Raw genomic sequence first — 60,948 nt, forward strand, 5'->3', positions numbered from 1 at the left:
GGTCTCGCTCTGGCTCCACCTGGTCTCAGACTCAGGCGCTCAGGCAGTCCACCTGCCTCAGCCTCCCAGAGTGCTAGGATTACAGGCGTGAGACACTGTGCCTGGCCCCATATGCTGCTCTTACTGCATATAGAAGTGAGATGGTCGTCTTGAGGAAGAGATCTATCAGAATTTTATGAATTAAAAGAAGAAGTATCAACCTTTTAAAAAATGCAACATTCTGGCTTGGCACCTGTGGCTCAAGCAGCTAAGGTGTCAGCCACATACACCTGAGCTAGTGGGTTCGAATCCAGACCAGGCCCAGCAAACAACAGTGACGGCTGCAACCAAAAAATAGCTGGGCATTGTGGCAGGTGCCTGTAGTCCCAGCTACTTGGGAGGTAGAGGCAGGACAATTGCTTGAGCCCAGAAGTTGGAGGTTGCTGTGATGCCACAGCACTCTACCCAGGGCGACAGCTTGAGGCTCTGTCTCAAAAAAAGAAAAAGAATTTTAATCATTATGTTTTTATTATAAATTATAATAAATTGTTTTATTTTTTGGCCATGATGGTGCATTTTGTTTGTGTTATAAATAAATAAATAAAGATATATTCTTTTTTTACTCTTTTTTTTGGATCAACATTATTTATTTATTTATTTTTTTTGAGACAGAATCTCACTATGTAGCCCTTGGTGAAGTGCCATGGCATCACAGCTCATAGCAACCTCAAACTCTTGGGCTTAAGCAATTCTCTTGCCTCAGTCTCCCAAGTAACTGGGACTACAGGTGTCTGCCACAATGCCCAGCTACTTTTTTTTGTTGTTGTAGTTGTCATTGTCTGGCAGGCCTGGGTGGTGCATGTGGCCGGCGCCCCAGCCACTGAACTACAGGTGCCAAGCCTAATCAACATAATTTAAGTGTGCCACAGGAAATTTAATTATACATTCAAGTGTGCTGTGAGATTAAAAAAAAGTTTGAAGTGGCCAGGCACAGTGGTTCATGCCTGTAATCCTAGCACTCTGGGAGGCCAAGGTGGGTGGATAGCTTGAGCTCAAAAGTTTGAGACCAGCCTGAGCAAGAGCTAGACCCTGTCTCTAAAAATTAGCCAGGCACTGTGCTGGGCGCTGGGCACCTGTAATCCCAGCTACTCAGGAGGCTAAAGCAAGAGGATCACTTGAGTCCAAGACTCTGTGGTTGCTATGAGCTATGATGCCAAGGCACTTTACCAAGGGAGATTAAATGAGACTGTGTTTCAAAAAAAAAAAAAAAAAAGGTTGATGAATACTGATCTAAAGAAGGGATTTAATACCTAGCCAAATCATCATTTAAAATGTAGAGACAAGGGGGAAATGTTTTAGAAAATTGAAGGAACTTTCTGAGGAAACTATCTGAGGGTGACTTTCAGCCAACTAAGAGAAAACGGAGAAACGCAATAAGAGAACCGATGGTGTCAGCTACTCGGAATCAAGGTGGGAGGATCCCTTGAACCAAGGAGTTTCAGGTTGTTGTGATCTAGGCTGAGGCCACAGCACTCAACCCAGGGTGACATCTGCCTCCAAAAAAAAAGAAAGAGAGAGAGAACTGATGGCGGGCACTGAATCCATTTAACTTCGCAGTTAACGTGAAATCTACTCTAAGAAGAATGGCTACAAATGTAAATGTGATAGATATATATATATTTTTTTTTTGGACAGAGTCTTACTCTGTTTCCCCAGGCTAGAGAGCAGTGGCATCAGCCTAACTCACAGCAACCTTAGACTCCTGGGCTCAAGCTATCCTCCTGCCTACTGTCCCAAGTAGCTAGGACTACAGGCACCCACCACAACGTCCAGCTAATTTTTCTATTTTTAGTAGAGACCGGATCTTACTCTTGCTCAGGCTGGTCTCAAACTCCTGACCTCAAGTGATCATCTGATCTTGGCCTCCCAAAGTGCTGGGATTACAGGGATGAGCCACAACGCCTGGCCATAAATCTGGTATTAACAAAATTAGCAAAAATTGAGAGGGAGCAGAGAAAATAAGAAGTGGCATAGGTATAGAGATTCCCTCAAACAATATTATTTAATGCCAATTATTTTAATAGTATAAATGTCAGTATATTTAAGCGCATAATAGTAAACTAAGAAAAACAATATAATTAACCAGGATTCTGTGATCTTGGTTAGAGGTGGATGAGACAAGGTAGAAGTATGCGAATATCACTGTTTTTAATAAGAGTTAACAGATATAATAAAGTCAGTGTCTAAACCTCTGCTATCTAGTATTTTTTTTTTTTTTTTTTTTTACTTTTATTGCCCTCGGTAGAGAGCCGTGTAGTCACAGCTCACAGCAACCTCCAACTCCTGGGCTTAGGTGATTTTCTTGCCTCAGCCTCCCAAGTAGCTGATACTACAGGCCGCCCGCCACAACACCCGGCTGGTTTTTGTTGCAGTTTGCCTGGGGCCAGGTTTGAACCTGCCACCCTCAGTATATGGGGCCGGCACCCTACCCACTGAGCCACAGGCGCCACCCTGTTATCTAGTATTGTAGCTTCAAGTCACATGTGGCAATCTGGAAAGGGAAATGTGGCCATTTTGTATTGCGATGTTTTGCAAGTGTAAATACACACTGGAGATTGAAAACTCAGTATAAGAAAAGTAACTATGGCATTAATAATTTTATATTGACTACATGTTAGAAAGATAATATTTTGAGGATGTGTTAAATAAAATACATCTTTAATATTAATTTTCCCTGTTTCTTTTTACTTTTTTTTTCAGATTGAGTCTCACTTTCTTGCCCCCAGTAGCATCATAGCTCTCAGCGACCTCAAACTCTTGTGCTCAAGTGATCCTCTTGCTTCAGCCTCTCAAATAGCTGGGACTATAGGCAGCTGCCACAATGCCTGGTTAGATTTTCTATTTTTAGTAGAGTTGGGCTCTTGCTCTTGCTCAGGCTGGTCTCAAACTCATGAACTCAAGCCATCCACCCACCTCAGCCTCCCAGAGTGCTAGGATTACAGGTGTGAGCCATCCTGCCTGGCCTCTTTTTTACCTTTTTAATGTGGTTACTAGTAAAATTTAAAATTTAAATTCTATCACATTCTTGGCTTGGCGCCTGTGGCTCAAGTGGCTAAGGCGCCAGCCACATACACCTGAGCTGGCGTATGTGGCTGTTTAGCCCGCCAAACAACAATGACGGCTGCAACCAAAAAATGGCCGGGCATTGTGGCGGGCGCCTGTAGTCCCAGCTACTTGGAAAGCGGAGGCAGAAGAATCGCTTGAGCCCAGGAGTTGGAGGTTGCTGTGAGCTGTAAGCTGTGATGCCATGGCACTCTACCCAAGGTGACAGCTTGAGGCTGTGTCTCAAAAAAAAAATTCTATCACATTTTTATTGGACAGTGTTGGTGTGAATGAAAAGGATTAAGCAGAGTATATGGAATGATAATTGTAAAAGTAATCACTAGAATAAAAATAAAAACCATTCAAATTCTCAGAACAAGATACAGTGAATGCTATTCATACCACCCAGAGGATACCTTGCGGAACTGAGCCCCTGTCCTCCATCCTGGTAGACAATATCCCTGTCCTCACCTGAGGATCATCACTTGCCACAGTCACACTCTCTCCCTGGGACAGCCCCACCCAGTGACTGGTCAGTGCCTGGGTACTAGTCCTGACTCCGTCTCTCCATGAGAGACATCTCTGAAGGGCCAGCGCAGGTCCAGAGCTGCAGCCCCTGTGTGATGGTGCCATAGATCCCTCCTCTCTGTACCATGGACTTTTCTTCCCCATAGGTTTGGTCCTGGGAGCCATCTCCTATGAATTTCCTGCACACAAATCTCTACCTCAGCATCTGCTTCCTGGAGAATCAGACCTGCAAGAGGAGTTTGAGAAAGCAAAGACTAAAGTTGGATTTGGGGGACAGATCACCCACCGGTACGCTGGCATTGAGGTGCCTATGTCTGCTGGTAAGTGGGCACAGACAGCTCCTGGCACACAGTAGCAGGGAGATGGGGTGGTGCGGGTGGAAGAGAATGCTGTGTGCCTCCCTTTGTCCTCAGTTTATCCCGCTTCTGCAGCATAGGATTGGGACTTGCCCTGTGATACATTCTGCACTTTGCCTAGTCCTATCTTTCTATAGAATAAATGTTTCATCTCAGTTCTTCATATTTATGTTACACTTTCTTTTTTTTTTGAGACACAGTTTCACTATGTCACACTCACAGCAACCTCAAACTCTTGGGCTCAAGTGGTTCCCTTGCCTCAGCCTCCCAAGTAGCTGGGAGTACAGGCACCTGCCACAACACCTGGCTATTTATTTTGTTGCAATTGTCACTATTGTTTTAGCAGGCCTGGGCCAGGTCCAAACCCGCCAGCCCCGTTGTATGTGGCCGGCCCATGGAGCTATGGGCACCGAACCTATGTTATACTTTCAATTTGTATGCTTCTCATTATGGTTTGAATTATGGTGGCCTCTCCAAACTTTATGTTGGAACTTAACCCCTGGTGCAACAGTATGAACAGTTGGGGCCTCTGGGAGGTGATTAAGTCAGGAGCAGCCCACATGAGTGCGATTAACATCTTTAAAAGGGCTGAAGGTTTAGGAGCAGTTCTCTCTTGCCCATCCATCTCTTCCACCATGTGAAGACACAGCAGTGTTTGTCCCTTTAGAGATGCAATAACAAGGCCTCATCCTGGGAGCAAATCTCAGGCCCACACTAGACCCTAAACTGCTGGTATCTTAATCAAAGAATTCTTGGCCTCCAGTGCTGTGAAAAATAAATTTCTGTTGTTTATAAACTATTCAGTCTGTTGTACTTTGTTAGAGCAGCACAAATAGACTAAGAGGTTTCTCTTGTTTTTCTCAAATCTTTTGAAATTATGAGTCGTTTTGTATTATAAGTGAGGTCCCTAGGAGTCAGAGTTTGAGACAGAGATTGTGTGCAGGAAGATTCTAGGGACTACCCTTGGGGTCAACACCTGCCAGGCAGAGAAGAAAGAGGGTTGGACAGAAGAACAAGTGAGCTAAGGCAGCAAAGTCCCTGCCACCCATACCAGGGGCACTGGAGCTGCATGGTCCCCAGCTGATCACAGGTGACTGGGTCTTTACCTATTGGCACTCACCAGGACTGGAGTGTGCAGTCTCTCTGAAGATTTGACTGTGGATAAGGGGACTTTCTTCAGCCAATGGGAAGACAAATTGGTGCTTTTGGTGGTGTGTTTGGGTGCACCACAGCATCCTCTTGGTTCCCCAATGCACTACTTCAGTCCATATGTATGCTCTGGAAAGAGCTCCTTCAGGACCTTGTGAGGCCTCTTTTCTGGGTGAACAATAGCTCCACTGCCACCTCAGGGCTGCAGCCGAGTCCCATCTCCTCACCCCAGCACATATTCTCAGCCCACTGTCTCTCTCGGCTGCTCTCAGAGACTCACATGATATCATGACCCAGACCCTCCTCCTTGAGGCCCTGATTACCTCAACCCTGTTAGACCATGTGTCCTGTCACTTCACTGTCAAAGTTGTGGGGAGAAGGACCAAGAAACCTGAATGGATACAGGTGTTCAATCACAGATCCTTGAATGTTGAGTTCTCATTCAAATCTCTGTGCCTTTGCCTTTGCTATTCCCCACAGTAGAATATCCTCTCCAGCCTCTCCTTTTCCTCCTTTAGGTCTCTGATCAAGATTCACCACTCTCTATTTCCTGAGTTTTATTTCTTTTGCTTTTTATTTGAAGATCATTTCACACTTACAGAATAAGTGCAAGAGTAAGTATAGCAAAAACAAACAAAAAAACAAACCACATACCTGTCCCCAGGTTTAGCTGTTATTAACAATTAACATTTTGCTTTGTTTTCTTTATCACTTTTTTCTGTATATTTGTATTTTATAGAAATACATTTTTCTGAACCATTTGAGCGTAGGTTGCATACATCATGGCACACCTTACATACTTCAGTAGGAACTTTCAAGTTAGAATATTCTCTTAGGGAGGCACAGGACAATTATTGATTTCAGTAAACTTAACATTGATAAATATTTTTAATCTACATCTGAATTCAGACTTCGCCAATTGACTCAATCATGTCCTCTTCTACTGAATCTGATCTAGGAGTAGGTAGCTGTATGTTTGCAGGCTTATCTTGTTCAGCATTAACATTTTTGAAGAGCACAGTTCCTCTTCATTTAATAAAATGTTCCTTGTTTGGGATTTGTCTGAAGTTTCCTCAAAAATAGATGTAGATTATACACTCTGACCAGCTTAAGGGATGATGTGTTCTTCTTAGGCCACACACTCAGAGACATGTGATGTCCACCTGCCTTTCATTGTGGTGTCAATGTTCAATCCCTGACCAACAAGCCACCTCATTTCTGGATTGCAATTAATAATCAGTCTATGGGAAGAAACTTTCAGACCTTAAAAATATCTTTTTCTTCACACCGTCCCCCCATTTAATATATCTTTGAAAATTCTTGTCTGAGCTCTCTATAAGGAGTCTTCTCTAGTTGCACCAGGCTAACTCAAATCCTTCTCCTTGGGCTCCACTTTAGTTGTATCTGTTTCTGTATCTCCCTCACTTTTGGCTCTCCAGTTGAAGGCTGCACAGTATGTGTGTTTAGTCCATTGAATGAATGAATGAACCAATTGTTGCAAGTATCAATCAGGACTCTCCATCACAAGGCTTAGAAACACCAGTACTCAGTATGGATGGTGTAAGCCAAAACAAGGAGTAGAAGGATCCCTGACTAAGGTGATTGTCAGGGCAAGCCTATTGAGAGTGGTTCTATCTCCTGGTTGGGACTTCCCAGAGAGTTGAGAACATGCTTTTGTATCAAGCATGGAGGGTGGTGCATCTCAACTTCTTACCTCTCACTGGTTGGCTGCTGGGAAAAGAATGGGTCTCTTGAGTCCCCACCCATCCCCATCCCTTCTTCCTGGTCTTAGGGGGAACCACAATCCACACTCATTTGTGCAAGCCAGAAACCTGGGAGCTTAAAAAAAAAAAAAATTAAGGGCGGCGCCTGTGGCTCAATGGAGCGGAGCACCAGCCCCATATGCTGGAGGTGGGTTCAAACCCAGCCCCCGCCAAAAGAAAGAAACCTGGGAGCTGTGTCCTTCAATATTTCTGTACCTTCCTTCATCAATAAGTTTTGTGGAATCTACCTTCCCAAGTCTCTCTCCTCTTCTCCCACTCATACCTAGTCCAAGTCCCTACATCTCCCACGTACTCCCTTCTTCCTCTTGCTCTCTACACTTTCTGCCCTAAAGAGCCATAGCACTTAGCAGTCTTAAAGTGTGGTGAATCCTTGCCTTCTCATCACTCTGCTCTAAGTGACTTGAAGACAGGCCTGTCTTGTCCACCCACTCCTCAGCACTCAGCACTGGATCAGAAGGTGCAACTGTTCCACAAATACTTAATCAATTAATTTAATAAAAACAAGAACAATGGACTCCAGAGACAAATAGCTCTGAATTCAAACCCACCTCTCCTGCCCAAGTCAGTACTTTGGCTCCCTAGTATGTGGTACCCAAATTTCTTAAAGCTCTTTCCGGGTTCAATTTTGCAACCTCTCCAATTGACTCCTTGGCACACTAGTTTAATCATCACTGGTGCAAAAGTGAAGGAAGTCCCAGAACCAGGCAGCCTAGACTCCAATTCTGGGTGAGCAGCCTCAGTTTCTTCCTCTATACCTCAGGGCCCTGTAGTGTAGTGTGTAGCCACAGGCTGGGAAGGATCACATAGGACCACGTGTTCCCCACGCAGGTGTGGTTATGGGGGATTAGCATTTTTATTAACGACGTCCTCCACCTCCTATAGCCAAGGCCACGGCCAGGGCCCAGCAGAGACGTCAGCACACAGGTGGCGCCTAACCCTGCGCTCGCGTACCTACTACGCGCCTTGGCTAGCTCCCGCCCCCTCCAGGCCCCTCCCTGGACCCGCCCGCAGGGGCGGCAGCCAATGAGCGTACGGTGCCGCATCCGGGGATCCCGGCGCGGCCACCGCCTCCCGCGCACACACGGCCATGGCGGAGGTGAGTGAGCGGGCCGGGGGAGCCTGCCCCCCGCCCCCGCGTGCCCGCGCCCCCCACCGCCGGGTCTTGGCCCCTTCGGGGACCCCCAGGGGCGGAGACCCCTCTCTGCAGCTCCGAGGCCCGGCCCTCAGACGCGTCTGAGGCCTGAGGGGCACGGGGCTTCGTCGTCGGCCGCCCCCGGCCCGGTCCCCCCTCCCGGCTGCCACATCGCGGGCTGCAGTGCGCACGCGCGGTGGCGCGGAGCGGGCGGGGGACTCGGAGGGGGCGGAGGGAAGGGGAGGGGCCGGGCCGGGGTCCTGGACCCCTGGCGAGGGGTGGGCGCATGGCCGGATCCCGGCCCCACGGGCCTCCCCGCGCCTTTGCCAACTTCGCCGAGTGATGTGGCGGCACCTCGCGCTCCCCCGTCGGGACCAGAGGTGGACCCGTGGCATCTCAGCCCGTCCGCGAGCCCTGAGTCTGGTTGAATCGGACCCTAGGCGGGATTTGAACTCCCGACTTGTCTTACGTAAAGCAGACAGGGTGGGTGGGTAGGTCCTTTGGGCCTAGAGAGTGTTGGGGCTGATCTCAGTGCAGAGTTAGACCAGCCTTTACCGGGCGTGAAGTTTTCTTGGAGCCTCCGCTTACTGTACATAAAGCAAGCAAGCCCAAGACCCTTTTCCCTGTTTTAGAATCCAGAATTTTTTCAATCTGACTATATTTGCGGTTTTGCACCTGATGTTTGATCAGACTCACCTAGGACTGTCGAAGATAAAGGAAAGCAACTAATATCTTCATGTTAGGTCAAACCAGGAGGGAAAAAAGTTTTACTTTTGGAGCTCTTTTTGATTTGAGAATGGTGATTATTGTCGCCTCGTAGTGTCGTGGTGAGGATGAAATGAGATAAATGTAGGTGCAGGTACAGCCTGGGATGGAAGCTCAAAGAGTGTGACTCTTAGTGCATGACTGCTCTGCGCACGCAGAAGTTAAGACCAGATCCACAGACTCAGGAGGTGATCCTTATCTCATGAGTGGGGTGGCTGGGGCCCAGAGGATGAAGTGCTCACCCAGCTAGGTACAGCCACTGGTGAGAAGCTGGGTCTGGAAATCTGTCTTGGTCATGGGGCCACCATGAATGTTAATGTGTTGTGGAAGGTGAGACTGGCCATTCTCTCCCACTGGTGACCTTCTCAGGGGCAGCAACAGGCCGTGTTTGTGCCAAAGAGGGTTTAGGTGTCTCAGTGCCAGGCCAGGCCTGGCCTCTACAGCCTGTTCCTGCCTTGTGTTGGGTGGTTCTTATAGTTAGCTCTCCTGCCTTAGGGGGCGTTTGGGGAAATTGAGGATGGTGGCTGGCCACCAACATCAGAGGCGGAGGCCAGTTTTCCCGATGGCCCTGTAGGGGTGTGGTGGTCAAATGGATGTGTGTATGGATGTCCTTCTGGCTTGGCATGGCTCCTGGGAGCGAGGTGGCATTTGAGCTGCATACATGACCTGGCAGGTAAGTGTGTGTCCTGGACGGCGTGGGTTCATCCCCTAGTCAGCCTCCCCTGAGAACTGTCATGTTTTGGCTCTTTATGCCTTGTCCTGTGCTGAGCTCCAAAATGCTCATAGCTGCTAGTTGTCTGGGGGCTCTTGTTACCCTGTTTTACAGTTTGGGGTGGTGCCGTTGAGTGAGTTTGATTGGATGTTCTAAGGAGGTCCCCCTCTGTGGCTGGCTCTGTGCTATGCCTGAGGATCTGGCCTAAGGGCAGAATTGATAAGGCCTATTCCAAAGGGATTTAGAGTCTGATCAGAGAGAGATCTATGGACCAGTAAAGGAACAAGTGTGCTAATGCTGAGCCACAGCCAGCTGCTCTGCCTAGGTGGCCTTTTCTGCCTTTGGAGCTTCTTATTCTTTGTGACATTAGGCAGGCTGCTGACCAACTCAGAACCTCAGTTTCCCATCTCTTAAATGGGAAGCTCATCAGAGCTAAGAGGTCTCATGAGATGTTGCTACATTAGCTTGCACACAAAAGTTGAACCTTAGAAAGTTGCTGATATTTAGCTGAATGTAACTCATAAAAATAGTTTGTTGTAACTTAAGATTAGTATTAGCTGTCTTATTATATTGTCATCCCAGAATAATCATCGGCACCACAGTGGAAGACAGGGGAGTGCTTCATACTGTTTAGAGATACTAGAATAATCTTTTCAAAGCCAAAGTACACCATCTTTTGCTCTGTTTAAAATTCTCCATGGCTTTTCATTGTCCTCAGGGTAAAATGCAGGTCCTCACCAGGACCTCACCCCTATGGTGTGGTTCCCCCCCCACCCCTCGGGCTTCTTCCATTTTGTGGTGTGTTCTTCCTCTTGGGGGCCCCCAAGAGCTTCCCCTCAGGCCCTTCAGAGGTTTTCGCTGACCTCCAGTTATGTAGCCCCCTACCCTGTTTTCTCCTCTATTGTACACATCCACTGTTATCTAAGTCCAAAACTAAGCTAGTTAACTCCACGTGGGTGGAAACAGGTGTAACCTGTTTCCCAGGTTAACTAGTTGGTCCTCCCTTGGTTGGCCTGGAGTAGGCGGCTGCTCAGTCAGGTGGAGGAATAAGATGTTGGGGCAGTCCAGTGAGGACCCACACACCTTAGCTGGATGTGAGTAGGCAGGAAAGTCAAGGATGACTCTTGGGAGGAGGTTGAACTAGTTAACTATTGCTGCATAACATATCATCTCAAAACTCATTTTCTGCCAGGTATGGTGGGTGCCTGTAGTCCCAGCTACTGGGAAGGCTGTGGCAGGAGGAGTTGGAGGGTGCAGAGCTGTGATTATGCCACTGCACTTGAGTCTGGGCAATATAGCAAGACCCCTGTCTTTTATTAATAAAATTGATAGGGTGGTGCCTGTAGCTTAGTGGGTAGGGCGCTGGCCACATACACTGAGGCTGGCAGGTTTGAACCCGGCCTGGGCCAGCTAAAACAACAATGACAACTGCAAAACAATAACAACAAAAAATAGCCCGGTGATGCGGCGGGCTTCTGTAATCCCAGCTACTTGGGAGGCTGAGGCAGGAGAATCGCTTGAACCCAAGAGTTTGAGGTTGCTGTGAGCTGTGACACCACAGTACTCTATCCAGGGCAACAGCTTGAGACTCTGTCTCAAATAAATAAATGAAATATATAAATAAATACTCAGTTTCTTAAAACAGCAGCATTTTATTATTATCTCTGATATTTTGAGGGTTGACTGGACTCCACAGGGCAGTTTTCACTCAGGGTCCCTGTGTATTGCAGTAAGTTGGTGACTGGGGCTAGAGTTACAGCAAAGTCTTCCTCACAGCTGTTGACATGTCTGTTGGCTGGGATACCTGCATGTGGCCTCTCCATGTGGCTTGTGCTTCCTCAAAGCATGGCGACTAGGTTTCAAGAATGTGCCAAAAGATACCAGATGGAAACTGGATCGTATTTTATGCCTTAGCCTCAGAAGTCAAATAGCATCCCTTCCACCATGGCCACAGGCATGGCTGGATTCTTGGGGAGAGGGAGGAGAACCCCATCTCTCAGGGCAGGTACCTTGACAGCCTCACTCTGGAAGAAAAGATTATGGGATGGGAGGTGTTGGTACAGCCACTGTGTCATTTTGGCTTGAGCTTTGAAGGGTGGTAAGCAGGAATTAGAGGCTGCCTAGGGGGAAGGGCCATCCTGACAGTTTCATGCTGACTAGCTTGCTGCTGCCTCCACTCCCAGAAGACCCTGATAGGACACCTGAGTCTGTGGCCTTCTCTCCTTTAGGACCACATCTTTAGAACGCTGTTGTCCTTCCTTCTCTTCCTTTTGTTACTTGGGATACCTTTGTCCAGCTCTCCATCTTTTTCCTCTTACTATTTGGCTTTGCTGGCTCTTAGCTCTGATGGAAACAATCAGGATTCCTGAGTGAGTGGAAGTAGGACCCCTGGAAATCACTGTGTGAGTAGCCTCGCCCTTGGACAGCAGGCACTGGGGCAGGGGAAGGAAGAAAGTTCTTGGGGTCTATATTCCTAGTTAAGTTTGAGGGACCTGGAGTCACCTAGAAATGAACTTTGGGATCTAACGCTGCTGGGGGCTCCCATGTTGGCTGCTCTTCTGTTGTTTGCAGCTGCTTCTCTTTGCCCCTCTCTGGTTGAACTCCTTGTTAAATGGCAAGTCAGATAAGAGCCAGATCCTCCTCAGACCCTGCACAGTGCTTCATCTAAGACCAGATGCCATCCTCTGCTTCTCTGTCTGGATCTTGAGGGCGAGGGGGCTGTTAACTGTCCACCCAGGTTGGGGCCTCATTTGGTGTGATTGTCAGGGTTCTTGGTAGCAAGAACAGAAAGCCAACTCCCTGGCTGAGGCATGAAAGGCTATCCAGAGGGTCTCAGAGAGGGCCAACGGTGATTTCAGAGGTCACTTAGGGTGCTCTTGCCAGGACTTCATGCCTCATGTGGCTGTGGACTGGGGCTGGTTCCAGGACTATGCCTCACTGCCACCCCACCAGGTGTGGACTAGCCTCATTGGCAGGGGCAAGGTGTCTCTGGCTTGCTCTGCTTCCCTTGACTACTCCCAGTCCCTGTTGCCCTTCCTTGCCCCGCTGGCTCCTCTCCCCTTCTCTTTTCCACTGGTTGCCCTCTGCCTTCACAGCTGCACTTCTGAGAGTTGGCTGGACCTGACACTCCTACTGGGAGCTCCTGTTGCTCCTGTGCCTTCTCCCCAGGACCTGTCTCCGCACCCTGGTCCCTGTAGCCTCTCTGCCTCATTGCTCTGGTGCCAGGAATTGCTGTGCCTGCCTGCTCCCTCCTCTGGCTTTGCTGTACATTTATGTACAGCTGACCCTTGAACAACCTGGGTATGAGCTGCATGAGTCCACTCACACGCGGATTTTCTTCCGCCTCAGCCACCCCTGAGACATCAAGACCAACCCCTCCTTCCTTCTCCTCTGCCTCCTCAACATGAAGACGAGAAGGATGAAGATCTTTATGATGATCCACTTCCACTTAAAGAATAGTAAATATATTTTCTCTTCTTTATGGTGTTCTTTATAACGTTTTTCCCTCCAGCTTACTCTATTTGAAGAATATAGTAGATGATACATATAATACATCAAATGATGTGTTCATCAGTAAGGCTTCCGGTCAACAGGAGGCTATTAGTAGTTAAGTTTTTTGGGAGTCGAAAGTTATACATGGATTTTCATCTGAGCAGAGGATTAGTGCCCCTAACCCCATGTTGTTCAAGGGTCTACTCTTGAGGAGAATGACCGTCTGGGTGGAGTTTTTGAGTCATATGGCCTGAGCTTGAGTTTGTAGTTGTATACTTGTTCTGTGAGTCTGGAAATAATCTCTTTGAATTTCAGTTTCCTTGTTTCTCTTACGAGAGAATGATTGCACCACCTCTGAGGTTTTTTATTTTATTTATTTATTTTTTTTGAGGACTCAGTGAGGAAAGCAGTGTTGAAATTCTTACTAGACAAGTTTTCAAACTTTTATTAAATATTTTGATCCACTCTTTGGCAACAGCTTTACTGAGATACAGTCCATTTACCATGTAGTTCACCCATTTTAATGTACACAATTCAGTGGTTTTTATTATATTCACTGATAGAGGTGTGATACTATCACCTCTATCAATTTTAGAACATTTCATCATCACAAAAGTAACCCTGCACTCGTTAGTGGTCATTCTCCAAATACCATATTGTCCCCTAAGTGTCTGGCAAGCATGAATCCACTTTCTGTTTTTGTAGACTTGCCTGTTTTAGGCATTTCATATAAAGCGTCTTATACAATATGTGTCATTCTGTGTCTGGCTTCTCTCACTGAGTACAATGTCTTTGAGGTTTATCCACATTATGGCCTGTGTCAGCTTCTTTCCTTTTCATGGCTGAGTAATATTCTACTGTTTTGTTTTTGTATGTCTGTTCCTACCTGATGGATATTAGGGTTCTTTCCACTTTTTGGTTATGAATAGCCCTGCTGTGAGCATTCATGTATAAGTTTTACTGTAGATGCATATTTTCATTTCTCTCGCGTTATCGCTAAGAGCTTATGCTTGGGTTGTGTGATAACACTGTTTAACTTTTGGAGGGCCTGCTAGAATGCTTTCTCAAAAGGTTGTATCATGTTATGTTCCACTAGCAGTGTATGAACAAGTATCCTCCTTCTTGTGGATACTTGTTATTTGCCTTCTTAATCATAGGCATTCTCTTATCATAGTCATAGTCTTATTAATGTGGTATCTTTTTGTGGGTTTTATTTGCTTTTCCCTGATGCAATTTTGAGTATCTTTTCATGTGCTTATTGGCCATTTGTATATCTTTGGAGAAATGCTTATTCAAATCCTTTGCCTACTTTTAAATTGAATTGCCTTTTTATTATTGAGTTGTAAAAGTGCTTTAACAAATCCCTTACCAGATTCCTGATTTGCAAATATTTTCTCCCATTCTGTGCATTGTCTTTTCACCTTATTGAATGTATCCTTTGAAGGACAAAAGTTTTTAATTTTGATGAAGTATGGTTTTATCTATTTTTGCTTTATTTTGTGCCTTTGGTGTCTTACCTAAGAAACCATTGCCAAATCTAAGGTCACTAATATTTACTCCTGCATTTTTCTCTAAGAATTGTATAGTTTTAGCTCTTATACTTAAGGTCTTCCATCTATTTTGAGTTAGTTTTATTAATAACATATAGTATGAGATGGGGCTCCAATGTCATTCTTTTGCATATGGATAGCCACTGTCTCAGCACTGTTTGTTAAAAAGACTGTTCGTTCCCCATTGGTTTGTTTGGGCACCTTCATCCAAACTCAACTTGATGGCCAAGCACGGTGGCTCATGCCGGTAATCCCCGCACTCTGGGAGGCGGAGGTGGGTGGATTGCCAGAGCTCACAGGTTTGAGACCAACCTGAGCAAGAGGGAGACCCTATCTCTAAAAATAGCCGGGCGTTGTAGCAGGCGCCTGTAGTCCCACTTGGGAGGCTGAGGCAAGAGAATCACTTGGGCCCAAGAGTTTGAGGTTGCTGTGAGCTGTGATGGTACAGCACTCTACTGAGGGTGACAAAGTGAGACTCTGTCTCAAAAAAAGACCCCCAAAACAAATTCAGTTGATTGTGAATGTGTGACTTTATTCTGGAATCTCAATTCTATTCCATTGATCTATAAGCCTGTCCTTATGCAGAAGTACACTGTTTTGATTACTGTAGCTTTGTAGTAAGGTGTGTTTTTTTTTTTTGTTTTTTGAGGAAAGGTCTCTCTCTCTCTGTGTCACCCAGGCTAAAATGCAGTGGCATTATTGTAGTTCACTGCAACCTCTAACTCCGTCTGGCTAATTTTTCTGTCTGTAGTAGTCACGGAGTCTGGCTCTTGCTCAGGCTGGTCTGGAACTTCTACCCTTAAGCAATATTCCCATCTCAGCCTCCCAGAGTGATTACAGGTATATAGTCCTGGTCTATAGTAAGTTTTAAAATCAGGAAATTTTAAATTTGGCTGTTCTGGGTCCCTTAAGTTTCAGAATTAATTAGTGTGTCTGTTTCTACAAAGAAGCCAGTTGGGAATCTGATAAGGGATTGTGTTGAATCTGTAAATTAGTTGAAGAGTATTGCCATCTTACTGTTGAGTCTTCTCAGCCATGAACATGGGCTGTCTTTTCATTTACTTAGATCTTAATTTCTTCGAACACTGCTTTTTTCATTCAGAGTACCCTATACATTTTACACTTCTTTTGATGCTGTTGTAAATGGAATTTTTTTCTTAATTTGTTTTGGATTGTTTATTGCTTGTATATAGAAATAAAATTGATTTATATATATTGATTTTTGTATATTTACTAGCTTGAGTAGTAGTTGTTCGTTTTGTCTTGAGACAGGTGTCTCACTCTTTTGTCCTCTGTAGAGTGATGTGGCATCACAGCTCCCAGCAACCTGGAGCTTTTGGGCTCAAGCATCATCCTCTTGCCTTAGCCCCCCGGTAGCTGGGGCTACAGGCGCCTACCACAATGCCCAACTAGTTTTTCTATTTATAGTAGAAATGGGGCTTCACTCTGTAGTCTCAAACTCCTGAGCTCAAGCAATCCACCCACCACTGCCTCCCAGAGTATTAGGATTACAAGTGTGAACCCTTGCTCCCCGCCTCTTTGCATTTTTTTCATTTCCCTGGCTCCAGAATTCATCAAATAATCTTTAGTTATGATTTTTCACGTGCAAGATCATGTTACCAGCAAAAAGAAATAGTTCTTCCTTAGCAGACTTAATTCTTTTATTTTCTTTCACCTTTTAGCACTACATTGAATAGGGGAGGTCAGAGTGGGCTTCACCATTGTGTTCATGGCATTAAGGGGAAAGCATCCAATGTTTTACCATTAAGTATAATGATAACTGTGGGTATTTATCAGGTTGAGAAGTTCCCTTCTATTCCTACCTATTGAGTGTTTTTATCATGAAAGCATGTTGAATTTTGTTAAATGGGTCTGGTGAGAAGATCATGTGTTTTGGCTTTTTATTTTATTGATATGGTGTATTACGTTAATTGACTTTTGGGTGTTAAACCAGTCTTGCATTCCTGAAATGAATTGTACTTGTTCATGGTTTATAATCATTTTTTTTTTTTTTTTTTGTAGAGACAGAGTCTCACTGTACCGCCCTCAGGTAGAGTGCTGTGGCGTCACACGGCTCACAGCAACCTCTAACTCTTGGGCTTACGCGATTCTCTTGCCTCAGCCTCCCGAGCAGCTGGGACTACAGGCGCCCGCCACAACGCCCGGCTATTTTTTTGTTGTTGTTGCAGTTTGGCCGGGGCTGGGTTTGAACCCGCCACCCTCGGCATATGGGGCCGGCACCCTACTCACTGAGCCACAGGCACCGCCTATAATCATTTTTATACGTTGCTAGATTCAATTTATTAGTATATTATTGAGCATTTTTATGTTTATTTTCATAAGACATATTTATCTATAGTTTTCTTGTTCCTAGTAAACTTTTGAACATTGTGGTAATGGTAGCTGTTATAATGGTTTTTGGTTTGTCTTTAAAAAAAAAAAATTGATCTAATTTACAAACCATAAAATACATCCATTTAAAGTGTATAATTAGGCTGGGTACCATGGCTCATGCCTGTAATCCTAGCATTTTGGGAGGCTGAGGCAGGAGGATTGCTTGAGGCCAGGAGTTCAAGACCAGCCTAAGCAAGAGTGAGACCCCATCTCAACAAAAAATAGAAAAATTAGCCGGGCATAGTGGTGGGTGCCTGTATCCAGCTACTTGGAAGGCTGAGACAGTGGGGTTGCTTGAACCCAAGAGTCTGAGGTTGCTGTGAGTTAGGATGACCACTACCCAGGCAACAAAGTGAGAACCTGTTTCAAAAAAAAAGTATATAATTCATTGATTTTTAATATATTCACAGTCATGCAACTATCTAATCACCACTATCTAATTCCAGAACATTTCGTCATCTCAAACAGAAGCCCCATCCCTATCACCAATCACTCCATCCTTCCCCCAGCCCCAAACAATCTAATTCCAGAACATGTCGTCATCTCAAACAGAAGCCCCGTCCCTATCACCAATCAATCCATCCTTCCCCCAGCCCCTGACAAATCCACTTCCTGTCTCTGTCTGGATTTGCCTATTCTAGACATTTCATGTAAGTGGAGTCACCCCCTGTGTGGCCGTGTATGTCTGCCTTCTCTCACAGAGTATGGTGTATTCAAGGTCCAACCACATTGTAGCCTGGGTCAGGACCATAGGGCTGCTAGTCGGCAGTTTTTAGTAAGTGTCATATGAGGTGTGCCTGGCTCTGAGTAGAGTGCTTAGATCCTGTGAGTAGGTCTCTGGTGGAGACATAGCCAGGAGTGGGTGCATGTGTGTCCTACTCTCATTGTCCCCAGAAACTAGAGACAGAAGTGAAGGCCAATTCCCCCGTGTCACGGGGACTGGGCTGTGACCAGTGCTGTAAGGTCCATTGGTAGGTTTTATGCCAGCTGAGCTAATGTTGCCTCTCTTTCTTCATAGGCCTCCTCGCTGGGGAGGCAGAGTCCTCGAGTGGCCTCCTGCCTTGCACATAGCCTGTGCCCTGGGGAGCCTGGCTTGCAGACAACAGCAGGTACCTTCCTTCCTTCCTCACCCTCTCTCCCTTCTGCCCAGGTCCACCAGGGCCTTTGTGGTTGTAAGAGACAAAATTCCTGCTTGTCCTAGCTGAGCCAGGGAGCAGTACACTGGCTCTCGGAGTCTAGAGTGTAGTCTTTGCCTAGTCAGGTGATTAGGGACAGAGTTGTCAGGACAGTCTTCCTGCTCTCTAGCAGGGTGAGGAGCCAGGTGGCCCAGGCTGTCCTCAGAGCTTCTAGTAGGCTAGAGTGCCATTCTTTTGGCAGCTTCTGCCCACACCTGACACACATCTGCATGAGGCTGAGTGCTGGGTCAGCTTTCTGGAACTCTGGGGAGGGGTAGCATGCTGAGGGGTTCCCACAGCCCTTGGGCCCCTGAGCTGTTGGTTGCCCAGTTGGGATCAATGTTCCAAGCCTCTTCTGCCAGTATCTGCAAGGGACCGGTAGGAAGGAGCCGATGCTGGAGGGCCGTGGTCTCTATACTTGCTTTCCCCCTCCCTGCACTGGGGTGCAGGCCAGTGTGGAGCTGCCTCTCTCTCCAGCATCTAAGCCAAGCTCTACCCTGGCCTCTGCTCCTCCAAGGAACCAGTGGTTCCAAAGTTTCTGTCTTTTCTAGGTCATTCTTTTCCCTTGGCATGTGTCTGCCATGTTGGACCTGTGCTGACCTGGAGTCTGTGCTGATGTACATGCACTGAAGCAGTCCCCTAGAGGTCTCCTGCCCTAGGATCCCAGCCTTGGGTTTCATTGCTCCCTGCATTAGATTGATTGAACTCAAGCTGTTTTCTTGTTTATTTCAAAATTTGGCTTATTGGCTGTAATCCCAGCACTCTGGGAGGCCGAGGTGGATGGATGGCCTGAGCTTAGAAGTTTGAGCCCCCCTGAGCAAGAGTGGGACCTTGTCTGTACTAAAAATAGAAAAACTAGCCAGGTGTTGTGGCAGGCGCCTGTAGTCTCAGGTACTTGGGAGACTGAGGCAGGAGGATTATTTTGAGTCTGAGAGTTTGAGGTCGCTATGAGCTATGATGCTATGGCACTCTACCTAGGGTAGCAGAGTGGGGTGAAAAAATGAGTGTCTCAAAAAAAAAAACAAACCAAAACCATTTTAGCTTATTGAATACTACTCATGGGGAGAGCCACCAGTGAGCACATCCTGGCTTCTTCGGGAAGCTCTGGATCTGGCAACAGTCGCCATCCGTTGGCCTGTGCATGGAGTGTAGCTTCTTCCTGCAGGCAGAGGGTGAGGAACTAGCATCTGCTGAGGCCCCACTAGCATTTTCCCTGCATGGGTCCTGATTCCATAGTGCCTCATGGAGGCAGGAGTACAGCATCACCCTCATGTGTCAGGAGAAAGGGCTTGGGTGATCCCGGCTCTGAGGAGTCCTCATGGTCTTCCACTCCAGCTTACCTAGTACTCCTCTTTTCCTAGTCCACTTTGCTCTCTCCCCAAACCCTTACAGCCTTTTTATTCAGGAAGACCAAGCAGTCCCCCAGAAAGACACCCTCCCCACCCCAACTCCTGGAATTTGTGTGTGTTATTTTCTGGGCACACTGCCAGTGCCTGCATTGCTCGTGAAGCATTCTGTTAGCTCCCACGAGGGAGACTGACCCTGGCAAGTAACTTCCTCACTACTGGGCAAGGGCTTCAACCCTGGGCACAGCAGGGCCCCATTGCTTCTCCTGCCCCAGAAATCCACAGTCTAAGCATAAGGACTTGGCAGGTGAGGGGGGTGCTCACCTGGGCTAGTGTCTCCTCGACAGTGGTGTCCATGGGCTCTGCGGACCACCAGTTTAACCTCGCAGAGATCCTGTCTCAGGACTACAGCATCCGGGAGGAGTGTGAGGAGGCCTCAAGGTGCTCAGGCAAGCCCGAAGGAGAACTGGAGAAAGACTTCATCTCCCAGGTACTGAGCTGAGTGGTCCCATGCCCTCAAGGTGGGGCCTCCTGGGCGGGCTTCACTGTTTCCAAGCATGGAAAGATCCCATGTTGGCAGGCACTGATGCACATCTGCCTGCAGAGTGCCAGCCCTTGAGTGCCAATCCTACACTGCAGTGGAGGATTGGGTGCCTTTGTGGGCTCTAGATCAGCTGGTGGCGACATGTGAAACCAACCATCATGCTGGTCTCTAAGCCCCCTTGTGGTTGTAAACGTGGTTGAGGGTTCTCCAGGAGCTTTATGTTGTTTTTCTATTGCTTTTTTACTGTATTAAAAGTTTGAACCCAGCCCGGGCCTGCTAAACAACAATGACAACTGCAACAAAAAAATAGCTGGGTGTTATGGGAGGTGCCTGTAGTCCCAGCTACTTGGGAGGCTGAGGCAAGAGAATTAATTGCTTCAGTCCAAGACTTAGAGGTTGCTGTGAGCATTGACACCCTGGCATTCTAACAAGGGTGACATAGTGAGACTCGGTCTCAAAAAAATAAAAATAGACATTTAAAAAACTGTGGGGTGGCACCTGTGGCTCAGTGAGTAGGGCACCAGCCCCATGTACCGAGGGTGGTGGGTTTGAACCTGGACCCGGCCAAACTGCAACAACAACAAATAAAATAGCTGGGCAATGTGGCAGCCTCCTGTAGTCCCAGCTACTTGGGAGGCTGAGGCAAGAGAATTGGCTAACCCTAGAAGCTGGAGGTTGCTGTGAGCTGTGACAGTACAGCACTCTACTGAGGGCGACAAAGTGAGACTCTGTCTCTAAAAAAGTAAATAAATAAATAAATAAACATATTTACTACTTCATTTAAACATAACATTAATTAACTACATGTAACATATATAATATTTTTATGAAAATAAAAAGGTAACTTTTCCAAAAGAAAAATATTAGGGAAATTTTTCCAGATCTCTTTGAACATAGCAGCAGATACAAGAATCTAGCTGTTCTTTTTAAGGCAAATGTTGATCTGTAATGATAGGTCCCTTCAGTTGAAATACAAATCTGGCTTCATGCACATTTGTTGTTGGAAAATGGAGAAGTGTTTAGTGCAAAAAAATCCCACTTTGCAGATAATTGTGGGTACATCCAAAGTTAGCAATTGGTTGTTTTGTAAAGAATATTTGCAGAGTGGGATTTGAGACTGTGTCAGTGAACATTTTGTGCTTGTGTTAAAATCCATTGGTCTTGAACATAGAGTAGAACTTTATCCACTTGTGATCTGGTCATATTTGGCATTGTGCGGTTTTTTACAAAATAATTAGTTCACTTATAGATCTTTCTCTTTTTTTTGTAGAGACAGTCTCATTCTCTCACCCTCAGTGGAGTGCCATGGTGTCACACAGCTCACAGCAACCTCCAACTCCTGGGCTTAGGTGATTCTTTTGCCTCAGCATCCCAAATAGCTGGGACTACAGGCGCCTGCCACAATGCCCGGCTATTTTTTTGTGGCAGTTTGGCCGGGGCTGGGTTTGAACCCGCCACCCTTGCTATATGGGGCTGGTGGCCTACCCACTGAGCCACAGGCACTGCCCCACTTGTAGATCTTTCAATGTAAAATAAAAAAAATCACATTTGTTAATGTATTAGTCCTAGGGCTACCATAACAAAGTGCCACAGACTAGGTGGCTTAAACAACAGAAATTTATTTCTCACAACTCAGGAACCTGAAAAGTCCAATATCAAGGTCTCGCCGAGTGGGTTTTCGACCAGAGCTGTCTTCCTGGCTTGGAGGCAGCTGCCTTCTTGCTATGTCCTCATATTGTGGACAGAGAAAGCAAGTGAGCTTTCTGGTGTTTTTTTTATTCTTTTTATTTTATTTTTTTAATAGACACAGGGTCTCATTCTGTTACTCAGGTAGGGAATCCTGAGCTCAAGTGATCTTTCCATCTCAGCCTCCAGAGCAGGTGTCCTCAAACTGCAGCCTGCGGGCCACATGAAGCGGTGTGAATTGTATTTATTCCCGTTTTGTTTTTTACTTCAAAATAAGATATGTGCAGTGTGCATAGGAATTTGTTCATAGTTTTTTTTTTTTAACTATAGTCCGGCCCTCCAACGGTCTGAGGGACAGTGAATTGGCCCCCCGTTTAAAAAGTTTGAGGACGCCTGCTCGAGTATCTGGGACTACAGGTGTTCATCACTACGCCTGGCCAAAATTTTTTTTTTCCTAGTAGAAACAGGATCTCTGTATGTTTCCCAGGCTTGTCTTAAACTTCTGGCCTCCTGAAGTGTTGGGATTACAGGCATGAGCCACTGTGCCTGACTACGGTGGTTTTTCTTTCTTTAATTTCAGAATATTATGGGGATACAAACTTTTTGGTTACATAATTTGCTTTTGTGCAGCCGGGCATAGTGGCTCACGCCTGTAATCCTAGCACTCTGGGAGGCTGAGGCGGGTAGATTACTTGAGGTCAGTCAGAAGTTCAAGACCAGCCTGAGTAAGAGCTAGACCTCGTCTCTGCTAAAAATAGAAAAACTAGAGCGGTGCCTGTGGCCCCATATACCTAGGGTGGCGGGATTAAACCTGACCCTGGCCAAACTGCAACAAAAAAAAAATAGCCAGGTATTGTGGCGGATGCCTGTAATCCCAGCTACTCAGGAGGCTGAGGTAAGAGAATCACCTAAACCTAAGAGCTAGAGGTTGCTGTGAGCTGTGACGCCACAGCACTCTACCGAGGGCAACGAAGTGAGACTCTGTCTGTAAAAAAGAAAGAAAAACTAATTGGATGTTGTGGCAGGCGCCTGTAGTCCCAGCTATTTGGGAGGCTAAGGCAAGAGTATCACTTGAGTCCAAGCGTTTGAGGTTGCTGTGAGCTATAATGCCATAGTACTCTACCCATGGCAACAGAGTGAGATTCTGTTTCAAAAAGAAAAAAAAAAAATTCTTTTGTACAGTAAAGGTGCTTTTTCTTTTCTTTTTTCTTTTTTTTTTTTATTGAGACAGTCTCACTTTGTCACCCTCAGTAGAGTGCTGTGGTGTCATAGCTCACAGCAACCTGAAAGTCTTGGGCTCAAGCAATTCTCCTGCCTCTGCACCCTAGTAGCTGGGACTACAGGTGCCTGCCATGACAGCCGGCTATTTTTTTTGTTGTTGTTTGTTTGTTTAGCAGGCCTGGGCCAGATTCAAACCCACCAGCCCCAAAGCATGTGGCCAGCGCCCTAACCACTGAGCTATGCTTTTTCTTATAAGGATAATAGTCCTGTCGGATCAGGGCCCCACCCTCATGACTCTCCTTGAACTTTAACTTCCATAAAGGCTCATCTCCAAATGCAGTCACATTGGGGATTAGGGTTGTTCATAACAGTTAATATTACCACCACTCTCATCAGAATTTTTTTTTAAGTATTGGGAGTTTATCAAATTCATGTCAAATTCAGTTTTCTAAAACTATTATATATTTTTGAAAGCTTGAATTTTACCATTGTAGTGAGCGCAGTCAGTTGTTTCCATTGAAGTAATAGCCCACTTGGCTCATGTATGGAACATTGTCTATCAAGAGCTTGTCTGAGTGGTTGTGGTCTGCTAGCTATTATTCCTAGTAAATCTGAGAAGAGCAGCCCCCACCTCACCACTCAGTCTCACAAGTGTGCTTCTTTGAGGGACTGCCTTACTTTGGAATGCAGGTGTTGTATGTGTGCTTCCCATTTCCTCACACATAAAATCAAAACATCTGCTCAGGGTGAGATTTAACAAAATTACTAATTTTATCAAAAAATTACTAATTTTATTAGAATATTACTAATATTCATAAGTGAAATTGTCCTCTCTTTGTCTCTTAGGAGTACAAAATGACAGCTTATGTGGGGTGATATGCTGGCCTCAGCTTGTGCAGGGTGCTGGCCATTTGCTGGCTGTTAATTCTGTACCATCAGTACAGTATCTATGCAGCAGAGAATAGAAATGGTGTCTTAGTGCTATTATGAAAGGGGCTTCTTTTTGAGTTACCTTGAAAAGGTCCCAGGGGCCTCTGGAACACCATATCCACCTCCCAACAAAAATAGTCAGGAATGGTGGTGAGCATGCTGAATGTGGTCCATCTGTGAAGTCCTACCAGAGAATAAAAGGGGGAACTTGATTCCCATGGGGAGAAGGTTGGAGGGGCCACTCTGAGGAAGAGCTTGTTTTCCATGTGGATTTGAAGTTCCCCAGAATGAGTCAGGGCAGGAATTGGTGGGGAGTAGGCAGATACTGACATTTTGGGTGAATGAGAGGGAATGTCTAGAATGTTAGAAACTTATCATGACCCAAGGGGGTCTGGGAGGAGTGTGGGCAGGCAGCACTAGGCAGGAATAGAGAGAAGAGAGTGATTTGAAAGCAGTGCTAGAGAGGAACATAATGATAATTTGTGTCTCTTCCTTCCAAGGAAATTAAATGCCTCATTTCTATTTATTTGTGAGCCATGGTGCTCTTGTTCCAGGATGTGATAGGAATTTCTCTGGCTACTCATGTTTGACACAGAGCAAGCTGTCAGCTTTCCCATTATATTGATGAGGCTTCATCAGATTATGTATTTACTGAGTGTTTTTTTCCTAAGTCAGAAGTGGATGATGGATTTCACTAAATGCCTTTTCAGATTTGTTGTTTTTCCTTTGATTTATTATCATAAGTTGTGATAGCAGAGTGTTAGATATCAAGCCATCTTTGCCTTCCTAGAATTAGCCATGCACAGGCATGTGCAAGGAAGTACTGTGAGCAGTGTGGTGCAGATGGATAGGCTAGTTCTGGCTGCACCCTTCCCTGGCTGGTGACCTTTAGGCTCAGGTATCTCCTCTGCACCTGTCCCAGGGGTTGTAAGGGAGTTCTTGGGTGAATGTCAGGCCTGGGTCTGGCTGGTAAGAGCCGTAGTGGGTTGTGGCAGTGGTCCTCATGGTGGCCAGCAGAGCTCAGGGAGGAGGCAGGGGCCTAGAACCCCCCAGAGCAGTCCTTCCTGACAGGGCCTGTCCTCCTCCCCTGTTCAGAGCAGCGACATGCCCCTTGATGAGCTGCTTGCCCTCTACGGCTATGAGGCATCAGATCCCATCTCAGAACGGGAGAGCGAGGGTGGTGACGTGGCGCCTAGCCTCCCGGACATGACCCTGGACAAGGTGAGCAAGGTCTCTTCCTGGGACTGGCCCTCAGCAAAAGTAGGGAGCCCACACGGAGGCCCTGGCTACTCTGAGCGGGGGGTGGTGTTTGATGAGAGGAGGCACAGAGGCCCCCAGAACAAATGGAAACATGGTCAGGAAGCAGAAGGCTAGCTTGTAGATTGTTTACTGTAACCAGCCACCCAGGGCAAGAATGGCCATGGGGGGGCTGGAACAGAGAGACCCTGCCCTCAGGCTGGTTGTCATTCTGCTGAGTGGGTGGTGGGACAGCAACTGGGAGGGGGGATGAGCCAGTGATCAACTTCCCAGGGCCAGCCTCTGATGCCCCCATCTGGAGGTCATGGGTCAGGTGTCAGGCAGGGAGGGCTTTACTATGGGAGTTTAAAACCAAAAGTACAGGTAAAGAGAGAGCCACTTGCTTCAGGTGGGTGCTAGGTGCAGCTTTTACTGTCCCAGCTTTGGTAGTCAGATGTGGGCTGTGCTCCCACACTCCCATCCTGTCTACCCTCAGCTGGACTGTCCCAGCGCCTCAGTTTCTTTACCTACAGAATGGGATTAACAGCCCATGTGAGCCTCAGGACGCTCCAGTGAGGGAGGCTTCTTTCACTGTTTTTACTGTTACTAGTGTTTTGATATTGTTAGAACAAAGTGTAAAATATTCTTTACTTTCTTGTTAAAGGAACAAATAGCAAAGGATTTGCTTTCAGGCGAGGAGGAAGAGACACAGTCCTCAGCTGATGACCTTACTCCATCTGTGACCTCCCATGAGGCCTCCGACCTCTTCCCCCATCAGAGTGGCTGTAGGTGTCCATGGCCCGTCCTCCACTTTGTGAGCCCATGCGAGACACCAATGATACTCATGGAGGCGTTAGGGCTGGGGCGTGCTGAAAGCACCACATAGATGAGGGCATCTGCCCAGGGCTCTGTCCTGGCCTTTGACCCGAGACTCATGGTGATTTTGGTCTAAATAGATAGCAGATCCAGGGATAGTATGCCATTCCCAGAACCATCCTTCCTTAGGGCTGCCTGCCTCTATGTGTGCTTTTCCTGGTGGCTGGGGGTTTAGGGCCCTGTGGTGTAGCCACTGCAAAGAAGGGAGAGCCTCTTTCATATATGCATTCTGGGTCCTGCACCCACCCATGTGCCTGGCACCAGGTTGGGGAGGGAGGTCACTACTCAGAGAAGGGGTGTGCAGGCTACAGTTAGTGGAGACTCTGGGGCTGCCCTCAGCACAGCAGGATAGGAAGGGCCAGACTGCTCAGTGCCACAGACATATCTAACTTCTTCCCTTTTCTGAAAGCTCGTTTCCTGGCTGATGAAGACAAAGAGCCTGTTTCTTCAGCCTCCTCTGACACCGAGGAGGACTCTCTTCCTGTCAACAAGTGTAAGAAGGTACGTGACTCTGATTTCCTCCTGGTCTGGAGCACCACAGCTGGGCCTGCTTTTGTGCCCTTCCTTGGAGGAGTGCATGAGGCTCTGGTCTCTGAGGGTGGGCTGGACCCTAGGGTCTAGCGTCTGGACAGTTTCACACACCCAGGCCTCTGCTTCCTGTTCTTATACCACAGACTTAGATGACAGTGGGCTGACTGCCTAGATGAGTCTGGGGTCCAGGCAGCAGCCCTGCATCTGGAGCCTACCATAGCACTATAGTGCTGGCCTCCTGTCAGGATGTATCCTCAGTGCCCTGACACCTGGGTCTTTTTCTTTGTAGGAGATCATGGTTGGGCCTCAGTTCCAAGCTGACCTCAGCAACCTACACTTGAACCGGCATGGTGAGAAGAGTAAGTAGGGCCTGGGAGAAGGGGAGTTCCACTCTAGCAGGGTACTACCACAGGGCAGAGGACTTGCTGGAAGTCATGTCTTCAGAAAAGTCTGAGAGATCCAGCCTGGTTGGGAGCTCACCCTGTATATCCCAGTGGGCTGGCTGAGCTTGGGGCACAGTGACTAGGGCTATGATGGAAGAGGTAGGGTGGCCCACATGGCTGCCTGTGGGCCTGCCAATGTTGTCCTTTCCTTAAAGTCTGCTACCTTCACTCTGTGTGTTCAGACTCCTAGCAGCCTACCCTGTCCCAATCAGCCCAACCCTAGCCTCTGCTCCATCCACTCCTCCTGCACTATCTCCCTCTCCGGGAGGATGCTGCCTTCTCTTGGGGCCTGACACAGACGCCCTCCTTGCAGAGAGAACTTCTGTTGGCTTACTCTGCCCTGCCTTGCTTATCTTTAGGGCATTCCCTTTCCTGGGAGTGTCTCTATTGCTTCTTTGAGATGGGACACTGCCAGTTGACCTGGGTCTTGTTCTTGCCCTGAATCTGTGCAGAGGCAGCACTCCTGGTTCAGGAACCTTTTCCAAGATGATTTGGCAGCTGGGAATGGGGGTGGGAAGGGATGGACCCAAGTATGAGTGCTGGGGTCAAGGAGACAGGCACTTTTAGGGAGAGAAGGGTTCCTTGCAGGGTCAGGATTGTCTCAAGGGTGGTGGTGTGTGCTCGCTCAGATGTAGGACAGGCACAAGAGCTTGCAGCCGAGCTGAAAGGTCCAAGAGGCAGGGTTAGAGAGCACACATAGGACCCTCACCTCAGCTATGCCCTCAGGAACCCAGGCTTCTGTATAGGCCTCAATCTGGAACCCCAGCTGTAGAGCATGTTATCTGGGTCCCTTTCCTGTCATGCTTCACCCTCCATGAGTGTGCCCTCTCCGGAGCAGCTAGTCCTTAATCCTGTGGGATGAGAGTTCGCCGCTCATTCTATGTTACATTCATATGATTGTGTGTATCTTATGCATTGTGTTATGTTCTTTTGTTTGGATGTACCACATGTAATTATCCACCCTACCATTGGTCAGTATTATGGTTGTTTCAGGTATATGGATTGTGTATGTTCTTGCCTGTCTTTTGTTGTACATATGCACTCAGGAGAGCTGGGAGTATGGTAGTATACACTGATTATAAACTTGGCTCAGGAGTTTCCTACTGGCACTTTGTAAGAGTTCCAGTTGCTCCACATCTATTTTTTTTTTTTTTTATAGTGGTTTTTGGCCAGGGCTGGGTTTGTTTGGTTTTTTTTTTTTTTTGTAGAGACAGAGTCTCACTGTACCGCCCTTGGGTAGAGTGCTGTGGCGTCACACGGCTCACAGCAACCTCTAAGTCTTGGGCTTACGGGATTCTCTTGCCTCAGCCTCCCGAGCAGCTGGGACTACAGGCGCCTGCCACAACGCCCGGCTATTTTTTTGTTGCAGTTTGGCTGGGGCTGGGTTTGAACCCGCCACCTTCTGCATATGGGGCCAGCGCCCTACTCACTGAGCCACAGGCGCCACCTCCAGGGCTGGGTTTGAACCCGCCACCTCCGGCATATGGGACTGGCACCCTACCCCTTTGAGCCACAGGCGCTGCCCCAGTTGCTCCACGTCTTCATCAACAGTTGATACTGTCACAGTTGCCTTTATTCTGAGCAAATAGTATCATCCATGGAGTTTTCTACAATGGGATCTACAAAGAGCTATGAGACTGAGTTAAGCAGGACACATATTTTATAGAGAGCTGACAACTTCCCCACTGTAGCCAGTTGCCCCAGTACTTTTCTTCACAGGCTGATAATCCACAAAACTTCTAGTGTTTCTGGGTTGCTTGTTATTTTCATGTACACTAGGGTTTTTATTTTGACAGGAAACAGACAGAGATGTGGGAAACCAGCATTCTGATGGGAGGGCATACTTTTTGGAGCTCAATTTTGTACTGCAGATGAAGAGCTTTAAATAAGTAAATAGTAAATATTTAACTCAGTAATTCTACCTCTTGGAATCTATCTTAAGGAAATAATCATTCATAGGAATACTTAAATACAAGAATTCCATTGAATTGGCCAGGTGCTTTGGCTCACACCTGTAATCTAGCACTCTGGGAGGCCAAGGTGGGTGGATTGCCTGAGCTCATGGGTTTGAGACCAGCCTGAGACAGAGGCTGTCTCTAAAAATAGCCTGTAGTCCCAGCTACTTGGGAGGCTGAAGCAAGAGACTCACTTGAGCCCAAGAGTTTGAGGTTGGTGTGACCTGTGATGCCATGGCAGTTTACTGAGGGCGACAAAATGAGACTGTGTCTCAAAAATAAATAAATAAAAAGAATTCCATTGAATCAATATCTGTAACAGGAAAAAAAAAAAAACAGAAACAATGTAGATATTCAGTGATCCTGTTATAATGCATTTTTTGTGTACCCATTTATGTTTCTGAAGAATTTTTAGAAAGAGGGAAGTTCATGTTAGATTTTAAAACTCAGGAAGAAATTTAATTCTAAACTAGCAAAAATTATACATTATATATTGCTCTTAAACATTGATTTTATAAGTACCACTGTAACACTGGAAATATTTCAAAATGTTGATAGTAGTTAATGCTGAATGATAGGACGTAACAGATTCTCATTTTCTTCCATTTCCTATATCATCCTCAGTTACCTTGTACTATTTGTATATCTGAATCCCAGAACCTTCCCTGTAATCCAAGGGCAATGGCAAGAATATTTGAAGGTTCTGCAGCTGAAAATAAACTAGGACTTGGAATATTTTCTGTAATAACAAACATGTAAGCGCTAAACAAAGCAAGTGGACCCTAAGCACCCAAGAGCCAATACAGGCCGCCACACTAAAGTAGCAAGTACTGTGATAATCACTGCACTAAGGAAGGATGCTCTTTGAGAGACACAACGTCAGACCTCGTCTCCTTTTCCCAGCCTGGGCTTAGCAGGAAATGGGCCCAAATAGCTGTACATAGTCTGCACTGGAAGGGAAAGCTGGTCAAGAAAGTTGATGATGGAAATTCATAGCAGGCAAGAGTCTTTTAACCTTCCAGTAGAGAGTCACGAGACTGCCACTCACTGTATGACCCTTCCCAACTGCCCGTAGGTGGGAGTCAGCATCTGGAGCCAGAGACCCATGGGTGATTTCTGCTTCCAAAGGGGGTCAGGAAAGGCACACTGAGGGTGTGGTTATATTCCTGGCCTTGTGGCTGCAGGCACGACGGCATCTCTGCCTGGACCTGGGGCATATACCTGGGGAGCTCCACTGGCAACAGCTGCCATCGTGTGTGTACCACTAGGGTAGCCCTGTCCACCATGGCTATCCTAGTCATCAGTGCCCTCTGCCTTGTTAATTTTATTTAAATTTTTATTTATTTATTTATTTATTGCGGTTTTTGGCCGGGGCTGGGCTAAAACCAGCCAACTACCCACGGCATATTGGGCCAGCACCCTACTCCTTGAGCCACAGGTGCCTAAATTTTTATTTTTTTTTTTTGAGACAGAGTCTCACTATGTCGCCCTCAATAGAGTGCTGTGTCGTCACAGCTCACAGCAACCTCAAACTCTTGGGCTTAAGTGATTCTCTTGACAGCCTCCCAAGTAGCTGGGACTATAGGCGCCCGCCACAATGCCCAGCTATTTTTTTGTTGCAGTTGCTTATCTGGCCTGGGCCAGGTTCGAACCCACCACCCTCGGTGTATGCAACTGGCGCTGTAACCGCTGTGCTACGGGTGCCGAGTCCTTGTTAATTTTAGTCCTTCTGGTGAATGTGTACTGCTGTCTCCTTGTGGTGTTGATTTGCATTTCCCTGTGAGTAATAAAGCATCAAGCACCTTTTTGTATATTTATTGGCCTTTTAGATGTTCTCTTATGAGATGCCTGCTTTTCCCTGTTTTTAACTTGGGTTGTGTTTCTCTTTCTGATTTGTAGGAGTTGTTTATATGTTATGGACACAAGTCATTTGTTGGCTATTTGTACTGCCAGTGTTTTCTTCCATTTTGTGGCTTGCCTTTGATTCATTCGATAATGTCTTTAATCTTAATAAAGTTCCACTTATTAACCTTTATTTTAATGATGATGTGTTTATGTACAGAGTCTTTGCTTACACCTAAAGTCTTAAAAGTATTCTTCTATGATTCTTCTAAGGGTGTTTTCCCTTGCACATTTAAGGCTGTGTTCCAACTCCATTTAATTTTTAGTGTATGCCATGAAGTACAGGTCAAGGTTCTTTTTTCCCCCCCATCTGGATAGATACACACTTGCTCCAGAACCGTATGTTGAAAAGGCCATTTTCTCTCCTGCTAAATTGCAGTGGTGCCTTTGTGTTAAATCAGGTACCTGTAATGTGTGTTTCTTTTGTGCCTCCTGTTTCCTACCCTAAGTCTTCAATATACTGTCTCAGTTATTACAGCTTTAAAGTAAGTCTGAAGTGGTACAAGTCCTCCAACTTTATAAGTTTTCCTTGTATATTTTTATAAGTTTTAAGGTTAGGTTGTCAGTTGCCTCACAAAACCTGCTAAGATTTTAATTAGTTTTACATTGAATTTTTAGATTAAGTGGGGGAGAATTGATATATTAACAATATCGGTACTTCCAGTCCATGAGAATGGTTTATCTCTCTGTTAAGATCCTAAACTTTTAGTATTATATAGTATGTAAACGGAACTTTTTAATTTCTTGAATTTTAGCAATGTTTTATCATTTTCAGTGTAGCAATCTTGTCCATTTCATTAGACTTACTTATTGGTACTGTTATAAAGGATTTTTTTTTTTTTCTTGAGACAGAGTCTTACTCTGTCACCTGGGCTAGAGTGCTGTGGCATCAGACTAGCTCACAGCAACCTTAAACTCCTGGGTTCAAGTAATCCTCCTGTCTCAGCCTCCTGAGTTGCTGGTATTATAGGTGCCCACTGTGACGTCCAGCTAATTTTTCTATTTTTAGTAGATATGGGTGTCTCAGTTTTGTTCAAGTAGGTCTCAAACTCTTGAGCTTAAGCAATCCTTCTGTCTTGGCCTCCCAGAGTGCTAGAATTTTTTTTTTTTTTTTTAATTTCATTTTTGGCCAGGTCCAGTGGCTCACACCTGTAGTCCTAACACTTGGGGGAGGCTGAGGCAGAAGAATCACTTGAGCTCAGGATTTTGAGACCAGCCTGAATAAGAGGGAGACTCTTATCTCTAGTGAAAATTGAAAAATTAGCCAGGTTTGGTGGCACATGTCTGGAAGTCCCAGCTACTGGGGAGGCTGAAGCAAGATTACTTGAGCCTAGGAGTTTGAGGTTTCTGAGAGCTAGGCTGAGGCCATGGCACTCTGGCCTAGGCAACAGGGTAAGACTTCGTTTCAAAAAGACAAAAGCAAGGCCAGGCGTGCCAAGGTGGGTGGATTGCCTGAGCTCAGGAGTTTTGAGACCAGCCTGAGCAAGAGTGTCACCCCATCTCTAAAAAAACATAGTTGGTGTGGTGGTGGGTGCCTGTAGTCCCAGGTACTTGGGAGGCTAAAGGAAGAGATTGCCTGAACCCAAGAATTTGAAGTTGCTATGAGCTATGACACTACAGCACTCTACCCAGAGTGGCAAAGTGAGACTCTGTCTCAAACCAAAAAAAGAAAAAAGAAGAAAACAAAATAAAAACAAGAAAACCCACTTAATTTTCTACTTTGTGTTAGTAGAAATGCAATTTATTATTTTAGTTGATCTTATACTTAGTGACTTTGCTGAACTAATCTAGTTTGTAGTTTTTTTTTTATGTACACAATCATTTCTTTTGTTAACAGTAGTTTTGCTTCTTTCTTTAAAATTTTTTTGTCTTTTTCTCCCAGCTGGAGGCTGCCCCCTCCCTGTGCTGCATCCAGTTCGCTTCTTTTCCTCCTTCTCTTGGGGCATCTTCTGCCTCACCAGCCACTGTGGGCAGGATGTGGGCAGGATGTCTTCCCTCTGACAATACATACTCTTACTCAGGCTCCTGAGAGCCTGTGACTAGGATGCCAGTGCCCATGGGAATGACTGCCCTTAGCTAGATTGCTTGTCAGATACTTCTACTAGTTGCCCACATCTGGCCTCAAGGCCCTTTTTTGGGTACCCAGAGCCTCCCTTGTTCCATTGAATTGAGTTCAGCTGTATCAAGTGCAAGAGGATTCGGGGATGGTAGACTCTGGCTGCAGGAGAAGGGGAAGTATAGTAGCACCTGTCCTCGTCTGGAGTTGCTGAGATAGCCTGCCCTGTTCATCCTGAGTGCAGAATGAACACCCAGGACAGGACGTGACCCTTGCCCTCTTCTTGTGCAGTCTATGAGAATGAAGACCAGCTGCTCTGGGACCCCAGCATCCTCCCTGAGAGGGAAGTGGAGGAGTTCCTGTACAGAGCAGTGAAGCGGAGGTGGCATGAGGTGGCTGGGTCCCAGCTCCCAGAGGGAGAAACGGTGAAGGACAGCGAGCAGGTGCGGCTGCGCTGGACACTGGGGCTATAGGCCCTTAGCCAGGGGAAACACTACCGCTGCCTCCAGGGGCCAGGCAGGGCTGAATAAGGGGAGGGACAGGCCAGGTAGCAGGGAGGGGGATGTCTGCACAGCATGAGCAAGACTCAGATCCATGGAGAGCAGATGTAGATGCTCCCTGATGTCACTCCCAGCATAGTGTTGTATCACTCCTGCGATGTGGTGTAGACACCCCTGATTTCACTCCTGGCATGATGATGTAAATGCCCTGTATTGCCTCTGGGATGGTGGTGTGGATGCCCTTGTTTCACTCCCGGGATGATGGTATAGATACTTGTTGTTGGGTCCTGGGGTGATGAGGGAAGAATCACTATGTTTTTCTCCTAGGCATTGTATGAGCTGGTAAAGTGCAACTTCAATGTGGAGGAGGCCCTGCGAAGGCTGCGGTTCAATGTGAAGGTGGTCAGAGGTAAGCCACAGCCCAAGTTCCCCTCCAGTGTTGCCCTATGCCAGGCACAGCTGACCTGACCTGACCACACCACCTCCCTGTTTATAGACGGGCTGTGTGCCTGGAGTGAAGAAGAGTGCAGGAACTTCGAGCATGGCTTCCGTGTGCATGGGAAGAACTTCCACCTGATCCAGGCGAACAAGGTGAGGGTGCTGTTGCTCCCCTCTGGCCAGGCTGTACCAGGGCCTCCTTGATCTGGGGAGAGGCCCAGGTATCCTTACCTTGTGTTCCTAGTGCAGGTAAGGGGTGCAGCAGGCTCACAGCTTCCAGGCCTGGAGCCCCTGCATCTCTGTGCCTTGCCATGTGTCCATCAGTCCCTTGCTGAGGTCTTTGCCGAGTTTTCTGGGCCCCTACCAGTTACCAAAATTCTTCAGTTTGGGGAAAGAATTTGCCAAAGGTGAATTCTGTTTTGTTTTTTTATTGAGACAGAGTCTCACTATGTTGCCCTGGGTACAGTGCCATGGCATCACAGCTCACAGCAACCTCAAACTCTTGGGCTTAAGCAATTCTCTTGCCTCAGCCTCCCAAGTACCTGGGACTACAGGTGCCCACCACAATGCCTGGCTATTTTTTGGTTGTAATTGTCATTATTGTTTGACAGGCCTGGATTAGAGTCACACCCGCCGGCTCCAGTGTATAGGTGTCGAGCCCAAAGGTTAATTCTAGGAGTCTTTGCTGTCTCATGCTCTGCCTCAGGGCATGGGAATTGTGTTGTTTTTTCCATGTCCTCAGCAGAGCCCAGTACCAACCCCTCAGTCTGGACCCCACTTCTGCCTGATGCCCTGGGGACCAAGAACTCAGATCTGGTTCCCTCTTCCAAGGACCCTCATGACAGACAGGTGTTGCTGCGTGCTGGGTCCTTCTGGCCTTCCCTAGACATGTTATGCAGAAATACCTTCTGCCCTTTGGCTTCTTGAGTGACAACCTCTTGGCAGTGTCATGGCCCCTCTGCAGCAGCCCCGGACATCTCTCTCTAAATGCCTTCCTGGGGCTCTGACCACAGCCTCCTTGCCTCCCCCCACCCCATCTGTGTAGCTTTCTTGTCCTCTCAGCTCACAGACTGCTGCATTCTCATTGCGATAGCCTGGTGTCCTAGAGCCATGCTCCATGGGACCACGTTTCTTCCACTCTTAGTAGAAGGGCTAGAGTGTGGAGTTGCCTGCCTGGGCCTGGTTGTAGGGGACAGGGGTTGCTCAGCTGAGCACCTGTGCTAAGCAATGGTTGATCCTCTTGTTAGACTTCAGCAAAGTACTTCCGAGCAACTCACCAGGCTGCATCCATAACAGGATGTGTTGACTGGCACACCTACTCACATATTGACAGGGGACTGTGTGGCCCACAAAGCCTGGCCCATTACAGAAAAGCCTTGCTCGTCACATACATTTGAAGTTTGCCCTCCAGAGAGGTGGCCTCAGTCTTCCTCCCAGGCGGGGCTGGCTAAGCCAGACGGAACTTTGCATGGATGCTCTGGTGTCAGCATCCCTCATTCTGGTTGGTAGCAGGTTTGTTATCCCAAATCTTTTCTGCTCTTGCCAGCTGTGTGTCAGCCCAAGCTTGCTGTGGCAGGAGCCCCCTGAGTGAAGGTTCATCTGAGCACTCTGGGCTGCCCTGCACACCCCAGATGGCATAGGAGGTATCTCCATGTCGGATGCACTGAGAGTGAACATGCACTAGCTTTGTGTGTATGTGATACATAAATATGGCTTTGAGTCTGGGGTTCACAGAACCTGTGTGTATCCTTAGATGGGGTCTTGTGTAGATTCAGGAAATTTTCACAAAAAAACATCAGAGCAATGTGTTCAGCAGGAGAGCAGGCTCCCTGGGCAGGGCTCTATCCATAAGCCTCAGGTCCTTGTTCCCACCCCAGCCTCGGTCTGTGGGGAGCAGGCAAGTAGGCAAAACCATCCTGGGAGCCTACAGTCTAGGGTGCAGGAGGCAGTCACTGGACGGGGATCCTGGAAGATTCATTTGTGGTGTTGCTGCTGCAAAAGGAAGATGGGGCTCCCGCTCCAGAAGGGGACTCTGGTTGAAGGAAGATGACGTTCAGCCACGATGACCTTCAGCCTGTACTCACAGGTGCGTACGCGGTCCGTGGGTGAATGTGTGGAGTACTACTACTTGTGGAAGAAGTCGGAGCGCTACGACTACTTCGCCCAGCAGACACGACTGGGCCGGAGGAAGTACGTCCCGTCCGGAACCACGTGCGTGCAGCGCTGCTTTCAGCAGTAACGATGCGGCGGCTGCCCCCTCATTCCCGCAGCCCGGGGGGTGGGCATGGTGGGGCAACCTGGGCGGTCTCCCGGGTAGGGTATTCACCTCCCTGCTGCCCTGTCTCATGGGACCCTCTCCTCACAGGGACACTGACCAGGACCTGGAAAGCAGCGACCCTGATGGCCCTGGCCGCTCACGCCCTGAGCATGACACCCTGACAGGCCTGTGCACAGGTAAGGTGTGGGGCAGCAGATAGTCCAGGAGCTGTGAGGACAGGAGCTTCTCTTAAGGGCTCACTCCGTGGAGGGTTGGCCTGCCCTGGTGAGGGTGTTTAGTCCCAGGCATCAGGCAGGATGGGAACATCTCTGAGCTTTGCCTAGCATCCTGGGCTCAGGTGCATGCTCAGTTTTTGAAGATGACCTGCAGAGGAAAACATGTCTGTCTGTTTAGGGAGTCAAGTCTAGGAAGGGACACCTGTTTGCAGATCCTAACAGGTCTCCTGTTTTTCCCAGAGCTTTCCATGACTACCTAGTTCCTACATTTGCACATAAGGCACCTGTGTGCTGCGTGTTGGAACCAAATGTCCACAGAATCCCCCATTTGCCCTTACCTTGCAGCGCCTTGAGCATTTAAAAAAATCTCTATCAGTTATATTCTGTTCTACTTTTAAAGATGTGGGTTGTGAACAGTTCAATTGATTTTTATGACCTTCCGAAGCTGGGGCTGCTAACCTGGGCATCTGCTGGTTTCAGGATAATGGGCTTCTTTTGTGCTTGTTTGTATTTTGTGTATCTGTAAGGGCACTTTGTCTTGAGGAGAGGTCCTTAGGCATAACGTGTTAGGCAGAAGCCCTGCATGGGTCACAACCTGGAGTGCACATATGATTCTAAGAGAGGTGCGTCCTCTGTGGGACCCTTTATACCTTCAGTAGGATGTGGGGGGCCTGGCACCTGTGGACAGCCTGGCTCTCAACTCTGCTCTGCCCCCCCACAGAGCCACTGAATGTGGATGGCACAGCCGGTGGTCTTGGTGAGCCTGATGCAGGTGCTGATGGCCTCCTGTCCTCAGAGCCAGGGCCCTGCCCATTCCAGCAGCTGGATGAACCCCCTGCTGTGCCCCTGCCCAGGCGGCCCCCAGCCCTGGCTGACCCAGCTTCATACCCGTCAGCCACTGCCACTCCAGAGCCAGAGGTCAGCCCAAGACTGGCTGTGGACTTCAACCTGCCCGAAGAACTGCCCCTTATCTCTAGCCGTGTGGATCTGAGCGGGGACCCCGATGAGGCTGTGGCTCCTGCACAGGTGGCCTTGTCAGTCACCGAGTTTGGACTCATCGGGATTGGGGATGTGAACCCCTTCCTGGCTGCCCACTCAGCGTGCCCTGCCTCTGGGCTGCACACAGAACCCCTGTCACAGTGAGTATCGCCCCCAGCCTGGACCAGGCTGAACTGAGGGAGCAGGGGAGTTTGTCCCGGAATGGTGTGGCCACATGGAGCAAGCTGTTTCTTTAGTTTTATTCTCTACTTGTAATTTTATATATGTGGTTCAGAATCCAGAGGGCACAGTGGGTGCAAGGGCTGGGCTCCCTAGGCACTGCTGCCCTGGTCTGTTCTGACGGCAGACAAAACATAGGCTGTCAGGCGGCGCCTGTGGCTTAAGGAGTAGGGTGCCGGTCCCATATGCCGGAGGTGGCGGGTTCAAACCCAGCCCTGGCCAAAAAAAAAAAAAAAAACATAGGCTGTCTTTGGGGAGGAGAGGCTGGGCCTGGTGTGAGTAGGAGCTACACTGACCTCTCTGGTCCTTCTGGTCTCTTCCCTGCAGTTGTAATGTGATGACCTGTTGATTCCTGGCCACGAGTGGATGTGTGTGGCCCGGACTGGACTTGGCGCTGCCACTGGGCCAGCTTCTGTCAGTCTTCCTGACCCCTTCCTCCCTCAGGCCCCAGGGCAGCGCCTTCTCTGCTTCAGAACATGTCAGGACCAGGGTGAGGTGGCCAGGTCTTAGGCCCTTGCCCCTCTCCACACAGACTGGACCCCGGGCCATGCGGGCCCCCTCCCATCAGCGCCTGGCACTGCCATCTGGCGGGACCCCCCCTGGCAGCAGGTTTGGAGAGGGCCTGGCCTTTGGATGTAGGGCAGAGATACTGCCTGGGCCTGTCCAGCCAGCAGAGACAAAGGGGAGACGGCAGGACGCACTGCCCTCACCAGCAGCCTCCGCCCGGGGCACCCTCAGCCCTGCTTGCTCTGTCTCCCCAACCCGGCCGGGCCACTGGGCTACCCCAGCCCTGGGGATCGGTGGGCAGCTGCTACTCAGTGCCAAATCCCAGGGGCACAGAGCCATATACCTCGCTGTCCGCCCCCACCTGGCCCCACCCCTTGCCCCTGTTGTCTCCACTTCAGGAAAAGCCGCACTTTACACCCCACCTGCCTCCTCCCTTTCTCCACCCCTGGTCCTTGATCACAGTTGGGCTGGGGGCCCCTCAGCAACCCTGGGTGTGGGTTGAGGAGACAGGTCACCTGTACCCCTGCTGCCCTTCTCCTGGCACCAAGGCAGGGAGCCTTCCGAAGTGACGCCAAGGGGTCGGACTCTAGCCCGTTCCCCTGACCTTGTAGGTCTTTCTGTTGGAAGCTTCCCGGCAAGGTGGTTTGGGGTCCTTGTCCTCCTCTTCCCCGCCTCCTTTGTTTTATTTATATTTCTGTTTACAAGTTGGAGTGAGGTCCTCAGGGGCAGGGCAGCTCGCCCTGTCCTGCATCATCCAGAGTGTTGTTTTGCTCGAGCCCTTTTAGAATTGGACTCGACCATCCCTCACCCCCACCAAGGACCACACTGTGAAGTGATAACTGCCTTGAACCCCTCTTGCTGTTTTATTTATTAAACTTGATTTGAAGCCCAGGGGTGCCTCGTGCTGGATTAGGAGGGGACTGGGAGTTGCAGGTCAGTCCTCATCGTTGTCTCCAGTCGACCCTGGACCTGCCTGGGGATCCAGGATGAATTATGACCGACAGGCAGGCGGTCTGGTGGGGAGACAACATGGCAGGTTGGATGCTGTCCACATCAATGAAGAAACCTTAGCTGTAATGATGAGGTATAGGTAGGGACTACATCTGGGCAGAGATGGTCAGGCAGCTTCCTGGAAGTGACATTTGAGCCAGAACCTGAAGGAAAATGGGCTGGTAAAGAGCCCAGGCAGAGATGGGAAGGGGTTCCACGTCTCCAGGAGGGGGCTGAGGGCATAGAGCATGGGGACTGGGTAGGCTCAGGGACAGCAAGCAAGGAGGCTGAGCTTCACTCCTGGTGTGGAGGCCACTAGATACCTGTGGGTTCCTGGCTTCCTGTGGCGGCCCTATAGCTGGAAGGTGACAGCCCCACTGGGGCAGAAGGAGAGTAGGCCAGGGAGCATTCATGCACTAGGTGTGAGAGATGGAGGACCTCCCGGAACTCGGATCTTGTTTACATTTTCCTTCGGGACTTGTCTTCTAGTTTGCACTGCTCCCAACAGGAAGTTTTCTCTTGATTTTTTTTCCCTAACTGCTTTAAGATTTTTCTCTGTATTGCTGGGTTTGAGAGTTTGGTGAGGATGTGCCTTGATGTGTGCATATGGTATGTAGTCTTTTGAGATTGGTTTCTTTCATGTACGTGTCTTTTCATGGCTTAGTAGCTCATCTGTTTTCTCACTGAGTAACACTCCCTTGGATACATCAGTGTATTTATCCACTTACCTACTGAAGGACATCAGTTGTTTCCAAGTCTTGGCAGTTACGAATAAAGCTACTGTAAAGTACATGTACAAGTTTGTGTTTGGACATATGTTTTCAACACATTTGGATAAACTCCAAGGAATACAGTTGCTAGACCATATGGTAAGAGTATGTTTATTGAGAAACTGCCAAGCTATCTCCCAAAGTGGCGGTGTAACCCACCAGCAGTGAATGAGAGTTCCTGTTGCTCCACATTTTTACCAGCATTTGGTAGTGTCATTGTTTTGCAATTTGGCCTTTGAAATGGGTATGTGGTGGTATCTTGTGACTTTCCATAGCTTTTTAAAGATGTATGTTTTGGGGTGGTGCCTGTGGCTCAAGGAGTAGGATACTGGAGGTGGTGGGTTCAAACCGGGCCCTGGCCAAAAACTGCAAAAAAATAAATACATAAAGATGTATATTTTTTGGCCTTGTGCAGTGGCTCACGCCTGTAATCCTAGCATTCTTGGGACACCAAGACAGGATGATCACTTAACCTCAGGAGTTCAAGACCAGCATGAGCAAGGAGCCCCTTCTCTACTAAAAATTGAAAAATTAGCCCAGCATTGTGGCAGGGGCCTGTAGTCCCATATACTTGGGAGGCTAAGGCAAGAGGATTGCTTGAGCCCAGGAGTTGAGGTTGCTGTGAACCCACCATGACACCCACCTAATTTTTAGTAGAGATGGGATGTTAGTATTGTTCAGGCTAGACTCAAACTTCTGACCTCAAGTAATCCTTCCTCCTTGGCCTCTTAGAGTGCTAGGGGTACAGGCATAAGCCATCAGTGCCCAGCCTGTATATAATTTTTTAAACCAGTCATCTAGTATTGATTTAGACAAATGTCCTGTCAGGCTTCCCTCTGACCAGGCCTGCTGCTCACCATGCTTCACATAAGCTTCTTGTAACCAGACCCATTTTCCTGCCATTTTCTGTTCTGAGAGTATTTGTCTTGATGTGGTGGTAGAGGTTATTATCCCCTTGGGACAGTGTGGAGGTGTCAGGGGCTTCAGGAGCAGATTTCAGGGGTTGAACATCATCATCATCATTGTTTTGCTGCTTCTTATTCACTTTGTGGTCACTGAGATGGCCTCTAGGAGTTCCAGACACACTTCCTGTGAGGAGTGTCTTGCCCAGCAGATAACATCAAAACTTGCTGGTAAGATGCATTCTTAGGTGACATCACCATAATGGAATCAGTAGTTGAGCAGGTAGAAGTTTTCTGGTTGTCCCAGCTTGGATCACTTGTTCACTGTCAGCACCAGAACAGCCCTTGTACGGGTAGAAAACTAGCATTCTGGGTAAATGAAACAGCAAGAGCAAAGTGTATGTGGGCCAGGAGGGACGGCGGCTTCTTGAGACAGGATAACACATTTGTGTGAGTAAGCACCAACTCAGAAGGGTAGTGTAGGGCCAGATGGTGGAGCACCTCCCCTTGTAGTTTAAGGAATTGAACATTTGGGGAGGTAGTGGGTAACAGTAGTTTCTGAGGTGGTGCAGTTTGCTTTAGGGAGATTTATTTTGTTGGGATATTTAGGATAGGATGGAGTTGGGAGAAACCATTGCTATATATTCTTTTCTTGACAGTGGTGTCTTGTGTTTCTGATTGTATTCTAGACATTGTGTATAAAAAGACAGTGAAAGAGTCAAGTAGATACTGTTTTGCCCCAGGAAGGGCTTGCTCTTGCCAGCTGGGTTGATATGCCAATTTCCTTGGGCCCAAGGACTTGGGCTGGCTTGGGTTGCTGCCTTTTGACCGTAGGTTCACCTCTGGTTGAGTTGTTGGGTAGTGGAGTTAGGCACTTCCTGCCAGCAGCACTGTCTCTGTGTGTGGACTCTACTAGCTGTGTCAGACACACCAGGCCTCCCAGGACCAACACTGGACACTGGTCTTAGCTGATCCTGGAAGAACTCATCCCTTTCTGGAACAGACTTACTGTCCTCAACTCTTTCATGACCATAAAGAAAAGTTGTGCTTTTTGGTTTGTGTTAGTCTAATGTTTTCTCTTTACAGTGGGATGAAGATCTTTTGTGAACTGCATTCTAACCAAATGTGGAAATCTGTTGGAAAGAGTCAATTGGGTGCCAGGAAGCAAAGCCAATTCCAGTCCTGGTTTCTGAGAGCACCAGGCCTCAGCTGTGGTTTATCTGGAGACTGGACATCCTAAGGCAGTTTCTGTGTGTCTGTGTGTGTGTTGGGGATGGGGGGAGTTGCCACTGGACATCCTAAGGCAGTTTCCGTGTGTGTGTGTGTGTGTGTGTTGGGGATGGGGGGAGTTGCCACTGGACATCCTAAGGCAGTTTCCGTGTGTGTGTGTGTGTGTGTGTTGGGGATGGGGGGAGTTGTCACTGGACATCCTAAGGCAGTTTCCGTGTGTGTGTGTGTGTGTTGGGGATGGGGGGAGTTGCCACAGCTGGCAGTCCTGAAGGCCAGTGTCCTCAGTCTCAGCCTCTCCAGGGGACCTTATGGAAAATGGAAGGGCTCTGGAATGTGACTGTTGGGCCACTAGCCTGACCCCATTGTTCTGCCTGTCCATCTTTTCCTTGTTGTCTTTGTTTTCCTGGTTTGTAGGTGAAACACAGGACACTCAGTTAGATTTGAATTACAGACAAACATGTTTAAAGCGTAAGTACATTCCATGCAATATGGTTTGTTGCTTTTCTAGGATTCAAATTTAATTGGGTGCCCTGTATTTTCTATTTATTTATTTATTTTGCATAAGCATCAGGACTCAGCAAAGGTAGCCTGTGTTTTTATTTGAAGCAACTGGCAACCCTCTTGGGCTGTTTAAAAGAGGATATTGAAGCTGGTTTGCCTGTGTGCCCAGCAGAGGGCACTCCTGAGCCCACCTGCCCTGGAAGCAGAGTTCAGTACCTGGGGGCTGCTGACCTGGCCCTGCTCAAGGTGCGCGAGGGGTGGTGGCTGAGCAAATGTCCTCAACACACACAGTTTCCCCAAGCCTCCCATGTAGAATGCCAGAGCTACAAGGCATGGCCTGCACAGGGAACTTCTGTAAAAATTGCTCATGGTAAAGCGCTGAGGAAATGAACTGATCCCTGCCCTGGGATCAGACATGTTAAAGGTGTTGCAGGACTGTGGTGGTGTCACCAAAGGCACTCAGAAGATTCCCAGGAGCCCCTAAACAATTGCCCTGGTTATTCTTCCTCTTGAGTCAGGTCCTTTGGGTCCATGAATGTCCAGCTCTGCACATGATCTCAGATCTTCCAGGTCATTCTTGGCTTCACTACATTCTGATTTGAGGACAGGGATAGAAACTACTGCAAAGCAGGAAGTGGTGTGATAGGGAGTATTTCAAAAGGTGGCCCTGCATCATCTTCCCCCCTCGTTTTGTGGAAGAAACCCCTAGTAACCATCTCTCCCTTAAGGACATGCTGTTGTCTTCCACTGCTTGTTTGTTACTTGTTTTGCTGTGATCCCATGAAACTGTTACAGATGGAGAACTCCATAGAGCTGTAATATCCCTGAAGATCTCAGGCTTGGGCCCTAGCATCATTCATTCAGTAAACATGAGTTGAGTACCAATTGTGTGCCAGTCCCTGTGGTCCTGGAGCTCAGGCTGGGGAGGAAACTGATGATCTCAGCTTACACACAATTCAGGTGTGGAGCATGAGGGGATGGGGAGGGAGCTTTAGCAAAAATGACTTCACCCAGAGCTGAGGGGGTTCCTGGGACACCAGACCCTCAGTGCTGACATCCAGAAGGCCACCCTCCCCGAGTGATTGTATAATCCTAAATTAAGAGGCAATCCAGGGATTGCAAAATCTGAATAGAAATCTAAATTTGCAGATGCTGGATTTTGAATTTTAAGGTAATGGTTTTTAGCCTTTTTTAACTTAGACCCCAGAAAGATGTCATGGTACCTATATCTACCATTTTCTGTTTCAGCTTCCCCTTAAATGATGTTTCCTAATGAGTTTGGCCCTGGGTCAAGCATTACACAAACTGGTTAATCTTCACTACAATCCTAGGCAGTAGGTAGCATTCTGTGCCCTGTAGGCTGATGAAAAGACTGAGGCACATAGAAACTGGGGAGTTGTCTGGGTGCAGTAGCTCAAGCCTGTAAGCCTAGCACTCTGGAAGGCAGAGGCAGAAGGATCTCTTGAGCTCAGGAGTTTGAGACCAGGCTGAGCACAGCAAGACTCTTATCTCTACTAAAAATAGAAAAACTACCCGGGTGTTGTGGCCAGCGTCTGTAGTCCCATATACTTGGGAGGCTGAGGAAGGAGGATCGCTTGAGCCTGAGAGTTTGAGGTTTCTATAAGTTATGATGACGTCTCAGCACTCTACTTAGGGTGACAAAGACTCTCAAAAAAAAGTGGGAGTCGGACGGCGCCTGTGGCTCAGTCGGTAAGGCGCCAGCCCCATATACCGAGGGTGGCGGGTTCAAACACAACCCTGGCCAAACTGCAACCAAAAAATAGCTGGGCGTTGTGGTGGGCGCCTGTAGTCCCAGCTACTCGGGAGGCTGAGGCAAGAGAATTGCTTAAGCCCAGGAGTTGGAGGTTGCTGTGAGCTGTGTGAGGCCACGGCACTCTACCGAGGGCCATAAAGTGAAACTCTGTCTCTACACACACACACAAAAAAAGAAATAGAAAAAAGTGGGAGTCACACCAAAATGTCTTCCAACCATCCACTTAGTTTTTCTGGCCCACTACCATCATTTCAGACCCAGTGAAGGGCTACTTGGGAGGCTGAGGCAAGGGAATCTCTTAAGCCCAAGAGTTGGAGGTTGCTGTGAGCTATGACACCACGGCACTCTACCTAGGGTGAAATAGTGAGACTATGTCTCAAAAAACAAAACAAAACTAAAAAGCAAACAAGTTGCTGAAGCCCCACTGAAGGGTCTCCAAGACCCTTGGGGGTGGTCTAGGGAGGGTGGGGGTAATGCTCAAGAGCCTCAGGCCACAAATCTAGAAGTTGACTCCCCTCTGACCTTGGACAAGATAACTTCACATCTCTTTAGTCCCAAAAGAAGTACAGAAAGCAGAGGCGGGAGTAGCAGCTGTATGCCTAGCCTCTCCTGCTTCACAAGGCTCTCCATCTTCACCATTGTCTGGAAACAAACCTGGAGCCTGTCAGGTTGAGATGAGGCACCACAGTGGCATAGCCAGTGCTGCGCCAAGTGGCAAGAGCCGCAACCTGCTGTGCCCTGAGCTTCGTTGCTGTATAGTAACCAGTTGGCTCCCAAGGGTTGGCCGGTCTCTTCCTATCTTCCCATCTGTAGGTAGGGAGAAACCACAGGGCCCAGGCTGTCTCCCCTGGAAGTCATAATGGCCTCAAGTTCTTCCTGTAAGGGAAGAACAGGCAGCTGAAAGCCAGTAGATCCCATCTGTGAAGGCTCTAACAAGAAGTTCCTTGGGGGTGGTGCCTGTGGCTCAAAGGAGTAGGGCAATGGCCCCATATGCCGGAGGTGGCAGGTTCAAACCCAGCCCTGGCCAAAAACTACGAATAAATAAGTAAAGCTTTTTAAATAAAAAAAAAAAGTTCCTTGGGCTGGGCGCCATGCCTTCCTTACACCTGTAATCCCCGCACTCTAGAAGGCTGAGGTGGATGGATTGTTTGAACTCACAGGTTCAAGACCAGCCTGAGTAAGAGCAAGACCCCTGTCTCTACTAAAAATGTACTACTAAAATGCTTGGTGTCCGTGTACACTGAGGCTGGTGAGTTCAAACCTGGCCCGGGCCTGCTAAACAACAACAACTGCAACAAAAAAATAGCCGGGTGTTGTGGTGGGTGCCTGTATTCCCAGCTACTTGGAAGGCTGAGGCAAGAGAATTGCTTAAGCCCAGGAGTTTGAGGTTGCTGTGAGCTGTGACACCAAAAAATAAAAATAGAAAAACTTAGCTTGGTATAGTGGATCAGGCCTATAGTCCAGCTACTTAGGAGGCTGAGGCAAGCAGATTACTCAAGCCCAAGAGTTTGAGGTTGCTGTGAGCTATGACACCATGGCACTCTACCCAGGGAAAAAGAGTTAAGACTCTCAAAAATTTTAAGAAAGGCCAGGTGCAGTGGCTCACGCCTGTAATCCTAGCACTCTGGGAGACCAAGGCGGGTAGATTGCCTGAGCACATGCATTCAAGACCAGCCTGAGCCAGACCTCATCTCTAAAAATAGCCAGGTGTTGTGGCGGGCGCCTGTAGTCCCAGCTACTCAGGAGGCTAAGGCAAGAGAATCGCTTGAGCCCAGAAGTTTGAAGTTGCTGTGAGCTATGAGGCCATGACACTCTACCGAGGGCAACAATGTAAGACTCTATCTCAAAAAAAAAAAAAAATTGAAGGGTTCCTTGAGTGCAGAACCACAGCAGCACATACAGGAGCCTTGACCCCAATCCTAACCCTAATCCTAATTCTTGCTGCTTCTACCAGATTTTAATCCTGCCCCTGCCCAGGGGTTTTAAGGACTGACCCAAATCCTGAGGAGAAGGAAGTACAGAAGTACAGAACCCCCCCTCCCCACCATCTTCTGTCCCTCCAGACTTAGTACCCAACCTCATAGCCTTCATACCACCCCCTCTCCCTTACCAGGTCCTGCCAGCACACAGTAGGTGCTTGAATTCCCTTACTCCAGTACAGTGTTGTGCCCTGTGCATCTTGGGAGAAAGTGTGGATGGGCCTTCGAGGCTGCACTGAGTGGGGACATGCAGTAGTAGCAGCAGCTAATGCCTGGGTGTACCATACAGCATTTTTGCCAGGCAGGGTGGGGGTTCTTACAACCCTAATTCCACATGCTTTGCCTGCATGTATGAATGAGAAATTAGTGAATGACTGGAGCTGCAGCCCAGGGCCTACTGGCAGTGGGGGTAACTTAAAGTCCACCCCTGTGACAGCATCAACCCTGCCTGGATATGCTGTTTGGTGTGGGGATGGCTGGAGGTGCCCCTCTACACTGTCTGCACACCACAGACAGAAAATCCAGAGTTAGCAAAAATTCAGCACCAGCGTCCTGGGGATGTGCTGAGTTATTTTCTGTGTTGGGTAGGGGGCTCATCTCTACCTGCCTGTGAAAAGGAAGCTGTCCCTGTGCTTAAGGGACCTTGGTCACAGAAAACTGCCCTCATCTCCAGTCTGCCCTGTGAAGGGCCACAGATAAACTGTGCACTGCTCCACCAAGCACCACTGTGTGGGCATCTTGATCCCCACCCCAACTGCAGCTGCCTGACCATCCCAGGGACACAGGTCTGGGGGGCTCTGAGTTCCAGTATTAGCTGCCTGGGATGCCCCTCTCTGGATCTCTGCTGGGTTCCTCTATCTGTAAAAAGGGTCAAGACGCACTCTGTTTTAGGATTGTTAGGAAGGGATCTGATGGTGGTGGTGAAGATGAGGAGGTCCAGGGTACCCTGGGGCTCAGCAACCTGGGTTCCAATCTCAGCCCTGCCTCATCCTACTGTGTGGCCTCGAGTAACAGACCCAGTGTCAAGGTGTGTGAAGAATTAAGGCAGGACTCCTGAGATGGGGCCTCCCAGATAGTCCCAGCCCAGAGAACCCAGATAGGTGTCAGGACCCCAGATAGGTGTAAGAACCCCCTCCCTGAGTGGATGAGATGGGTTAGGGTTAGCATAGGTGCCCTTGACCCTCAGGGCTCCCCAGGACCTGGTTGGGTGGAGGCCAGACCCTGTCAATACTTCTCAGGTTCCTACCTCTTGGCACCTCTGTGTGTTCTGTAAAATGGGACAGCAAGTGTGCCAATAAGAATGGTGCATCTAGGGCGGTGCCTGTGGCTCAGTCCGTAAGGCGCCGGCCCCATATACCGAGAGTGGCGGGTTCAAACCCGGCCCGGCTGAACTGCAACCAAAAAAACAAAATAGCTGGGCGTTGTGGCGGGCACCTGTAGTCCCAGCTACTCGGGAGGCTGAGGCAAGAATGGTGCATCCACACACACACTCTAACGCCAACCCCAAGGTGTTGAGGCATTTGATTTAAAAAGCCAGGGAAGTGGCTCAAGTGGCTAAGGTGCCAGCCACATACACCTGAGCTGGTGGGTTCGAATCCAGCCCAGCCCACCAAACAACAATGAGGGCTGCAACCCCAAAATAGCCGGGTGTTGTGGCATGTGACTGTAGTCCCAGCTACTTGGGAGGCGGAGGCAGGAGAATAGCTTGAGCCCAAGAGTTGGAGGTTGCTGTGAGCTGTGATGCTACAGCCCTCCACCCAGGGCGACAGCTTGAGGCTCAAATAAAAAGCCAGGGATCACCTAGGCGCGGTGGCTCATGCCTGTAATCCTAGCACTTGGGGACGCTGAAGGGGGTAGCATGCCTGAGCTCAGGAGTTCGAGGCCAGCCTGAGCAACAGTGATACCCTGTCTCTACTAAAACCAGAAAAACTAGCTGAGCATTGTGGTGGGCGCCCGCAGTCCGAGCTACTTGGGAGGCTGGATCAAGAGGATCGCTTAAGTCAGAGAGTTTGAGGTTGCTGTGAGCTATGACGCTACAGCACACTACCGGAGGAGGCAGAGTGAGACTCAAAAGAAAAAAAAAAGGCCAGGGATCACAAGTATTAGGAAAGAAGCACCTCTGCAATTAAGCTATGGCGCCCCATCAGTTTTAAGGTACTTCCTGCTTTCAGAGGTTTAGCGACGCGGAGCACGAGCGCCATCACCCAAGAAGGAAACCCGGGCTCAAAGGGATCTGGGTTGGAGGACGTGTCCTGCAGGAGCTGAGCAGTCCTTCGCACATCCCAGCCCGGCCCCTCTTCTTTCTCACGCCTTCCTGCCCCCCGCTCCCCAGGGGCGCAGCCTGCCCAATCCCAGGGAGCCCGCCCGCCCCCACGAGCCTCCAATGACCCCGCCGAGCTCGGATCAGGGTCAGGGATTCCTTGCTCCCTACCCCAGGTCAGGGTCAGGGATTCAGGGTTCTTCCCTTCCCCCCCTCAACGCCGCACGCACCATCCACCCAGCTTCTCCTCCCTGCGGGGGCAGAGTCCACCCGTTTTCCGCCCGCCCGCCCGCGGCTCCACTCCTCTGCCCTCACCTCTCTCCCTTCCCTTCTCCACCTTCTCTTCTTTTTCCCTCCCTGCCGCTCCCCGCTCCTCCCCAAGCCTTCCCTCCCTTACCCCCTCTCCCTTGCCCTCCCCTTGGCGGCGGGGCCGGGCTCTGCCGCCACGTGACCCCGTGGCCGGGCCGGGCAGGCAGCGACGGGACGCGCTGGGACCGGTGTCTGGGGTCTCGGGCGCGGCCCGGGGCAGGGGCAATATGGAGCGGAGGTGGGTCTTCGTGCTGCTCGACGTGCTGTGCTTGGTGGTCGGTAAGAGCCCCGGGACCCGGGTGTGTGTTGGGGACTTTCCCAGGACGGACACGCCCCCAGTCGCCGCGAAAGTTTGCAGGGCAAGAGGGGAGGCTGCAGCGCTCCACCCTCGGAGGAGCCCGTGGAGGTGAGGGAACTCGGCGGAAGACCTTCCCGCTCCCAGACCTACCTCGGCGCCGCCCGCCCTGTGTTCCCATGCCCTTTCGTGCGCCCCACCGGCCACCTGGCCCCGCGTGCCAGGCTCAGGAGGGGTCCTGAAGGGTCAAGGCGCTAAGGTGAGCATCCTCCGGCCGCCGCCGCAGGAAGGGGCCTCTGAGGGGCCGCTCAGGTCTCTCCGCCACCCCGCCCCGCCCCGCTTGGGCAGTGATTCACGCGGGCGGTGGCCCGGCTCCCGGCAGCTCCGGCGGGGAGCGGGGCCGCGGGTCACCTCGGAGGACCTCCATACCTCTGTTGCCAGGATTGGCAGACACTGGTCTGGGACAAGGTGGGTGGGATTCGAACCCCTTGCGCGGCAAGTTAGGTCTGGCGCTCCCGCCCCTTGGGCCTGAGAGAGACGTTGAGAAAGGCTAGGCCTCAGGCAGCGGGAGCATGGAGCCTCGGGGCAGGCAAGAACTAAACCTGTCCTGCGGGTTTGCGGGCCAGGTTGGGGGAGGAGCCACCCCAGGCCTCTACCGGGCCCCTCCCCTAGGGTACCGGGGACAAAGGCCGAGTGTTTGCTCTGCGACAGAACGGACAATGGCCCAGAATTCTAGGAGGGACGAGGGTCAGGCCTAATTCTCTGTCGCTTCCCCCAGGGTGCGTCCCGATTTGCTGCGGTGCTAGCAGAGACCGGGCCCTCCTTTTATATCCCGGAGGAGACCCTTTTGGGGATGGGCTAGGTGACAGCAAGAAAGTCCATGGGGCATTTGCTAACCCTGGGTACCACTTCTTGAGCACCTGTGTTACTTAAACATTGATGTGGCACTTACCGTATGCTACGCATTAGGCAATATGCAAATATAATAATTAAACTTTCCCCCTTAAACAGCCTGAGGGAATGCTGCTGTGATCACCAACTGCAGCCCAGAGAAGATGAGCCACCTGCTGGAGGTCACACAGCAGCGGGAGGCAGAGCTGAGATTAGGTTGGGTATTGCTGTAATATGCTCTGTGGTGGTGGCCCAGGCAGACCTGGCTTCCATTCTAGAAGCTTTTTTTTTTTTTGGTTTTTGGCTGGGGCTAGGTTTGAATCCGCCACCTCCAGCATATGGGACCAGCACCCTACTCCTTGAGCCACAGGCGCCGCCCCATTCTAGAAGCTTTAATACCTACACCATCCATGGTTTTAGGTGGTGACATGGAGGTGGTGTGAGGGCTGAAAGGTGCTCAGGATGCTTAAATGTGAGGGGATGCTCCAATGGGCATGTCTGAATCTCTGGTGGGAGGTGCTGGGTTAGGGTTAGGTGTGGGAAACAGCCATGCCTATGTGGGCCTATCCCCCTCTACTGTGGGAGAGGCTGGACTTCATTTCTCAGCATCTTGTAACCCTGACCCTGGCCAACTCTGGGAGCCTCCTCCAGGTTCTTATAATGTTCTACAGCCCAGCCCCACCTCCCCAAACACACACCCGCTTGCCCATGTCAGAGATGCAGTTCCACCCCTTGGCCTGAGCATTGCCTGCCTTTCTCTTCCCATCTCCTTTGAACCACCTCACAGCCTTCAGGCACCTGCCCTGCAGTCTACTCTATAGCTCTATCTAACCACAGCTGTCAGGCTGGGCGTTGTGGCTCATGCCTGTAATACCAGCACTTTAGAAGCTGAAATGGGTGAATTGCTTGAGCTCAAGAGTTCGAGACCAGTCTGAACAAGAGTGAGACCCTTATCTCTACTAAAAGTAGTAAAATCTAGCCAAGCGTTTTTAGCAGGCGCCTCTAGTCCCAGCTACTCAGGAGGCTGATACAAAAAGATTGCTGGAGCCCAAGAGTTTGAGGTTGCTATGAGTTATGACACCATGGCACTCCACCCAGGGTGACCAAGACTCTGTCTCAAGAAAAAAGAACCACAGCTGTCTCCCAGACAGCAACCTCCTGTCCTGCTCTGCACCCCTTTCCTATTCCTCTTCATTCCCTTGCGTCTGTGTCCCTCTGTGAAGTGGACCTCTTTGCCTTCCTCACTGGATTATGTTTCCTGACTCAGCATCAAAAGTACTCAACAAGGCCACTGGAGGGGCCTATGAGGGAGGAGTGTGAAGATCCTTGCCCCTCCTCTGGCATCCACATCTCAGAGAAGTCACACCATTTTATATTTGTCATCTGCCCTGCATAAGTGTCCTACCTTGGTTTGTCTCTAGGAAGCTGACCTGGGCTTTTGTTGTGCACCCACTTTTGGAGTAGGAAGCTGCTCTCTGTCCCAGTCCTCTATAGGTGGCTTCTGCCTCCTTGGCCACTCTGGGCTCATTACTCTGTTTTTGGCACCTGGACTGTTGGATTGGACTCCCTGAGGCCAGTGCTGAATCTGTCCTGGTCACCATGTGGTAGGCTCAGGGCCTGGCTCAAAGGTAAACAAAGGGGCAAAGGCATGAAGAGAAGTGCTTCAGCTGCTCCCTTCCTCAGAGTGTTCCTGACCTCTCTGAGGCCAGGCCTCTTGAGTCCTGCCTTATTTTAACAGAGATTATTAAATACTTCCCCTGGCTAGGCCCCAAGCAGGCTCCAGGGACTCAGCCCTGAACTCCACAAGCCCCTTCTGGTGCTCACAGATGAATTGGGAAAATTCAAGCAAGTGTCACACAAGCGATCACATAATTCCACATGGGGACAAGAGCTATGAATACAGATGTTTCTTGCCATGGGAATAATGCCATGGTTGGACAAGCAGGAGGGGGATGAAGCTGAGACTGGACGTTAGTTACAGATATTCTGGGCAGAGAGAAGTGCCTATGCAAAGGTCCTGGTATGGGTGCTTAATGGATTTGTTCAGGAGCAGAAAGGAGGCTGGAAGTGTGTGGAGGGGGATTGGTAATTATTTGAGGGTAAGGAGGAGCCATGGGAAAGTGAATGGTGTAGCAGTCTCCATTTGCCATGAGAAAAGCTCCTAGCTGTCTGGTGGGAGTGGAGGTGGGGAGACCGGGAGGCCAATGCAGTTGTGTGGAACCCCAAGGCTCCGCTGTGGGAGAGCCACCTGGCTTCCTGGGCTTCTCTCCTTCACCCCAGCCTCTCTGCCCTTCGCCATACTGACGCTGGTGAATGCCCCGTACAAGCGAGGATTTTACTGTGGAGATGACTCCATCCGGTACCCTTACCGTCCTGACACCATCACCCATGGGCTCATGGCTGGGGTCACCATCTCAGCTACCGTGGTCCTTGTAAGGCGTGGGGCCGGGTTTGGGGCTGGGGGGGGGGCGCACAGCCCTGTCTTGGATGTCTGTAGGGGACTGATGGGGGACACAGCTCTTTCCTGGGTGGTACTTATGGGGTCAGGGCCCCTTTGGAATTCCTTAGCAGCCTCAGGGAGGTCTGGGGATCGACCAAGATTCCCAGTAGTCCCTGTAGCTGCCTCAGACTAGCCTTGAGGCTCTTGGCTGCCCTTTGCAGGTCTCGGCTGGTGAAGCCTACCTGGTATATACGGATCGCCTCTATTCCCGTTCTGAATTCAACAACTACGTGGCCGCCGTGTACAAGGTGTTGGGGACATTCCTGTTTGGGGCTGCTGTAAGCCAATCTCTGACAGACCTGTCCAAGTACATGATTGGCCGTCTGAGGCCCAACTTCCTGGCTGTCTGTGACCCTGACTGGAACCGGGTTAACTGCTCGGTCTATGTGCAGCTGGAGAAGGTGTGCAGGGGAAGCCCTGCTAATGTCACCGAGGCCAGGTAGGTGTGGGTCAGCAGCCTTCACTATGGACGATGCTGGGGGAGCCCAAGCCACAAACATCCTCTCTCCCATGGGAAGAGCAGGGCTGGAGAAGCCCCAGGAGCTGGAATGTGAAGAGTACCAAGGTGCTGGTTAGGCAGGGGCTGGCCAGGAACCAGATGTTGAGGTGCCCATGGGTCCTGCAGTCTCCGCCGGCTGGCTTCTGCTCCATATTCTTACCATCTGTATTAATAGTTCCCCAAACTTCTCATCTAATTGATTCCTTTTTAAAAAATTAAAATAAAATTGGCGTAACATAAAATTCACTATTTTACCCATTTATTGCCTTCAGTAGAGTGCGGTGGCATCACAGCTCACAGCAACCTCCAACTCCTGGGCTTAGGCGATTTTCTTGCCCCAGCCTCCCAGTAGCTGGGACTACTGGCATCCACCACAATGCCCGGGTATTTTTTTGTTGCAGTTTGGCTGGGGCTGGGTTCGAACCCACCACCCTTGGTATATGGGGCCAGTGCCCTACCCACTGAGCCACAGGTGCCACCCAAATTCTGGAATATTTTATCACACTCTGAAGAGACCTGATTTTCACTAGCTGTCACCCCCTTCCCCCAACCTTTGGCAACCACTAACCTGTGTTGTATGTTTTCAAAGTTCATCCATGCTATAGTGTTCTGTCAGATTTTACTTTGTGTATTTTAGGGCTCTGTTGTTTAGTGTTTATCTCTTTGTAATTTTTACTGGTATGTTTTCTTGATAGATTGGCCTGTTTATCATTATGGAATGATATATATGATTTTCTCTCATAGCAATTTTTGTCTTTTTTTCTAGAGACAGAGTCTCACTTTATCACCCTCGGTAGAGTGCTGTGGAGTCACAGCTCACAGCAACCTCCAACTCTTGGGCTCAGGTGATTCTCCTGCCTCAGCCTCCCAAGTAGCTGGGACTACAGGTGCCTGCCACAACGCCCGGCTATTTTTTTGTTGTAATTTGGCTGGGGCTGGGCTTGAACCCGCCACCCTCGGTATATGGGGCTGTTACCGTACCCACTGAGCCACAGGTGCCACCGAACAATTTTTGTCTTAATGTCTATTTTGTCTAATATTGATTAGTATAGCTATTCTGGCTCCATTTTATTTTATTTTATTATCTTATTTTTTGAGACAGGGTCTCACTCTGTCACCCTGTGTAGAGTGCTGTGGTATCACAGCTACAGCAACCTCAGACTCTTGGGGTTAAACAATTCCTCTTGCCTCAGCCTCCCAAGTAGCTGGGACTATAAGTGCCTGCCACAACGCCTGGCTATTTTGTTGTTGTTGTTGCAGTTGTCATTGTTGCTTTAGCAGGCCCCAGCTGGGTTCAAACCCACCAGTCCTGGTGTATGTGGCCAGCACCCTATCCACTGAGCTACAGGCATGGCCCTATTTTTAATTTTAGAGACAGGATCTTGCTATGTTACCCAGGCTAAGGTCTAGTGGCACAGTCATAGCTCACTATATACTCAGACTCTTGGGCTCAAGCCATCTTCCCATCTCAGCCTTCTGAATAGTTGGGACTACAGGTGTGTGTCTCTATGCCTGGCTAATTTTTTTTCGTTTTTTGTAGAGATAGGGTCTTGCTGTGTTGCCCAGGCTGGTCTCAAACTCCTGGCCTCAAATGATCCTCTTGCTTTGGCCTCCCAAAAGACCAAGATGTGAGCCACCACACCTGGCCACATTGTTCTTATAGTTCTTTGAACATTTATTTATTTTTTTGAGACGGAATTTCACTTTGTTGCCTTTGGTAGAGTACCCTGGTGTCATAGCTCACAGCAACCTGAAACTCTCAGGTTCAAATGATTCTCTTGCCTCAGGCTCCCATGTAGCTGGTACTACAGGTGCCTGCTACAACACCTGGCTAGTTTGAAAGATGAGGTCTCACTCTGGCTCAGGCTGGTCTTGAACTCCTGAGCTCAAGCAAGCCATACCCTTCCGCCTCCCAGAGTACTATGATTACAAGTGTGAAACATCACGCCCAGCTTCAAACATATTTTAAATGGCTAGTAAAAAATGTTTGTCTGGTAAGTCCGATGTCTGGGTTTCTTTAGGGGCAACTTCTATTAATAGATTATTTCCCTGTGTGTTGGCCACACCCTTTTTTCCTACATACCTTGCAATTGTTTTTGTTGAATGCTGGGCATATTGAATATTCTAATATATCACTCTGGAACCCTTCTCCCTAGGATTTGCTGTTGCTGTTACTGTTTTTTGAGATAGAGTCTCACTTTGTTGCCCTCAGTAGAGTGCTGTGGCATTATAGCTCACAGCAACCTCAAACTCTTGGGCTCAAATGATTCCCTTGCCTCAGCCTCCTGAGCAGCTGGGACTACAAGTGCCTGCCACAACGCCCAACTATTTTTGGAGACAGGATCTCACTCTTGCTCAGACTGGTTTCAAAATCCTGAGCTCAGGCAATCCACCCACCTTGGCCTCTTCCAGTTCTAGGATTACAGGAATGAGCCACTTGGCTGACCTGTAGTTGTTTTTTTTTGTTTGTTTGTTTTTTGAGACAGAGCCTCAAGCTGTTGCCCTGGGTAGAGTGCTGTGGCATCACAGCTCACACAGCAACCTCCAACTTCTGGGCTTAAGCGATTCTCCTGCCTCCACCTCCCATGTAGCTGGGACTACAGGCGCCCGCCACAACGCCTGGCTATTTTTTGGTTGTAGCTGTCATTGTTGTTTGGCGGGCCTGGGCTGGATTCGAAACCGCCATTTCAGGTGTATGTGGCTGGCGCCTTAGCCACTTGAGCCACAGGCGCCAAGCCTATAGTTGTTTTTTTAATGACTTTTTTTTTTTTTTTTTTTTTAGCAGGCCTGGCTGGGTCAAACCCACCAGCCCTGGTGCATGGGTCCCGTCCTCTAACCATTGAGCCCAGCTTTAATGACTTCTGAATGAATTTTGTAAATCTTTGTCATGTGTGGCTATGGCATTCTTTTAGCTTAGTGGTGGTCAGCTAGTAATTGGACAATTTCCTTAAATACCTAGAAACCCTCCCCCTCAAAATCTTCCAGAGTTTGCAGAAAGGGTCTGTGTCCCTGTTGGGCCAACACTTCAACAAATGAGCAAGTCCGTAACTCTGCCCTAGCTCTCCCCTTTTGTGTGAGGAGAGCCTGAGGAACAGCCAGCCAGACGTGTGCACTCAGGGCCTGAGCATGTTCCCAGCTCTGGCCTTCTAGATCCCAATCCTCAGAGCACCTTGTTCTCCAGTCTGTCCCTTCTGTGCCTCCTCTGCTTTCCATGGCCCCAGGCAGCAGTGACTGATCCTTTTGCTGGGAGGATTTTGTACAATTGCCCCCGGGTGGCTGGGTGCCTCAGCAGTGAGAGAATGCCCAGTTGGGTGAGATAAAGGCCAGCCCTTGAGCAACCACCAGACTAGTCAAAACAAACTGCTGCAGTTCTTTGCAAATGGGGCCTGTTCTGCTGTTGGGGCTGTAGAGTTAGGGCTAGGGTTAGTGTTAGATCTCTCAGGGCAGTGGGAAAAGGACCGGGAAGAGTTAAAAGGCTATAAAGTTGTTTTTTCTGAGATTCCACTGGTTTATCTTCCAAAAGGTGTTCCTCTGCTGCAAGCTTTTGATTAGGTCCAAAATTGATTGTTAGTTCTGTCAGTTTTCTCATTGGTTTTGGTGTTTCTTGGTCTGCTTTTTTCTCCATCTTTTACTGATGTCCTTTGTCCAATCTTGAATTTATTTAAAAAGAAAACGTGAAATTTCCCTCATAGGGCATAATCCTGAAAAGAAACACAGTGAAGATAAAACTGTGGTGTTAACTGCTTGCTAGACACAATCATGTTGATTGGAAAATGTTATTAATGAGATATACACCTTTGAAAAAGGAGAGTTTTATTTCTTACAAAGGGTAGCAGCATGCTGGGCAGCTGTTCCAACAGGTTGAGAAGCAGAGCCCCAGCCAGAAGCCAGGCCGGTGTACTTCAAAGAAGAGACAAAAGGCAATGGGATTTTATACTGAGCAGAGTGGTCAAATATATACATTTAACAAGCTATAGGAGGAGTCATGAACATTTATGAAGGGAAATCATATGCATGGAATTGTGCTTTATCCCATCCCATCATGGCTGGAAACTCAGTTTTAAGGTTTGAGGATTTAGTGGTCCCTTTGGCTGCGAGGGGTCCACTCAGCAGAGGGCTTAGGATTTTTTTTTTTTGTAGAGACAGAGTCTCACTTTATGGCCCTCGGTAGAGTGCCGTGGCCTTACACAGCTCACAGCAACCTCCAACTCCTGGGCTTAAGCGATTCTCTTGCCTCAGCCTCCCGAGTAGCTGGGACTACAGGCGCCCGCCACAACGCCCAGCTATTTTTTGGTTGCAGTTTGGCCGGGGCCAGGTTTGAACCCGCCACCCTTGGTATATGGGGCCGGCACCCTACCGACTGAGCCACAGGCGCCGCCCAGGGCTTAGGATTTTATATTTATTTATTTAAAGTTTTAATTTATTTATTTTTTGAGATGGAGTCTCACATTGTTACCCTGGGTAGAAGGCCAGGGCATCATTGTAGCTCTCAGCAACCTCAAACTTTTGGGTTCAAGTCATCCCCTTGCCTCAGCCTCTCAAGTGGATGGTATTACATGTGCCTGCCACAATGCCTGGCTAGTTTTCTTCTTTTTTCTTTTCTTTTCTTTCTTTCTTTCTTTTTTTTTTTTTGGAGACAGAGTCTCAAGCTGTAGCCCTGGGTAGAGTGCCATGACATCATAGCTCACAGCAAACTCCAACTCTTGGGTTCAAGTGATCCTCTTGCCTCAGTTTTTCTATTTTTAGTAGAGACAGGGGGTCTCACTTTTGCTCAGGCTGATCTTGAACTTGTGAGCTCAAGCAATCCACCTGCCTCGGCTTCCTAGAGTGCTAGGTTTACAGGCATGAGCCACCAGACCTGGCTACCCTGCTAATTTTTCTATTTTTTTTTTTTTTTTCCAGTAAATGTGGGGTCTGACTCTTGCTCAGGCTGTCTTGAACTCCTGAGCATAAGTGATCCACTCACCTTGGCCTCTCAGAGTGCTGGCACTCCCGCCTAGGATTTTATTTTTAGTTTACACTTGTCTGTCTTGATTTCTGTTTTGGTTTCTGCAGTGAGGCTTCGAAGTTTTCCGTCAGAATGTTTATTCCATTGTGTGAGAACTGGGAAGGAGAAAAGGGAAGATCTTTGTGTACTGGGATTCAATAGTGTCTAAGGCCAGTGGTTTCCACATGAAATGCTTCCTTGTATGGGTCTCGGACTTTGGGGAAAACAGCCAGAGTGGGTGGGGACCAGGGAGAGGTTTAAAGATGCCACTGCCTTCTTCCCTAGGTTGTCTTTCTACTCAGGACACTCCTCCTTTGGGATGTACTGCATGATGTTCTTGGCTGTGAGTCTGTTTCTTGGGGGACTTGCTGTTGGGGGTCAAGACTAAGTCACTGTCTCTCACAGGCCTCAGTTTTCCCATCTGTAAGATGGGTGGGTGGGAGTGGTGATGAGAGGCTCGCTGGTTTGTTCATTGGCCCTGGGTTGACCATTCCATGTTTTCCCAGCCTTGATGCTTCCATCTGTGCAGTGGGTATGGGGGTGCTGGGCAGGCGGGCACCCAGGCTGATGCACTCTTACCCTGTCCCAGCTCTATGTGCAGGCACGGCTCTGTTGGAAGTGGGCAAGGCTGCTGCGGCCCACAGTTCAGTTCTTCCTGGTGGCCTTTGCCCTCTATGTGGGCTACACTCGAGTGTCTGACCACAAACACCACTGGAGCGATGTCCTCGTTGGCCTCTTGCAGGGGGCGCTGGTAGCTGGCCTTACGGTAAGCTCCTGGGCCCCATCCCTAGTCCAAAGCTGACCCCTCCCCCAGTCCTTACCTGGGTCCCCTCTACCTTTTGCTTCCCTGGCCCGCTTGATTCCTACCAAAGTCCTTCCCTGGGCTCCTACCTCACCCAGTGCTATCCTGCCCCCTCCCCCGGGCCCTTCCCTGGCCCCTCCCTTGCATCCCCTCCATTTGTCCTCCCGTCAGATCCCACTCATCCGTCTTAGACTCTCTTCCTTTTGCCCTGCCCGTGGTAACCCTCTTTCTTACTTCTTTCTTGGTGGTGGCCCCAACCCCACCGCTTCCCAGGACCTTGTTCTTCCCCACCCTGCTTGCTCCTAGTCCCTGCCCAGTCCCATCCAGTCTTTCACCTGCCTCCCCTCTGTCAGGTCCGCTATGTCTCAGACTTCTTCAAAGCCCGTCCCCCGCAGCACTGCCCAGAGGAGGAAGAGCTGGAACGGAAGCCCAGCCTGTCATTGACGCTGACCCTAGGCGAGGCTGACCGCAACTACTATGGCTACCCACTCTCCTCCTGAGGTTGGCCCTCTCAGGCTGATGCCCGGGGCTTACCCTGGTTTAGGTAATGAAGGCTCTGGACAGCCCAGGTACCCCAGGATGACAGCAGCAGTGGGCAGGCTCCTCTGCCCACACCCTCTGCTTTGGATCAGGGGTCTGGGGTACCTGGCCAGTGCTAAATATCTGGGGGGGGTCTGTCTTCAAAGCTCCCTGAATACCCCCTTTCTGTTAAGGGGTTAGGGGAGGGACCAAGAGAATATGTTGTTATTTTGTAAGATGTAATGTATATGTGGATTTTTAGTAAAATAGGACATTTGTTTGACAAATGATATCAGTGCCTCTGTTCCTTGTGGCCACACTGAGGAGCATGTTCCTCACAGCAGAGGGGACCTCTTGTCAGGGCTCAGAGAGCTCAGGTGGTCAGCAGCGGACTGAGACAGCACATCGGAATGAAAGTGAATTCGCTCGCTGTAATGGTGGAAGCCACAGGCTAACTCATCTGCCCCTTCCATTACTCCCCAGCGCAAAAACTGGATCACCACGCGGGGGATGGGGGGGGCGTCTGACTGCTGAGAGGGGCCGGTGGGATGGAGGAAGGGCCTGGCTGAGTTGATCTCAAGATCCCCCCTCCCGAGTAAGAAGGTTCCACTGGAGGGACTTAGAAGGCTTCTGCCCAAGGTCCCCATTTGAGGCCACAAATATGGGAGCCAATGAGAAAGGGGCTGGCCAGCTGGGTGCCAAGTCTGTGTGGGGAGGGCAGCTTCCCCTGGGATTTGCATGTGGAACCTCTGGCCAGGCCTTTGGAAGCACACACAGGGTCTGCCTTGGAGCCCAACTACTCACCCCCTTTCCTGTATCCTATGCCTCACTAACTCTCTGGGTGCTGCCCCAGCCCTGAGGCCTCAGAGCCCCTCTCAACAGACCAGGGCCCCTGCTCACCAAATTTCCCATCTCAGCTGTGCTACTTGCAGCTGCACATGTCCACAGTTTATAGAATCCCTATAGGAAGCCCCCCTCCTCTTCCTGGGTTCCTGTAGGCCCAGAGGTTCATGTAGGTTGGATGCACATGGGGGCCACACTTCTGAAACTGATGATTGAGGGGCTGGTGTCCCTGACACTGTTACAGAACATACAGAGCTTAATTTTTAAATGGGACGGTAGAGTAAATTTAGTTGTTTTTTTGTTTGTTTGTTTTTACTAAATATCTCTTTTGCAATGGATAATTTAAGTATCTAGCAATGTTTTATTTGCACTAAAGTATCACAAGATGGAAAAGCAAATATCCAATGTACTCAATTTTATTATGAAGCCACTGGATGATCTAACACATGCCCACATAGGAGAAAAACTTAATTCTATACAAGTTGGGGGTTAAGGGGAACAAGGGAGTGTGTAGAGAATGGGGGGATTGGTGTGTTCCCACTTAAAGGGCACAGGCAGGGATGTATGGCATACCTTTTGGGTGTGGGACACAACTACAAGAGGGACTCTACCTAACAAATTCAAATATCGTGACCTGGATGTTTGTACCCTCACAATAACCTGAAATTAAAAAAAAAAAAAAAAGAGTAAGGGGCAGAGAAGGTACAGAGTGAGGAAGATGAGGGCGTGGCTGTGAGTCCAGGGTTGGCCTTGATAATTTCGTAGAGACTCCCAGGCCCACAGCTGTGAGAGCAGAGAAGGAAAGGGCTGTGCTGACCACAGCTGCCCTCAGAGGGTACTCAAAAGTCAGAGTGGTCATAGCCTTTGGGAGGTGTGGCTCTCTCACCGTTTGGGTGT

The 60,948-nt window shown here is 48.9% G+C and overlaps 2 protein-coding genes across 6 annotated transcripts; both read left to right on the forward strand.

Moving 5' to 3' along the window:
* Positions 1-7,949: 7,949 nt before the first annotated feature.
* MIER2 (MIER family member 2) lies at positions 7,950-39,150 on the forward strand. 2 transcript variants are annotated; one of them, XM_053581650.1, is made up of 14 exons: positions 7,950-7,994; positions 17,962-18,052; positions 19,812-19,954; positions 24,941-25,066; positions 25,746-25,866; positions 26,367-26,458; positions 26,778-26,847; positions 33,136-33,287; positions 33,672-33,753; positions 33,841-33,935; positions 35,869-35,993; positions 36,148-36,236; positions 36,997-37,414; positions 37,821-39,150. In XM_053581650.1, exons 1-14 carry the CDS (start codon positions 7,986-7,988, stop codon positions 37,840-37,842), a joined length of 1,635 nt encoding a protein of 544 aa, XP_053437625.1. In that variant the 5' UTR covers positions 7,950-7,985; the 3' UTR covers positions 37,843-39,150. The 2 variants fall into 2 exon arrangements, with proteins under 2 accessions (XP_053437625.1, XP_053437626.1); XM_053581651.1 differs by having other exon boundaries at positions 7,951-7,994; positions 35,869-35,972.
* A 9,532-nt stretch (positions 39,151-48,682) lies between these two features.
* PLPP2 (phospholipid phosphatase 2) lies at positions 48,683-59,511 on the forward strand. Of its 4 annotated transcripts, none has more exons than XM_053581652.1 (6): positions 48,683-48,953; positions 52,182-52,333; positions 52,563-52,840; positions 58,173-58,230; positions 58,477-58,653; positions 59,043-59,511. In XM_053581652.1, the coding sequence occupies exons 2-6, from the start codon at positions 52,298-52,300 to the stop codon at positions 59,187-59,189; spliced, it is 696 nt and encodes a 231-aa protein (XP_053437627.1). In that variant the 5' UTR covers positions 48,683-48,953; positions 52,182-52,297; the 3' UTR covers positions 59,190-59,511. The 4 variants fall into 4 exon arrangements, with proteins under 4 accessions (XP_053437627.1, XP_053437629.1, XP_053437630.1 ...); XM_053581654.1 differs by having other exon boundaries at positions 48,822-48,994; XM_053581655.1 differs by having other exon boundaries at positions 48,859-49,269.
* Positions 59,512-60,948: the final 1,437 nt, after the last annotated feature.

Source organism: Nycticebus coucang, chromosome 2 (assembly GCF_027406575.1).
Source record: "Nycticebus coucang isolate mNycCou1 chromosome 2, mNycCou1.pri, whole genome shotgun sequence".
Classification (NCBI taxonomy): Eukaryota; Metazoa; Chordata; class Mammalia; order Primates; family Lorisidae; genus Nycticebus; species Nycticebus coucang.

What these genes read in the sequence shown, in the direction of transcription:
- MIER2 (XM_053581650.1), top strand. An exon ending in CTTCCCCCATCAGAGTGGCT is followed by an intron (nt 25,867 to 26,366) that starts GTAGGTGTCCAT and finishes CTTTTCTGAAAG; the next exon opens with CTCGTTTCCTGGCTGATGAA. An exon ending in ACCTGATCCAGGCGAACAAG is followed by an intron (nt 33,936 to 35,868) that starts GTGAGGGTGCTG and finishes CTGTACTCACAG; the next exon opens with GTGCGTACGCGGTCCGTGGG.
- PLPP2 (XM_053581653.1), top strand. Translation starts at nt 52,106, where the DNA reads ATGCAGTTGTGTGGAACCCCAAGGCTCCGCTGTGGGAGAGCCACCTGG. An exon ending in ACTGCATGATGTTCTTGGCT is followed by an intron (nt 58,231 to 58,476) that starts GTGAGTCTGTTT and finishes ACCCTGTCCCAG; the next exon opens with CTCTATGTGCAGGCACGGCT. An exon ending in CGCTGGTAGCTGGCCTTACG is followed by an intron (nt 58,654 to 59,042) that starts GTAAGCTCCTGG and finishes CCCCTCTGTCAG; the next exon opens with GTCCGCTATGTCTCAGACTT.